Source organism: Pleurodeles waltl, chromosome 6 (assembly GCF_031143425.1).
Source record: "Pleurodeles waltl isolate 20211129_DDA chromosome 6, aPleWal1.hap1.20221129, whole genome shotgun sequence".
NCBI lineage: Eukaryota > Metazoa > Chordata > Amphibia > Caudata > Salamandridae > Pleurodeles > Pleurodeles waltl.
In genome coordinates this window covers 170,539,835-170,593,012 of record NC_090445.1, presented here as the reverse complement: position 1 = coordinate 170,593,012, position 53,178 = coordinate 170,539,835, and the positions used below count along the sequence as shown (strand labels likewise).

Sequence of the window (53,178 nt, the reverse complement as noted above, 5' to 3'; positions counted from 1 at the left end):
TGTTCCAGTAAAGTCAGTGACATGCTTTACATTGGCCATCCACCTTTACTCCCCTTTCCCAGGAGCTGGAGTAATTCGTTCTTGAGCGCACTTGCACGTTAGGAATGGTATCGAGGTCCATGGGATAGGACACATCTTACAAGCACTGGGCTATGCAGCACCTAAACAAACGGAATTACCAATGAGCAAATTCCTAGGTCTCCTACCACTATAGAAGCATTGGTTGAAAGCCGTTGGTAAAAAGGAGTCCTTCAGAACATTAACTGTGCGATGCATGGCAAATCACCCCAATAGTGCTACCAACCCAGGTGCATGGGAAAGGGTATGTGTGACCTCTCTCATGCTGAAGGTTGGCATGAATTCTGCACACAACCAGGGACCAGGATGCATTCTCCAGTCCAGGGATCCAAGTTGTGCCAATCTCCTACTGCAAGCACAGTCGGGCTGTACCATCACACTGCCTCCCATGAGTTCATCACTGCCTCACCGCTTTACTGCTTATCCCTTGGTGACGTAAGAATACCCCCTAAGAGTCACATGAGAGAGCTGAGGTGCTTCAAGCCTATAGTGACACAACCATCAGGAGAGCAGCACACCTCTGTGACATGGACTTTGACATGGCCTAGTGTCCCACTGTATAACTAAGTTGGGTGATTTGCTTTTCGATATTAATCGATGCAGTTCTTACAGGCCCTCTATGCATCTAGGACTACTGTAGTGAAAATATGAGTGTGGCACTCAGCCCACCATGTAGGAACCTTTTCAGTGAATATATATTTCCTCATAAGTTTTCTGGTCCAGCAAAAACAGATGGAGGACCAAATAACTTAAATATTGAGCAATATTATTAGTGTGGGATGGACACCGCCGTGGTGTTGAGTGACTATTGAGACCGGGATGCACTAAGAAAACCAATCCCTTAAAATACCTTATAGGCCAAACACACTCATATTATAAACACAGTAAGCTTACTTAACAGGCAACCCACCCTTTGCCATCCAAATCATAATCAAAATCTCCAACATCCTTAAATCTCTGCACCTCCTTTGACACCATCCCTTTATTAAGTCCCGCCAATTGCCTTTCTGTCTAACTCCTTTCCAGTTTCATTGATGTCCCTTTCCAGAACCCTACACCTCAACTGCACCCAAACGTCTCCCACCTCATGCTGGCTCATCTGATCAGTGAAGTCGACCCTCCTATTACCCTTCTAAAATATCCCTAAGATACATTCAGGAATACACCTCATTTGAGGAGTTTACCTGCACACTCTCAGCTACACCTCCCCTTTACTCCACAGTACAGGCCATTTCACCTGCTAGCACCACACCTATCGCCTAACCCAGTGCCACCACATCCCACAGTTCCATAAGATAACATGGAAAAAACATGCCCTTCCATAGTCAAACCTTGTCCCTCAAATAGATTCTCTTTGCTTGTAACTCTCGGAAAACCTTCTACTGAGCAGGACGTTGAACACTTTTCTCAGCGCCCTATCAGCCACTCATGCCTTTATCACTTTCCTCCATACTTTCAGAATTAAATAATTGTTACTAATTAATTAACTTCCCACCCTTTTCCCTACAAACCCAGCAGCCTGCAATTTTATCACCGCTCTCCATAATTTCATGGGAAGAAGTCAGGTCAAAATACCCCATATGTCTACTCATAAAACCCTTATTTTCCCTCATTTCTCTCTTTAAATAATTTCTCCCTCTATGAATCACTAACATGTGTGGGAAACCTCTGCCACAGTGTAATTTAGCCAAAGAGCTGCCCCTGTCCCTAGCACCTTCCCACTTTTCACATTAATGAACGAATGAATGAATGAATTAATGTTTTTAGCATTTTTTAAAGCACATTCATTCTCAATGGTCCAGCAGACTGTGCATTAAAAACAATCTGAGAATAGTTGCCATACATTATAAATAATCACAACCTAGCAAAAATACAGTTTAACCTATCATCAACAGTTAGTAAAGGTGTACCAAGGGACTAAAGTTGGAGTAAGAATGTACAATATTGTAGGTGCTTTTGTACTGGAAATACATAGTTCTTGCCAAGCAAAATGTATATGTTGTTTTTGTGGACCTTCGATCCGCTTTTGATATGGTACCCAGGGAAAAACTATGGGAAGTGTTATATAGAATGGGTACTCCCAATAGTATAATCCATCTACTACAATGGTTACACGAGAATACCTATGCCCAGGTGAGATGGGGCAACCAGGGAGAATTAACAGAACATATCCCTATTCAGAGGGGGGTTCGTCAGGGATGTGTTCTGGCTCCAACCTTATTTACCTTGTTTATAAATGAAGTGGTACAAGTATTGTCTACTTGTCAGAATGATGCCCCCTCCTTAAACTCGCAGAACTGTCCTATTCTATTGTTTGCAGATGATTTCTTACTTATCTGTAAAACCCCTATGGGTCTTCAAATTCTTGTTGATAGGTTTAAATCATATTGTGTTGACTTTGGCCTGGAATTGAATGCCAGTAAAACTAAACTAATTGTGTTCAGCCCAGGACCAACTAGGAAATGCAGTTTTATTTTAGATGCGACCCCCTTAAGTAAGGTTAGTTAAATGATTACCTGGGAGTGAGGATCTCAAATAATCTCCAATGGGAGGACCAGATTAGCAAAAGTGTGGCACTTCTCCAGCATAGGGCGGGGGCTATCCTGCGTTTTTACAAAAGTTCTGCATCAAAAGTAGTATCTCCAGCCATCAAGATCTACTTAGCTAAGGCGCAGGGTGCGGCTGCCTACGGTGCCGAGGTATGGGGGTTCTACAACAGCAATAGATTGTCTGTGGGTGAAAATAATTTTGCTAGCCTCGTAGCACACCCTTGATCCCGGTCTACTTGGACCTTGGGTTCAATCGTGTCGCTGATCTAATAGCCCTGAGACCCTTGCATTTCTGGGTAAGGATTTGGACTACCTCAGAGCTTAGTGTATATAGGGACTCCCTTCTTGACCGCATGAGGAGACCGAAGGCAGTATCCATTCCACGGTTCAGACATATGTCAAAATGGTTTCGTATTTTGGGGCTTGAAAGCTACTGGGAGAACCCACAGAATTTAGGGAAAAACCATAAATCCATTCTGAAAGCTGTTTATTGGTCTTATGTAAAAAATAATCTTCTCTCTTGTACATCATATGGTCGGTTGACTGACCAATTTCTTGCTTTCAGGTGGTATCCCCAATTTGAACCATATGTAGATCTCATATCTGATACACTGAGGATGAGTTTGTATGCTCGCTTTCGTTTTGGATGTTTACCATTATTGTCCTTAACAAACAGATGGGGATTGTTGTCTTCTACATCTGACCGATGTCCTGCCTGTCGTAATTGTGTTTAATCTGTTGAACATTTTATGTTCTTTTGTCCGGCATACTCCGTCTCTCGGCATAAGTGGATTTGCTCAATTTGCCAGAACTTGGGTATAGAACAATGTCATACTGCTTTAAGGATTTTTAAAAGTGATACTTCAACTGTTTTAATCTCTGCGGTTAGCAAGTTCCTTGTGGCTGCTTGGTATACACGTATTCGCTTTCTTAAGAACTCCAAATCCTTGTAAATATGTATCATATGCACATGAAGTGGGAATGATTATGCCTCTTATTGTAATTGTTGGTTTTTAAAATTTCTTATGTTCTTAATTATTTATGTTTTTAAAATAGTTTTTTAATGGTAGCTTTGATGGTTATGGTGACCGAATAAACCTTATGGCCCTCATTACAACCCTGGCGGACGGGGGAGAAGTGGCGGTAATACCGCCAATAGGCTGGCGAAAAAAAAAATAGAATTATGACGTGGCGGTTACCGCCATGGTCATCCGCCACTTCTCCACTCCGACCGCCAGGGCAGTGACGACCGCTGGGCTGGAGACTTCGGTCTCCAGCCCGGGTCCGTCACCAGACTGCCGGCGGTATCACGACCCTGCATACCGCCATGGATTTCGGGTGGTTTGGAACCGCCATGAAATCCATGGCGGTAGGCACTATCAGTGCCAGGGAATTCCTTCCCTGGCACTGATAGGGATCTCCCCCACCCCGATCCCCCACCCGAGTCCTCCCCCCACACCCCCACCCCCTGCCACCCCCCAAAGGTGGCAGAACCCCCCTCCCCACCCCTACCCCCAACATGCACAGCCACACACCCACTCCCACTCCCAACCCCCACCCCCAACATGCACAGAGACACACCCCCTCCCCACCCCACCCCAACATGGACACACACACACCCTTACACGCACACATACACTGCAACAACACATACCCGCACACATACAAACAGACATGCACACAGACCGACCCGCACACATTTCCCATACACACACAAACCCCGCATGCATACACGTACTCACACACCCCCTCTACATGATGCCCTGTACTCACAGGCACATCCCCATGCACACACACAACACAGAACACCCCCCCAACCCCCTACCCTAACGGACGATCAACTTACCTTGTCCGTTGATCCTCCGGGAAGGGACGGGATCCATGGGGGCTGCTCCACCGCCAGCACCCCGTCACCAGAACACCGCCACACCGAATCATGGGACGTGATTCGGTGGGCGGTGTTCTGATAACGGGGCAGTGGAGGTGGAGCAACCTCCACTTCCCTGCCGAACGCCAGTATGGCTGCTGGCGGCTCTCCATCCGAAAAAGGACGGAGGGCTGCCAGCAGTCAAAATACGCAGTGCAGAAAACCACCTGCACTGGCGGTCTTCAACACAGCGGTTCTTCGGCGGTCTTTGAAAAAGACCGCTGAGGTCGTAATGAGGGCCTATGTGTTTACTACTATGTGCAACAAGAAGAAGGGAAAGGGGGGGGCACATGTGTTCTGCTGCCTCCAAACCCTGCTGCCACCTGAAAGGCCACTGTTTAGCCCATTTTGCCTTTAATTTTACAGATGATCTATATTGTCCCCACTTTCTTTCAATGGACGCATCCATCATTGAAGAAGAAAATGGGCCAGAGAAGAAGAGGAAGGTGGAAGGAGGATTAATACTTTATCAACAGCACCCCTGCTATCCAAACATATCTCCTGCCACATACAGTCTGAGCATCATCGTCCAACATCCCTCATCTGCCCCTCTGAAAAAACAAACCTGTTGTATCCAAATCTGAAAAGAGTATATAGATTGCTACCAGCCTGCAGAGCCAACATTGATAAGGTTAATCTCAAGACCCATAAAATTGAGGAACTTGAAACATGCAGCCCATTTCCATTCACAAATATAGCCCCTATATAATTACCGAAATGGCAATAAATCATTACACAAATAAAACCGACAAATGCCTTTATCACTACTTTTCCTTTTTTGAAATTGATGAATTTTGGGCTTCTTCCGCCACAGTTGTAAGCTCCACTCCTGTAATTGACTTTGTCCCATTGTATCCATTGCTTTCTTTTACACCACTGAAATTCTGAAACCCAACTTTCTAGTTTGACCAACCCTCTTAACATCCTATACACCACATCCCCTGATGAAGATTAACTGTCTCTAAAACATTCCCTGCCATAGGATGCCACCACTTGCAACCTATTTCCAATAGTTATTGTAGATAAACTTTTACATGGTTCAAAATATGCGATAGTCTTCACCCCATTGTATCCATCAGTGTCTTTTACACCCCTGAAGTTCTGAAGGCCAAAATAGTCAAGGAAACGCAGCCAGGCCAGGCGCAGTTTAAACAACAGTATTTCTTCCGCAAACAAAATAATTCTATTCCCTCAACTTTCTAGCTTGTCCAACCCTCTAATGTCGTATGCACCATGTCCCCTAATGAGGGACCGTATCCTCAAAACCATAGAATGCCACCTCTTCCAACCTACTTCCATTAGTTATTGTAGATAAACCTTTACTGGTTCAAAATATGTGATGAAGTCATTAGGAAAAGCATGCCCTCATTGCCCAGGTGTAGGCTGGACTACAACAGTTCCGACCTCCCTTTTCCACAGCTTGTAATTGATAAGAAATAGTAATATTGTCCAAAGACCATTGGCTAGTCCATACATTTTTTTCCAATAATGGCACACTGTTGTAGCCCAATGTGATTCCTGACTGCCATGTAACCTCCACAGGAAGGGGCATCAAGGGGGCAGACAAGCACCTCATGGATTATCGGGGGAATAGTATTTTGGAGAGGGGGGTTTGAACTGGGGAGGGGTAGACTTATTCTTGGAAGGGGTGAGTTTATTTTTGGGAGGGGAGGGCTTCTTCGAGGGGTGAGGAATGGCTACTTGCTGGCAGGGGAGACTTTGGAGGTGGGAGCTGGGTGGGGTCCTTCTGGGTGTGGTTTGGGGGGGAGAATATGGGTAAGGCCTAGGTTACACAGGAACAGTTTTTTGGCAACACAGGGATGGTCCTCAGAAGGAGACGGGTTTGGAGGTTGATGGAGTAGTTGTAGGCTTTGTAAGTATGGATGTCTTGGATGCTTGCTTAAGCAAGGCATGCTTGTTTGTGGTGGGTCTCTGTTGGTTGGGTGGGTGAGTGAGGGTGGTTATGTGTCTTGGGCTTAGGGGGGAGGAGGTGCTGGGGGATGCCATGGTGGGTAGGTACCTTTTGAGGTGTGACTGCAAGTATGGTGGATGAAAGTGTGTTGGTAGTTGTGTCTGCAGGTGTGGATGTCTGAGGGTTTGCTGGGGTGGTGTCTGCGGGTAGGATGGGTGTGATGGCTGTGTCAGTGACTGTTGTGGTGGTGTCTGTAGGTCGGATTGATGTCATGTATGTGATGGGGGTGGTGGGGATATCAGGGGCAGTTGTGAATGTTGCTGTGTCTGCGGGTGGATGTTTGTGTGCGTGCCACTGTTGAGATGGATGCATGAGGATCTGTTTGTGTGCTCTGGGTAGGTAGGGGGAGGGGGGATTTGGATTGGAAAGAGGAAGGTGGAGGGGGGACGGAACCCTGGAAGCTGGGGGTTGACTGGCTGCCGTTAGTGTGGAGGCCAGAGCCTGAAGAGATCTCTGTAGGCTAGACACAACAGTGTGAATGTCTTTCAGGAATGCATTGGTCTGTCATAGTTGACATGCCAATCGCTGGACGGCATTCACAATGGCAGTCTAGCCCACGGAAATCGTTCTGAGGAGGTCAATAGCCTCCTCACAAAGGGCAGCAGGGGTAACGGGCTGGGACAGAGGTGAATGCACCAAAGGAGACGCCCACCCTCTTGGGTAAGCGGGCAGTGCCAACTGGGTGGGGAGCAACAGGGAGGGTGGTGATAGAATAAGGGGCTGGCGGACAAAGGTGGTACTGGGAGGGTTCCTGTTGTGTCCACCACCACTAGGGAGTGGCCACTGTAGAAGGATTCCAATGATGAAGATGTGGATCCTGTCTCCCCATGGCATTCACCTTTCCCTGCAGGCCACTGGGTTCCTTTGTGTTGGCGGTATCTTTCCCTGTGGTCCTGTGGCCAGATGGTTCCCCACTCGACTTAGCCCCATCTCCTTTGCCTGCCTGAGTGAATGCTGCAAAAAGAATGAGAAAAAGGGTCATAACATGTACATGATAATACCTCAATCACAACTCTGATTGACAAACAATACCATCATGTCAAGTAGGCTTCTTAAAATTGCTTCACCAAAGTGGCACTTTCATGTACCATACCATATGCATGCATGCCATCTGGACGTACCAAAGTTACTCACAGGCTAATCAGGATCCCAGACATCTACAAGTGCATGTCTGAAGTCTTGCAACCACAATGACCATACAACAACTAGGTGACCTCTCCATCCTCACAGCTGTGCCACATGCAGCAGACCTCAGTTCAGCCAACAATACAATCCCTTGGTAAAGTAACTTTCCATATTTCACAAACAAGTTTGTGCACACATCTATTTTGAACATTCATGAGATACCAACAACTTGAGATGATGCCAATAAAATCCAGCTATCACAGATACAAAAGTGAAAAATCCTAGAGTAGTGGAAATGGAAATACCTATGTCACAGTGGACACATTTCAACTAAGAACATCTCAAAAAGTGCCACCTGTCACAATAGAGTCAGGGAGCTAGTATCAATGTCACTCTGAAAGGCCTCACATGTGTCATTGAAAGGAACAACATTGGCGTCAGATCCAATATGTCAGTGCGGGATGTCTCCATAATACACACAACAATGAATCAGTCAGCCCCAGGACAGTCACCCCTAATGTCTGACACCCATTACAATGGCATCAGCTGATTAATTTTGTTGTACACATCTATACCTTGCATGTTGGAGAGAAGCAGAACTTGCAAGGGAAAATAGAAGGACACCAACCTTTTGTCCAATGAGAAGCAACATCACTATCCACATTGAAGGCATGCCAACCCTGGTATCTGTCTGTGTATGAATGCCTGAACCCGAACACATGTGATGTCAACATGACTACAAATTGCTCCATGATGGATGACAACAGCTAGGGAAGAATTCCCAATCATTTACCATGTGCAGTGAACTTTTCCACAAGATGTCACATCAATGGCATGGATGAACATCGAGTGGTTCCCCAATCTGGGCCTAAATGTCATGTCTTTCATTGCTATTACAGAACTACATGACAAATTACATACTATGACGCATGAAGGTATCTGTCAGACAATAAACAATGCTAACACACTCCTGTATGTGGCATAACATGAAATAGATCAGCATTGTAAATGTGCTATTCCACTAACAGTTTTCCATGCACATTTATGTGAGGGAATACAGACATCATCCCATCAGCATGGGTAGAGCATGCATGAAATTGCAGAATAAGAATGTTTTTCTAAAGAGAAAAGGACACATGCTGACATGGCACAGAGAATGTTGGCTACAGTCATGGGACATAATTCTACCCAATGGACATTCCCCACTTACCAAGGAAAAGTAGCTTGCTACACCTGCAAACCATTAACCATGTAAGCCATGTCACATATATTCTGGGCACAAACACATCACAGACTGCAGTGAGGCACCAGCACACATCATACACACTAGAAAGCTTGCTTCTGGGTGGCAGATATCTACATACACATATGCCTAGACATATGGCAGAGAAAGTTGTTTGAGGATTCCTTCCAGGTTTGTACCAGATCCCAGGTTCAGAAGGCAAGGTAGACAAGTTTGATATACATGACATGTCATCTCAAACAATCTCCCATCTACTGTGTGACACATGGCTCAATCCTAATTTTCAGGGGGAACAGTCAGTACCCCACTCAATCACCTAACAAAGAGACAGGCAGGAAACTGCTGTCTAGTCACCCCCTTGTTGCTGCTGTGCTGCCCCCAAACACCCATCCAGCGCCGGGTAGGCCACTGCCAGAAATCAGGCCATGGGGGGGGATCATTGATCAACAGACACCCCGCCCATTTTGGGAGGACAGCCCCAGCTGGGCCTCCACATCTTCCGAGTCCAGCATCTTAGGTCTTCCCACCTCTTTCTGCAGTGGGCGCTCCGCCGACTGTGGACTCCCAGGGTCCGCACCTTTTGGCAATGGCTCTCCAAATCCCTTTCTTCTGATGGGTGTTGACCTGCATGGATGCAAAAACAAAAGACAAGAAATTATGTCCACAAGTTCCATCCAAAATGGTTGAGTTACATACATGTCAGAACACAAAGCTTTGAACATTCTTTTTTTGCCAAACTGCCCAAGTGTGCCACATACCAGCCACTGAGTACAGGCACATGACTACAAACACATCCCAATCTGCAGACCTTTCCACCACCCTACTCAGGCCCACCACTGACTAGGTAGGCCAACTGACATCTTGTGGTATATGCACTAGTAAGCTGACTGAGAGCTGGGGAACCATAGGACACACCACACCTATATGGCTTCTGAATGGTACACGTCTTAGCCATTAATACATTAATACAATCACATTGTGTGAATGATTCCCTACAAACAGTTCCTACAGGCTTCTGCCAGAGTACAAACTCAAACACTATTCATGGGTAAGGATGAAGGGACTGGAATGGTGGGTACAGAAGGTATCCAACCTGTCCATGTCTGGATATGTGGACTGACAAATGCATACTCATGCCACCTCATGGGGTGGACTTCTGCATTATGTACATGTGCCACAAAACATGCTTCTGGGCATATGTGTCCATCCTACAGAAATGGCATCTAACAAAAAAAAGGCATGCATTGTCAATTTCCTGCTATGTGACCATGGATTCATCACACTGTCTGAACTCATGGGTTCTCAGGATTCATCACACTGTCTGAACTATGAGACTATCATTTATGCAGTAGGCCTGCACAGGACAAATATGACCTGTGTGATGCTGTCAACAGGGCTGTGGGAGTAAGAGACCTGTCACGGGTCAGAGACACACATTGACAGTGCTGCCAAGTGCACATTATACACAGATCCTTGTCACCCTACTAAAACCATTTACATACTCATCAGGGAAAGAACCTCAACAAGCTGCATTTTAGCACAGAGCTTAGATTGGTTCACATGACAAGATATACTTGGATATAGGGATTGGACACAGTGTCACAATTGCATAGTTGAAAAGATTCAACACCAGCCTAGACTTGCCTTGGACCCATACTGTGAGATACATTTGACAGACCCTGGTCTCTGCAGGCTGAGCAGACAGAACCTACATGGAGCTCCATTCCCTTCACTTTCATGCATGACAGTACATCATGTAGTCAACAATATATTGGCATGTGATGTGTATGTGGCAACCTGAAGGGAAGAGTGAGTCAGGATATACCTACTGAATAACAGTTTATTAGGCCAGATGTGGTTTGAAATCTCACAGGCAACATACACACAGCTCGTTTGACACACATCTGACACATACAACATGCATACACAGCTCATGCTGTCATGCAAATACATGTGGTCTCATATTGACAACATCCATGTGTCAATTGATGTATGGGGATTGCTGTGATGTCATCTCACCTAGGTTTGTGCATCCAACTTAAGGTACAACAGGGTACACTCAAAACATGCACACATCAAAGTACAGGGACCCAACATCTGCCACTGAACACAGTTACATGAACATTGACTCTCCCATTGTTGCCACACTGACTCCACCTACATGGCCATACTCTGGGTGTGACAGAAGGCTGCAGCTCACCTCATTCTTTTATATTCCATCTCTCGTACATTGTCAGCTTTACTGTTTGCCTCTAAAACAAAGGACAATGTTCACTGTCTTAGGTGTACAAATACCTCTCGGGCTGGTAACCTCATTCTGCAACAAACTAACTGGGGCACATATATCAATATTTCACAGCGCAGTGCAGCAAGTCACCTTGCTGCATTGTATGAAAGCCCATTCCTGTCCTTTCCTTGTGCTGCGCCCTTTTGGCTACCTAGTGCCAGAGCAGGCACCCTTACACCATGGTGCCAAGGTGCCTATGTTACAGACCGGACTGGTTGTGCAGGAAGGAGCACCTTCCTGCACAAAAACAATCCTCTGAGGCATTTATCTCGTTCTATGTATGCTGTAGAATGCAGCACACATAGAAAGGAGAGAAAATGAGCAGAAATAAATATATTTCTCCTTGTTATGCCTCACATGGGTAAGTGTAGCATTTTGATGCATTCCCAGGTCTACCGGTGAAGGTAAATCTGGGAATGCACCAAAGTCCATGGGTGGATATGTGGGAACACCCATGCTCCGCCCATGAACGCCTCCTTAGGGCAGAGTAGCGCAATGCAGCGATTTGCGCAGCGTTACTCCAGATTTATCAAGCAACACAGGGCCACGCAAGGTGACCTTGCGTGGCTTGATAAATCTAACTCATTAATTGTGTAGCCCTTCTGCCCATGTACCTGCCAGAAGTGCAAGGCAGCTACTTGATAAATATGCCCCTAATTATATTTTGCTCCTGACAGATCTCTTTGCTCTTCCAGTTCTCACTCTTGATCCTTTTGTTGTAGTGCTCATAAAGATCTACTCCACTAATGCCCTGGCTAGGGGTCAAGGGGAATCGACCTGCTGCTCCTCGATCACGCTCTGTATAAATCCCTCTGGCACATGGTAACAAGAAAAGGCTACATAATCTGGGACAAGAACGCAGTGCCCAGGAGGCCGGAGCCAACTGTGAGTAGAGGGCACAAGATTGGCACAATGATTGCCCAGAACTCTCTTCGTTGGAAAGAAGTGCACGCCAAAGACCAGGCCTAGTGGAGTGACTGACTGGCACACACGGAAGAAAGGAGACTTTCCTACAGGCCAGGACCTCTGAAAGTTTAGTATGGATTGTACACAGGTAAGTGCTGCAGATGCTTGACTCTGTCCTACTCCTGCCAGGCGTTCGCAGGCACGGACTTGTTGAAGATATTATGATTTTACCCTACAAGACCGCTACCGGTGATTCGACAATTATTAAAGTTTTGTGGGTATTGGGGCAGTCTGCAATCTATTGTGTGCAAAATTAGAATGTTGACGGCAAAGCTTTGCGTAGGTGACAAAATTGATAGCTTCACAAAGTTGCCGATTCATCACCATTGCACAAATTAACCTGCATGTGAAAAGTCCTGCAAAAAAAAGTGAGTGGTTTTGAGGCAGGATTTTCCGTGGGCAAAAGTTGTTTTTTTCAGAGGGTTGTGCACGAATCGACCATGCATCACCCATGCTTGCTTTTTTTGCAAAACTTTTCAATTATTCTGAGCTTCACAAAGATTGCATCTTTTGAAAAACAATTAGCAATGTTTTGATTGGGAAACCTTCCTAATTTCGCACACCTCCAAGTTCAGACTTTAATCAATACTCAATAGCATGTATTTGTTGTCCAAATTGTGCTTAACGAGGTTACTTTCGGGAGCTGTTTCAGAATCAATTAAAGAAAAACGTATAACTTAAAGCACATCGGGTTAATGGCCCACAGGTGCAGTGTGTGACACAGCAGGGTGTTTCTTACGCAAGCACTTCTTTGAACGTGTCCATCATCTACGTGATGTTCCAGTGTTTGGCTGTTTTCTTTATTCTGTTGAAGGTGTGTTTTTTGGGTTCAAAGATCATTGGCCGTGACGTCAGTGAATGGCAAACAAGAGGTCAGGATGGTATAAAGGGAGCAGGAGCGGTGCAGGGTCAGCAGAAGCAGAGAGCTACAGAGATACAGGCAGAGCTCACACCAGCCCGACTGTTGACACCATAGCGCTAACATGGCGACCGGCATGGACCTCCTCCACGACTCCGGGGCCCAGATGGTGCAGTACCTCCAGGTGAACTACAAGAGCTCCCAGGATTGGTTCATGTTCGTCTCCTTCGCCGCTGACCTCCGCAACACCTTCTTCGTCTTCTTCCCCATCTGGTTCCACCTGTGCGAGGCAGTGGGCATCAAGCTCATCTGGGTGGCCGTGATCGGAGACTGGCTCAACCTCGTCTTCAAATGGTGAGTACTGTGTCCACAGGACCTACCCGGGTGGTGGGAATATGGTAGCTATAATTTCAGGTCTAGTCTAATAATGTATGCTGTCCTCTGCGATTTAACATCATATTATTCCTCACCTTAACACAAAGCCATCACCCCCATCTGCCAACCTGTGTGGCTGCCTGTATTGCCAAATGTGCAGAGCCGGCGCAATCTGACTTTAATAAGGGAAATTATCTGATTGACAAAATATCCTCCCTAAATTGCAAAGAATTCTTACAAATTGAACTTATCTATTCTTCTCTAAAATGGCTCTAAATGTTGAATAAGGTGCCTTCTGGGAGGAATGTTTCATGTAATCTAAGATCTGATCAGCCCCTGGACTCAGTAATCTCAAATTCTGCAGGACACAGGCCCACAGCCTCTGATCACCCAGCACAAACACTTCTGCTTGAGACTTTTTTGGGGGTTATTCTAACTTTGGAGGAGGTGTTAATCCGTCCCAAAAGTGACGGAAAAGTGACGGATTTACCACCAGCCGTATTACGAGTCCATTATATCCTATGGAACTCGTAATACGGCTGGTGGTATATCTGTCACTTTACCGTCACTTTTGGGACGGATTAACACTCCTCCAAAGTTAGAATAACCCCCTTTGTGTCTAGACCTGGGTTTAGTGTTTTAGGAGCAGCTGTGATCATCTCAAGTCTGCTATATCATTATTTATTGGTGGCAGTTTGGCGTCAGTCATTGTCCAGATCATTGTATGGTTTTCCACCAAAGTATGTTTGAGTTAACAGTGTCCTTGAAAGCAAAAGCTCACTAAAGACCCCTGATTATTTTGAGGAGTGAGTCTTTTTACCACCTTCATACCTTTCAGAGAAGAGGAAAATAGGACTTCTGGCGCCTGGGGCCAGGCACCCGAATTCCCCCATCTCCTCTATAAATGCAAAATTCCAAGAATTCCTTAGGAAGGGAGCCGGGGCATTGGGGTTATGTATGTCTGAATACAGTAACCCTCTGGAGGTTGTTTTAACCTGGCTGCTGTTGAGTACCCGGCACGTAGCCTCACGGTCGGACTGCATGAGTCCCACAGATGCCAGCATTCATTGCAACAGAAGTGACCAACACCCATCCTGGAGACATGAGACTGTGTAGAAGGAATTTGCCCCCCCCGAACTAGGAACTTTAAATTCTAAATGATCGTTATTTCTACTTATCTGCCTTTGTAGAGCTACAGTGTAGATCTGATGGACACAGCGCCTCCGGTCTTCCGGTCCTCTGCCTTGTTGAGAAGCACATGAACTTGGAGAAACTGCTTTTATGCCTTGTACCACCTCAAGTCAGTGACGTCGTGCAGGTGCATAGCCAATCACAGCGACTAACACATCTCTGCCTCCTTTTCTTCACCCTGTCAGGGTGGGAGAGTTCCAAACAAGAGGCATATAGCCCTGTGTTAATAATACTTTCTGCAACTGGGGGCAACATCCAATGTTGCAGTGCTGTATTGTGCAAGAGGCAAACCGCACAGAGCCATGTCTACTAAGCCTGGCCTGCTGCTGGTGTCTCTCCCTGCGGTGGTGCTCAAGCAAGGCTGCACAGCACAACACACAGCATCACATCATGGTGCAGAATTGAGCGTGCGCTGGATTTGCATTACAGGCATTACAGTGCACAAACTCAGAAAGTTCAATTTGTTGGATGTTTGTTGTGCACTGCTTCAAGTAGGAGTGAGTTGCTTATATGAAGCGCGGTCTGGCTATCTTAGTAGATGAAGCTTTTCGGGCTGATCGACGCCAGAAATGTTCCCTTTGTGCAAAACAGCACAACGTGGTTTTTGAGTTGTGAAAAGGTCACCTTTCCAGCACAACCCACGTCTTGTGGTGGACAGTAGACACAATGTGCCACTTTCCATCAACTGGACTCGTGGTAGAGACGGAGCAAAGCCTTAGAAAATGACTCACTAGGGACGGGTGATACCGAGGAGGGAGAGTCCGCACTGTGCTGTACTCAGAAGCGTTTATCTAAGAGGTACCGTAGCCAGAGAAGTGAGGCGCTGGAAGGGGAAAACAACTTCCATTTCCATAGTTGTCCAGCCTGTGTGAAAAGTAGATTATTTCTCTGCAGTTAGAGTGTAGTTTGAAGAACAGCAGAGTTGAAGGAGATTGAGTCACAATTCAAGTTCTCCATGAAGGTGACTGACTCTGTCCCAGACCTATCATCCTTCCAGAAGCGCTGTGGAAGTCTTGAGATCTCCCACTTTTCTCTGAAGGGCAGGCTTCCTCTCCTTTCAAATGGTTTGTGTGATTACCATCGATAACAACCTACCCCAAACAAAATATCAAAAGCTGGGTCGAAAGGCGAGTTTAAGTATTTTGTGCCTAAGTTTATATTAAGTACACTAAGCAAAAATATTAAAATAATTAGGAATTTTACTACAGATGTCTAAACACTGGAGTGCATATGTGTTTGACTATAGAGAGTAAGAGACGTACTGGCTGCTTGTACTTCTTGTAATTGGCCAAATACTCCTAAAAAAACAGGCACATTTGATTGATACGTAGAACTCTACCCAAGCCACTATCTACCTGCCAACATAATACATCCAGATGAGTGACACCAGCAGTTGGCTGCATCAAAAGAGCCCATACAAATGTTGGTGCCTGATCTGAAGAGGAGCCCGGGGTGAAAAATACATATTTTTAATGTACGAGATATCCAGCTACGAAGAAAGAAAGGGTTACGTGTAATACATTAACACAATTTAAATTAAATTATCCATTTATTTACTTACTTTCAAATATTACCATCAGGAATGAGAATTACTTTTTAACTCTTTGAGAAATGATTCAACTCTCAACCTCCAAAGGTGGGGAATTACTTTCTCCCATTTCATAAGTTGCCCTTATGGTCTTGGTGCTAGAGGGAATTGGTAGATTTTTAACTTTTATTTTACAAATGTGGTATTATTTGATCAAAACGTTTCAGTGGTTTTAAATGCATTGGAGTAATTGCAGACTTTGTTGTATTTTTAAAGCATTTTATATTCTATCACGGTAAAGCCGTTCCTAAGCTTGGCCACACATAATATTTGGATGGATCTATTACTGGTTAAGTGATCACGGCTCGAGATGGAGCTGATATTCCATAGGTTAGGGTATCAAAATATTACTTTTGAGGAAGTGACGTTTTGCTGCAGCCCAGTTTAGGCATTTGCCAAAAGGATTTAGGACCGACTTAAAGTTGGTTAGTGGAAAGACTAGTTGAGAAAGTATGTAAAAAATAATAAACGGAATCTCGGTGATAGTGCCTGGCACAAATGTAATTTTCTGCCAGTGGAACGGATTGTGCCTGCAGCACTCTATGGGAGTACCAATAAGTAAAGTTTGAGGCAAAACCCATTGTGTATTTTGAGTCAGAATAATGGCCAAAGTGAATGAGACCAATAGCCCTTAACTACTGCTCCAGCTGATTAAACCTCTATATGGCCTGCAAATGGGGTGCAATCTTGTTTATCCATAGCCCGTATCCCCAGTTTCCAATCAGAGTTTCTGTCTCACAGCTTTGTCAGAATGCTGGCTTGTATTTGACTCCAGTACATGTTTCTATCAAACCTTCACAAGCCATGGCTACATCAGACCCCTATTGAGGACGATGACATTATGGAAGGTGTAGGGACCTCCTTCACATTACTTAGCATGGGACAAACAGACCAACTTTTCCCCTGAAAGTTTGTTTCCTCTGCTATCCCAGCTTGTTCACATAGCACAGGACATTCAGAGCACCTCAGTGCAACATCAGTGCTTGTCTGACCAAGTTACTCAAGTGCCTTTTGTCACTGCCTTTTTTCAGTCCCCTACTAGGAGTTTCTATTTGATAAAGGCTGCTGGAAGCCAATGAGCTGTCCATAGGATTGAATAGTAATGGTTCGTGGTAGAGGACCTTACCCCACTGAAGTATTTTATTGGGTAATACATACTTTCATGTCCTCAGTTCCTATTATTATTGTTTGCATTTTCCTTCTCTCTGCCATTAACCCCTTGATTTTGAATTGCAGGATCCTCTTTGGCCAAAGACCATACTGGTGGGTCCATGACACTGATTATTACAACAACACATCAGCGCCGGTCATCGAGCAGTACCCGGTCACCTGTGAGACTGGTCCAGGTGAGCACCTGAGATCTTGTGAATAAAATGTGATTGTACTGCTAATCTCCAGAGAAAGCGAACCAGCCTTTTCAGAAATATTTCTTGAGTCTGAATGACCTGTTTACTTTCAGTGCTATCAAAAGCGTTTATCGCCATATTTGTTGGTCATTCTAAAGACCAGACCAGATTTTACTGTTCTTAACAAGCCCTCTCTCTAGATAAATCAATTTATGACCTAGAAAAAAATAGAGAACAGAGAGCGCAAGCGCCATAAGCTTCGTATGGAAGGACAGAGATGTGTATGCAAGTGAGATCATTGGCTGGGAAGTGTAATCTGATCTCACGAACAGGAAGAACTGGTGGGGGTCCACCTTCTGATCCTCCCCATAAGTGAATAAGAGAGCTTTGCCTAGGGCCTTAGTTTGACTCACTTATAAATGGTAGCTTCTCTATGAGGTGCCATAGTTTCTTTTGTAGTTATAACTTTAAAAGATCAGTAAGTTATTTATGAATAGCAATGACCTTGTAAGCTTCCAATAGACCTGCTCTTTATCGGATACCTTTCATTCATGTCCGCAGGGAGTCCCTCTGGTCATGCCATGGGAGCCGCTGGAGTTTACTATGTGATGGTGACGTCACTTCTCTCCATTGTGCTGAAGAAGGACACACCCAAGTTCAAGATCTGGTGAGTGATGAAAAGCAAGTCAGGTGACTTGGAATATTTAAAGGGGGCACCTTCCACTTGTAAAAGGAAATATGTGGCAGAGGCAGTAATTAACTGCTATAGTGACTCACCATGACCACGTCTTTCCTTGGGTGGAGTGATAGACATCTCATTTTGATGGAATGATTTAATGATCAAATTTTCTATGCACTTTACAACATTCATACATGGATCACATGCTTCGATGCCCCTGGGATCTAGTGCCTTGGAAAGCCAAGTGTAAAATAAGCAAACCACTGAGTTACTCTGTTGTTAGAACAGCAGATGTCCTCCTTCTTGGCTAGATGGCCAGTATTTGGCTTCTTGGCTTGTTCAGTATCTTGCCGCTGGACTGAACAAGGGCCGGACGGCTCTAGGTCAGGTGACAGAGTTACGCTACCCGTGACTGTAGGAGAATTTGAGTTGCAAATTAATTAGTAGACGGCCACCAGAGTAAATCTTCTCCAACATCGAGCAGCACCTTTTTGCCAAGAGAGAAAATTCTTTTTCATTGCTAGGTCACCGTATTTGCTCATTTTGTAAAAAAAAATCTATATTTCTTCTCTTTTTCCCATGCTGAAGAACACCTCCAGAAATACTGACAATCATTTTGTCAGGGTCGAGGAATAGACAGGACATTGTGATGTATACATAGGCCAGCCCTTCCCCATGTGCAGCACGTGTTCTATTAGGTGTCATTAGCAGCATGTGCGCGGAGGAGACGCTTCTTGTGTCTTTACAGGCGCCCTTTTATCTGCTAAATTCATCTTCCCTAGGACACTGTCTCAATATATTCTGTGTCACAGGCCACTGATAGACGTGCACCGGATGTAGCTCTAATGATTACATTACTGAATTGCATTTTCGTTAATGTTTTTCCTCCTTTCCTTGTGTTCCAGGTGCCTCCGCGGTGCTGTCTGGACAGGGTTCTGGGTGGTGCAGATCTGTGTTTGTTTGTCCAGGATATTCCTCGCCGCTCACTTTCCGCATCAAGTCATCACCGGGGTCATTTCAGGTCAGTGTTGTGAGTAGTCTCTGTCCTCCCTTTACTTCTATGGTGAGGAACTAATAATCGAGGTCACCTTTTAGAGCATTCCTTTGAACATATCCTGTACTATGCTCCTTGCAAAGTACCTGATCTTTACCATCATTTTAGGATGTTCCTGTGGTCTTATTCTGACCTCTGAGTTAATATTACTGGTGCTTTTAATGTTGGCTACATGGCTTTTTCTGAGTCGCTTCATTTTCTCAATCGCTGGTAATGTTATTCCTAATGTTCTTTGCCTTTTTCATTTACAGGCATGGCTGTTGCTGAAGCTTTCCACCACATCCCCTCCATCTACAAGACAAGCCTGAAGAGATACCTCTACACCACCCTCTTCCTCTTCGCCTTTGCCCTGGGTTTCTACATCATTCTGAAAGCCCTGGGTGTGGACCTTCTCTGGACACTGGAGAAAGCCAAGCGCTGGTGCTCGAGGCCCGAGTGGATCCACATCGACACCACCCCCTTTGCCGGCCTGCTCAGGAACCTGGGGATCTTCTGCGGCCTGGGGCTGGCTCTCAACTCAAGTATGTACCAGGAGAGCTGCAGAGGGAAACTAGGGGCGCAGGTGACATTCCGTCTGTACTGTATCATCTCCTGCCTCATCGTCCTCCATCTCTTCGACTCCTTCAAGCCACCAACAAAGGTGGAGCTGCTGTTCTACGTGTTGTCGTTCTGTAAAAGTGCAGCTGTACCACTTGTTGTTGTTGGGATCATCCCATACTGTGTGTCACAGGCTCTGAGCCACCAGGACAAGAAAGCTTTATAGGAGGACGTGTAAAATGTCCCCCACATAAAGACAATGCATATCACTCCAGCTGAGGTTCAACCCTCTGGGCCACACCGGGACAGGAACGAAATCCTCGCCTTTGTGCCTGAATGCAGCGTGTGCTGCAGGCCATTGAGAGTGTCTGGTGTCATGTGTTGTCCGCACTGAGTCCTTTCTCAGACAGGGTCAAGCAGAACAAAGATGGTAGACACTCTAGACTTGACTTCCTGACGGTGAAATTTCAAAAGCTGCTGAATTTCGAAAATGTGCCAAAGGTTCAGACTCAAGGTTTTGCAAGACTGAAGAATTCAGCATAGGACACGGGACACAGAGATGAATTCATCTTCTCTGTAAAGCTAACACCATTCATACAATATACAGACTTATGAGGTGGTAAAAGTCCATCAACCTCTAGTGGGGAGGGAGGGCAACGTTGTAACGTTGAGGTAATTAGGAAGTGCTAGCTAATGAAGCATTCCCCTCTTCCTGCTTCACAGAGCCGTGTTGTTCATGTGAAGCTGACTGCAGAATCCCAGAGTGACATCAGATCACACGGAAAAATCGGAAATAAAGGAATAGCCAATGAGCACACGAACAGATCTAGTCATAGCGTGCAAACTACGAGTTATATCCTGGATCAGGGATTCGAAGTGGTGAAGTGGTCCAAGTCTTACCACTTAAAAGGGCATCTGCTGGACTGAGTGGGATGCTGTTCCAGTCAGAGCAACTGTTTGGTGACTTGAGTGCGAGGTTTTTTCCTTTATAGCCTAATTTTGAATTCGATTATGACTTTCAGTGCGTATTTAACAAATATTTATTTTCCTTAAAAAACATGTGGAAATTGTGAATCTGTAGAGCCACAAGAATATTGTACAGAAGGTGCTGTATTTACAAAAACTAAATTATCAAGGCAGAATATTTTTTTAATAAAAACATGAAATTTATAGCGTCGCTCTTATTAAAATGACCAGCTTGTGAAATATAAAAATGTGTTTTTCCTCAAGACTCATAGTGCAAATTAGTATAGAAAGACCAAATGTCAGGTTTGAGAGACAGTTTTGTGTGAATCTGATTCGTTGTTATACCTGTGATGTGATTGGTTTAAAAGTAGAAAGTTATGTGAACGTTTCCTCATCCGTTCGCCTATTTTGGAAGGATAGAAAAAAATGTTCCAGGAAAGTCAGTGACATGCTTTCCTTTAGCCCTACACCTTTACTTCCCTTCTCCAAGAGGTGGAGTAAGTCATTCATGAGTGTGATTGAAGGTTAGGAGGGGTCTTCATGGTAGATACCATATGACACATCTTACAGCCCTAGAACAAAACAGGAGTACCAGTGAGTAGATTCCCTGCGACTCCTGAGTCCACTACTGTCGTACAAGCAATGGGTGAAAGCTAGTGGTAAAAAGGAATCCTTTGGGAGCCAGCTTGAGATACTCATAGCATTAACTGTGTGATGTATGGAGAATCAACACCATCGTTCTACCAACTCAGGTGCGCGGGAAAGAGCACAGGTGTGACCTTGCTTCATGCTGAAGTTTAGCATGAATGTTGCTCACAGCACAGGATGCATTCTCCAATCCAGGGATCCAAGGAGTGCCCGGCTATTAATGCAGTCACACCAGCTCACATGATTCCATCACTGCCTCACCCTTTTACTACTCAACCTTCAGTGAAGTAAAAACACCCTTAAGAGCCACATGGGATGGTTGAGTTGCTTGAGGCACAAAGTGCCACAACCATCAGGAGAGTAGCACATCTCTGTGACATGAGCTGTGATGTACCCTAGTGTCCCTCTGAATAACTCCACTGCACCCAAAAGCCTTCCTCCTCATGCTGGCTCATCTGATCAGTGGTGAAGGCGACCCTCCTATGATCCTTCCAAGATGTCCCTAACATACACTCAGGAAAAGCCCCTCCCTCAAAGAGTTTTTCTGCGACACACAAGGTTACACCTCCCCTTAACTCCATAGTGCAAGCCATTTCACCGGCTCCTCCATCCCCCTCTCCTAACAACATGCCAGTACATCCCATAGCCCCAGAGGATAATACGCTTTCTCAAAGGAGAAAACATGCTCTTCCATAGTCAACCCGTGTCCCTCAAGTAGAAATTTCTTTGCTGCTAATTCGTAGAAAACCCTCTCCTGAGTAGACCCTTCTTATCGCTATATACGCGTTTCTCTGTTCACTATCAATCACTGATGCTTTGATCACTTCACTCTATACTTTCCTGGGAAGGAGTCAGGCTAGACTACTGCATATGTCTGCTCCTAAGCTCTGAATTGCCCCCAATTATCTCTTCAAATCATGCCTCCCTCAATGAATCACTAACATGTCTGAGAAACTTAGACCACAGCATAATTCAGCCAAAGTCGGAACAGCTGACCCTGCCTTTATCAGGTTCCCACATTACCCTACCGTTGTACATAAATAAATGAATGAATGCATTCATTCATTCATGTTTGCATTTTTGTAAAGCACATTCAGCCTCAATGGTGCAACTAGATTCATTAAGACAATCTGAGAATACTTGGCATGCATTACAAATACCCACAGCCTAGCACCGGGAATGCACCATCTCCTTTTGCGAACAGGGACACCAGTCAACTGCATTCTTTGGGCCCCAGGAGGCGGCCTCCAGAACCAGTAACACCTGTTAACTCTATAAAGCGATCCACCGTGTCCTGCAGCACGTCCTGCACCCATCAGCGCCAGGAACTCGGAGGGCAGGGCAGGGCCATCTCCCACCCCACCCCGCACCTTGGTCCTGCACCCAGCTGCCATTTTGCATCTTTAATGACATTGCCCTCCAAGACCTGGTAGTAAGGTCTCACTATTGGAACTTGCATCGTGAACACCTGGTATTGCCTCACTTATTAGCATCAGTTAACAGGTCCTAAACTTGGATCTCAAAGAGGCGTCCACACCACAGGTGAAATGCTGCTTTGATCCGGGTCACGCCGCTTTCTGGCAAAAGGGTTTGGTAATCTACCTCTTTATTTATCCTGTTTTGCAGCATTCAAACTGCGAGGGAGTCCATTCTGAGGCACTGTCGTCTAGTTGGGTCGGGTCATCAACGGTTGTATGATGGAACCACGCATGCAATTTACACACATGCCTTTACAAAGCAGTCACTACAACCATGCATGCATTTACAATGATAGTTTTTACCATACATATGCCTTTAAAAATAAATATATATATATATATATATATATATATATATATATATATATATATATATATATATATATATATATATATATATATGCATATATATATATATATATATATATATATATACAAGCACAGATGCACGGTAAATGTATATTTGTGGTAAAGGCAGACGTGTTAAAGTCATATGCATGGTAATGGCTTCTTGGTAACGGTCATACGTGGTAATGACTGCATTATAATGGCTGTTTCCCGTCATCAACGCAAGTTCTGGCACACCAGCAGCCACCCCGGTAGCACAAAATAATTTTTCAGAAACGGGCAAACGGAAGGTCAATGAGCTTATATCTGCAGAGAAGGAGCTAACCGTTTCTAAATCCCGGTCAGGACAAACAAGCATTTAGTCCTTCTTGTCCTCAGCTTTAGAAGTTTTGGAGAATGAGATTATGACAGTGGAGTACAAGGCAGCCCAGCATTGGGGGGCGCGATGTATTGGATAGAATCAGTGAGGGCCCTGACTCTCCCTCTAATGTGAACTGCTTGACTACACAATCACAGATACACTGTCTGGCTTTGCCAACATGTGTAGGATCACCCATGGTATTTGACAGTGGCTTGGAGCAGGTGGCTGAGACCATTCCACCATCTAATAAATGGAAGAAGAGAGCCCAAGGAGCGACTCCCTCAACACTGGGCCCTATTGATGATGGTGTGTTATTAGGCATGAAAAGAGGGGCCTTGCCTTGTACTGCTGAAATTGAACTCAAGGTGAATTCTAATGCTACTACTGGACCAGTCCCTGGGCAAGTGTCAGTGTTGGCAAGGGAGGGCCCCTCTTGCTACAGTGACCCTAACAGAGCATCAACATGAGTAGAACCCCAGGCCCAGAGGCCACTCATGGGTTGGATGTGCAGGCAGGGCTCCCTCGATCATCTCCTGGCCCAATTATTAGCCTCTCACCGAAGCACTCCCTTACCTGGTGGTTCTTGGCAATGTACCGCCCTTAAGGGGCCACTCCCATGAATCATTCTTGCAGTTGATAGTCAAGGTGACTCATTCGATGGGTACAAGCCTGAACTTGGGTCCAGCTTTACAGAAAATCATTAATATGGTGAGAAGGGTGAAGTGGAAGGGAACAGACACAAAGCCCTTAGGGAGGAGGGGAGGACTGTATCATAATTACCTTTAATCAGCCCAATACAGTGGAGCGTGTACTAGCTGTAGCCTGCTCCTGCAGGGCACCGGTGCCATCCTCTATTCAGGTACTTGTTCTGAACTTTTTCTATAAACCCAAAATAGTCTGTTCTAGACCATGGACTTTGTTTGGCACCAAAAGGCCTGCCAGTTCTATCATGCGTACCCTCCAACCCTTGTGGCGACTTCTAATAGAATTGCTTCTTTGAGCCAACTGGACTTATGCTATTGACTGGAGTCAACTGTATCCCCACTTGATCCAATTTCCATCCAACCAGTCCCGACATCAACAGAGCCCACCAGCTAGTGACCATTTAACATTCACTCGAGGCGATTTGCAGGTGGTAAGCTGGAACATTGCAAGACTCACCTCTATGTTTATTGACCTCTTTTGGTTGAAGTATATCAAGGGTTTCCAACTGATTTGATTACAGAAAACTTTGGAGACCACTAACACTTTCTTTCTAGAGGGATACAAAACTTTTATTTAATCCCAGCTATTCGATCAACTGCTAGTAAGGCTAAAGGGGGTATGTTAATCTTTTTTTCACTGGATGCTGCAAGATATATCTCTGAATTATATAACGCAAAAACATGGGCTCCAACAACTCCAGATATCCACACATTCGGTTGGTACCTTAAACAGCTGGTCACACTCAGGAAAAGGCAGGCAAAGTGTGGTGATTGCTTTGCATTGTATTCCCTCATGGGGACATGGAACAGCGTGGCATCATTGACATGATGTCACGGTGTTCTACGTTCCTAGGAAGACCGTTACTTTCTTCTGTGCCCCCTTTGTTGAGAGAAATCTTCTCCTGCTTCCATCGTACCAATAAATGAAGAAAAGTACTTTTTGTGGAGTTTCGTTGTCCCTCTCTGGAATGGTGACGAGGGTGAAACTCGCAATGAGCTAAACCTTAACTCGAAGGTTTAGTTCTTCTAACTTCGGCTTCAGCGAAGTTTTCATCGACTACGTAATCCTGCTGCTTGACACGGACATCTACGGAGTCCTGTAAGTCTAACGGAGCACTTATTGCATTTCTAGTATCACAGACTGCGGGGGCACAGAGGTCATTGATATTGTGTGCACTGCACGCACTGTGTGATTTTTTTTTTATGCGAGCGCCCGTTACTTATCCATTAGAAGCGCTTGCTGTGTTTTTTTGATTGAACAAGCGTCTGCATGTCTGTTCGGAATTTCCCTTCTCGACGCGTGAAACTGGCCGAATTATTATACAAATTTTTTTTTTTCAAAAGGTGAACTTTAACGGTGCACGGGGTTCACGGCTGTTGCCATGACTCAGGCACAGCGCGTGTGAAGATGCTAGCACTGCTGCTGGCACGCGATCCTTCGCTCACAAGTAAATCTTATCTGCGCGTTTCTTAGCTTTCACGGGGTGGCTTGCACGCATGTTTGTCATTTCTCCTTACCGTATTTGAAGAGACTTCTCTCCAGCTCTCCAGAAGGATCCGAAACCTCAAAGAATAAAAATAAACGACGGACTTCTTCTATAAAAAAAAAAACAACAACAAAAACAGAAAACGAACAACGGATAATGGACTTAGGGGGTCATTCTGACCTCGGCGGTAAAAGGCGCTTACCGCCGGTCAGAAGACCGCCATAACACCGCCGCCGCCGTGGTAAACCGCCACGGTCATTCTGACCCGCAACTGGCAAACCGCCAAAAACCCGACATCCACAAAAGTCCACCACACCAACGGCCAGCGAAAAACTGGCGATGACCAAACCTCCACCGTCACGCCAACAGAAATACGACCATGCCATTCCGACCCACGAATCCACGCGGCGGTCTTTCAACCGTGGTATTCCATTGGCGGTACACACCGCCGCGGTCAAAATACACACACCCTTACAAAACACAACCACATTGGACAATTTGAAATACACACACCTGATACACATACAAACAACACACCCACACACTCAATACAATATAAAACACACACCCACATCACCCACAAACCCCTACGACAAAAAAAAACGACAGAAAGCCAGAGATAGACAGCACTGCTTAGACAACACCATCACACAGAGGCAAACCACACCATCACCCACACAATATCCACGCACAAAACACCACACATCACCACACTCACCACACTCTACAACACATACACCACCCCACACTTCATCCACACCACCCTATGGCACCCCAAAGACACCCCCGGTTCTCAGACGCCGAACTCCGGGTCATGGTGGAGGAAATAGTTCGGGTAGAGCCCCAGCTCTTCGGGACACAGGTGCAGCACACCACAATTGCCAGGAAGATGGAGCTATGGCAAAGGATAGTCGACAGGGTCAAAGCTGTGGGACAGCATCCACGAAATCGGGATGACATCAGGCGGCGGTGGAACGACCTACGGGGGAAGGTGCGTTCCATGGTATCAAGGCACAACATCGCGGTACAGAAGACTGGCGGCGGACCCCCACCTACTCCCCCAGAATTCACAGCATGGGAGGAGGAAGTCTTGCACATCCTGCATCCTGAGGGCCTCGCAGGAGTACCTGGAGGAATGGACTCTGGTAAGTCAAATCTTAACTACTTCTTCCCACCCCCACCTGCATCCCAAATCATACCCCCACCCTCACCCCCACCCCCATCACACCTACTCCTTGCAAATGGCTCACCATCACAACCCACCCATCCCAACACCTAGACCTGCATGCGTCCACAAAGCATGGACACCCATCACCAAAGCATGCCCACTGCACATACACATCTCCCCCACAAGCCACCCTCACAAACGCCCACACACAGGAATGCCAGCACTGGGGTACACGGGCACCCACCCATTGACCAATATGGCACACACTGAAGCAATAACCATACCTCTATACCCCTGCAGGATCCGAACGCCACCACACCGCCCAGGAGGGTCCAGAAATGTCCATCCCTCCCCCAGAAGAGGCCACCAGTGATGACAGCAGCTCTGTCTCCCTGGACCCAGATGACCAGCCCGGACCATCGGGGACCTCTGGACAGTCGGTTCCCCTCACACAGCCACTGGCCACAGCAGACCTAACCCCCTCTGGGAACACCAGCACAGCTCCCACCCAGCAGGCCCATGCCTCTGTCTCCAGGACACGTCAATCAGCGGTGTGTCCACCACTACAGGGCACCCAGGTTAACCCACCACCCCAACAACAACAGGGACCTATGGGCAGTGGTAGTGGGTACATGGTCCAGGGGATGGAGGCCCAGGGAAACAGGGGAACTGGGAGGGCTGCTGTGCGACAAGGGGGGGACAGGCCTAGGGAACCCACTCTCCACGAGGCCCTCTCCTCCATCATGGGAGCATACCACCACTCCCAGGAGACGATGGCGACTGTACTGGCCAGGTTCTAGGAGATCCAGGTCATGCAGGAGCAACAGAACATGGGGTTCAGGGAAGAACTTAGAACCATCAGTTCCGCAATGGGCACCATCGTAGGGGCACTCAACCAGATTGTCACCACATTGCGGGACCATGTGGCACCACAAAGGGCCCCTGTCACTAGCATGGACCAAGAACAGGCAACCACCTCCGCCGGCGCTAGTGGACAGGAGGCCCCCACACAACAACAGGCCACCAGAACCCCACCTCCTGCAGAAGAAGAACCACCCCGCAAGCGGGGCCTGAGATCTCGTAAGAAGACGGTATAGGATTTCAAGACCCTCGCCAGCAAAGGATACCCCCTGATGTTATCCCACTGTCCCACATTGTCACCCTGTCCAACCTCGAACTGCCCCTGCTCCACCTTCCACAGGCATATGGACAATGCACCTGTGAGACTGAAAAGCTGGACTCTGCCATGGACATTCCTCCACCATCACCCATCACCGATTTCCCACTATGTCCCTAAATTCAGCTTTTTAATAAAAACACGTATTGCACAAAAACAATCTGGAGTCTGCCTGTATTGTGAACAAATGTATTAAACAAAATGCTGCCAAAATGTCCAGTTACACAGTGATGAAAACATACCACTGTCACACACCTGTAGTCCATGGGGAAACAAAGCAGAGGTCACGCAGTGGGGGCCACATCTCTGAAATTTGAAGGGAAAGTCACAACTCAGTTAACATACACTGGGGGAATAGGCCAGACAGTAGAGAGGCAGGAGACTGTAAGTAATTGTAAAATGCCGGTGTTGATTCTTACCTGTGTGTTATTGAAAATACTGTAGTATCACTCTGTCCCTGTTGTCTGTGTCGTCCCCGTCGTCTTCCTCCTCTTCACTCTCCACAGGTTCCACCGCTGCCACAACACCACCATCTGGACCATCCTCCTGCAGGAAAGGCACCTGGCGTCGCAAAGCCAGGTTGTGAAGCATACAGCAGGCCACGATGATATGACACACCTTCTTTGGTGAGTATATTAGGGATCCACCTGTCATATGCAGGCACCTAAACCTGGCCTTCAAGAGGCCGAAGGTCCGCTCGATCACCCTCCTAGTCCGCCCAAGGGCCTCATTGTACCGTTCCTCTGCCCTGGTCCTGGGATTCCTCACTGGGGTCAGTAGCCATGACAGGTTGGGGTTACCAGAGTCACCTATTAGCCACACACGGTGTCTCTGTAGCTGTCCCATCACATAAGGGATGCTGCTATTTCGCATGATGTACGCGTCATGCACTGACCCAGGGAATTTGGCATTTACATGGGAGATGTACTGGTCTGCCAAACAGACCACCTGGACATTCATCGAATGATAACTTTTTCTGTTCCTGTACACCTGTTCACTTCCTCTGGGGGGTACCAAAGCCACATGGGTCCCATCAATGGCACCAATGATGTTGGGAATATGTCCAAGGGTATAGAAATCACCCTTCAATGTAGCCAAATCCTCCACCTCAGGGAAAACAATGTAGCTCTGCATGTATTTCCTCAGGGCAGACAACACTCTGGACAAAACCTTAGAAAACATAGGCTGAGACATCCCAGATGAAATGGCCACTGTTGTTTGGAATGAACCACTTGCCAAAAAATGGAGTACTGACAGAACCTGCACTAGAGGGGGAATCCCTGTGGGTTGGCGGATGGGTGACATCAGGTCTGGCTCCAGCTGGGCACACAGTTCCTGTATAGTGGCACGGTCAAGTCTGTATGTGAGTATGACATGTCGTTCTTCCATTGTCGACAGGTCCACCAGCGGTCTGTACACGGGAACAGCCCTCCATCTCCTCACAAGTCCCTGCGGACGGTGCCTAGGAAGGACAACATGGAGCACAGAGTCAATCAACCCACAGGTACGTTCACACAGCTTGCACAGTACACGATTCTCTATGCATTGAATGGCTTGTATGAGTGGCAATGCAAGGCCTAGGCCTGTGTGACGCAGTAGAAATTAAGCCATGTGGGCCTTTGAAATGGCGGCTGCCTGACCTGTGAAGTGTGACAATGGGATGTGAGCTCATTGCGATGGCGTGGCACACCGTGGCGGTAGGCGGTCGAAGACCGCGGTGCAAAGCCGCATTGGTTAACATTGAACCCTATGAGTTTCAGGAGCCAATGAGGATGTGCGCCGGCGGTTGCGGTACGCACCGCCTCGGTACGCACCGCCGCAGGCGTGACCACCATTTTCTATCTGCTTAATCACTCGAGACCTGATCATCCACAGGAGAGGACCTATACTGCAAGTGCTGCTGTGACCTCGGTCTGGAAGTGACAATGGCTGCTGCGACTGGGGAAAGGGCCCCTGCCTTCACTTCAGAAGAGTTGGAGACACTCGTGGATGGGGTCCTCTCCCAGTATGCGCTACTCTACGGTCCTCCAGACCAACAGGTGAGTACACTGGGACCATGCTTAGTGGGCAATGCCTGGGTTGAGTGGGGTGAATGAACGATGGTGGTGAGGGGAGAGAGTGAGGAATGCATCGCACGACAGATGAGAGCATGTGCCACATGGCAAGGTTGGGGAGGGGGAGCCACTCACATCGACCATGCAGAAAAGTGATGATATTTCTTTTCCCACCCTCTACATGTCACATAGGTCAGCGCCCATCAGAAGATCAACATTTGGCGTGCCATCGCCAAGGACTTCCGGGCCCTGGGGGTCCACAACAGACGGGGCACCCACTGCCGCAAGAGGTGGGAGGACATCCGACGCAGGAGCAGAAAGACCGCCGAGGCTCTGCTGGGGATGGCCTCCCAACCTAGGAGGGGTGCCACACGGCAATTGACCCCCCTGATGTCCCGGATCCTGGCGGTGGCCTACCCCGATTTGGATGGGCGCGTGAGGACATCACAGCAGACACAAGGGGGTGAGTATCAGCACATTCTGCTATATTAGCGCACAGTGGAGGTGTCTGGGTGGGTGAGGAGGGCTGTGGCTATCTCTAGGCCAGGGCGGTTTCTGTAGGCTAGGCCCCTCCGTAAGGCATGGCCCTGTGCCCCCGCCCCCCACCTCTGTAGGGTGCTAAGTACAGCTATCCATGGCCCGGGCTCACCTATGTGTGCATTTGTCGTCCATAGACTTGTAGGCCAAGTCACAATAATAGAGTAGTGTACCCCGAGTGCGCGGTGTAGTGCAGGGGGCTTCTGTGTCTGTCCTCTCCGCCAACGGTGTCGCCAATGTATGCACTCAACATGTCTTTCTTTCTTCTCCCCCCCCTTTTTTTTGGTTTTCCTGTTCATGTGTGCATTAGCATTATCAGGTGGAGGAGAAGTGGCATCGGCGCACGAGGGAGCTGCATCTCACATGGCCCCGGAGGGCCATGCAACCGACTCCGAGTTCACCAGTGAGACAGAGGGCGAGGGGAGCTCCACAACGGGGACCCGTGGAGACGTCAGCGACACCAACACGTCCTCGGAAGGGAGCTCCCTTGTGGTGGCAGCAACATCTGTGCCCACCGCAACAACAGGTACAGCCGCCACCCAGCGCACCAGCTCCGCCCTCCCAGCAGCCCCTCAGCGTTCGCGCCATGCCCGCTCGGCCAGGAAGCCGGGCATCTCCTTCGCCCCAGGCACCTCAGGCCCTGCCCCAGTTACCCCTGCTGCCCTCAGTGCGGAGATCATTGACCTCCTCCAGACGCTCATTGTTGGGCAGTCTACCCTTTTGAATGCCATCCAGGGGGTAGAAAGGGAGGTGCATCGGAGCAATGCATACCTGGAGGGCATTCATTTGGGTCAGGCTGCCCATCAGCGATCATTCAACGCTCTGGCCTCAGCACTGACGGCAGCCATTGTCCCTGTCTCCAGCCTCCCTCCTCCAACTCCCTCCACCCAGTCCCACTCCCCTGTTCCTCTGCCTATCCCAGACACACCTACAGACCTGCCTGCACACACATCAACACCCAAGGGCAGCTCATCCAGACATAAGCACCACAGATCACACAAGCATTCACCCAAGCAACATCCACATGCAGACATGCCAACAGCCACTGCCTCCTCTGTGTCCCCCTCCTCCTCCTCTCCCTCCTCCCTCCCTGTGACGTCTCCACTCACACCTGCATGCACACCACCATCAGCCAGTATGTCCATCACCAGCACACCCACCAGAACACTCCGCACACGTGCAGACACCACCCCCACTGCCATTTACACGTCCCTTGTGTCCTCTCCCAGTGTGTCTGTCACCCCCTCTTCCAAACCACACAAAAGCAGGCAGCCACCCACCCAACAGCCATCCACCTCACGACAGCCTCCGTCACAAGCACCTGCACCCAAAGACAGCACACTTGACTCTCCTACAACCACATCCTCTTCCTCCACTTCCATACCCACTGCACCTACCCTTCCCATTGCTCCTAAAAAACCTTTCCTCTCCAAAATTAACCTCTTTGCATCACCAGACCCACCCCCTCCATCTCGTAAGAGTCCAAACAGCACCTCAGCCACCACAAGCCCTGCACCTACTAGGACCATAGTTCAGGGCTATTGGAGTCCACCAGCTCCTAGGGCAGGAACATCGGCCAGCAGCATGGGGACAGCCAGCCCACCCCCTGGGAAAAGAACCAAAAAAGGGAAGGGCCGGCGCGACAGGCCTGAGACGGCTTCCCCCCAAGGACACTACCCTTGCACCGTCACCTGGCACATCCACAAAGGGAGGCAAGGGCCCCAGAGATTCGGCGAAGGAGGGCAAGGGCAGCAGGGCAGACAAGTCCGGCAGCAGGCGAGCTGCCCAGGAGGGCCCCACCAGCCCCATTTCGGGTGTGACGGAGGACACCCACGGGCCCAGGACTACAGCACAGGAGGGCCCCGCAAGCGAAAGGTGGGATGGCGTCTGAGCGGGAAATATTGGCCAGATCTGGTTCCCTAGGAACACAAGACAAGCACCGCTGAACAGGGCCCCGCCAAGACAGGCACCGCTGAACAGGGCCCCGCCGTGAAAAGCACCGCTGAACAGGGCCCCGCCGTGACAAGCACCGCTGAACAGGGCCCCGCCAAGACAGGCACCGCTGAACAGTGCCCCGCCGTGACAAGCACCGCTGAACAGGCCCCGCCAAGACAGGCACCGCTGAACAGGGCCCTTCCTGTCAAGCACCGCTCCGCTGGGCACCGCCGTCTCTGAACTGCTCCGCTGGGCCCTTCATCTCAAGCGCCGCTCCGCTGGGCACCGCCGTCTCTGAACTGCTCCGCTGGGCCCCGCCGTCTCTGAACTGCTCCGCTGGGCCCTTCATCTCAAGCACCGCTCCGCTGGGCACCGCCGTCTCTGAACTGCTCCGCTGGGCCCTTCATCTCAAGCACCGATCCGCTGGGCACCGCCGTCTCTGAACTGCTCCGCTGGGCCCTACCTGTCAAGCACCGCTCCGCTGGGCACCGCCGTCTCTGAACTGCCCCGCTGGGCCCTTCCTGTCAAGCACTGCTCCGCTGGGCACCGCCGTCTCTGAACTGCTCCGCTGGGCCCTTCATCTCAAGCACCGCTCCGCTGGGCACCACCGTCTCTGAACTGCTCCGCTGGGCCCTTCATCTCAAGCACCGCTCCGCTGGGCACCGCTGTCTCTGAACTGCTCCTCTAGGCCCTTCCTGTCAAGCACCGCTCCGCTGGGCACCGCCGTCTCTGAACTGCTCCGCTGGGCCCTTCATCTCAAGCACCGCTGGCCCATTGGCAGGGCCGGATCTGTGTCGGGCAGGGCTTCACGAAGCACTCTGGCCAACATGCCTCCTCCATAACCAGTGGAGTCTGTAATCCACCTGATGGACTGTGGCTTTGCACTTCCCAGGATGTAACAGTGGTCAACCCACCCACTGTAGAGACTTGTGAGACTGTGGCTTTGCACTCCCCAGGATGGCACAGTGGGCAATCCACCCACTGTAGAGACTTGAGAGACTGTGGCTTTGCACTCCCCCGGATGGTACAGTGGGCAACCCACCCACTGCAGAGACTTGAGAGACTGTGGCTTTGCACTCCTCAGGATAAAGCAGTGGGCAATCCACCCACTGTAGAGACTTGAGAGACTGTGGCTTTGCACTCCCCAGGATGGTACAGTGGGCATGGAGGCCCCTCGTGGATTTGGCGTCGTGGACTCATGTGGCTGAGGTGCACCCCCTTCCCTTCCCCCTGAGGTGCCTGTAGTTTTATTATCTGATGCCCCAGCAGTGTTCTCTCCAATGGAATCTGGTCTCGTGTGTGGGCTTTGCCCATGTGTTTATGCACATTGGCCCACGAACAATGGAAGGTAGCCAATATGTGCCGGACTTTTGGGCTATGTATAGATTGTTCATGTTGTTATATATTTTATTTATATATTTAATATTTCACTTAACTTCAAATATGCTATAATATACTTCAATTTTAATGATCATTTTATTTTGTCTTTGCATTATTCCGGGGGGTTTGGGGGTGTCACTCTGACTTGTTGCTCTGCATTGGTGTGTAGGGATTTGGGGGGGTGGGGGTGTCGCGTATGTGTGTGCCCGTAACCTTTTCTCCTCCCCCCTCCCCTGTGTCGTAGGTGCAGTACTCACCGTTGTCGTCTGCGCCGGCGTTCGTGCTCCTGGTAGAGGAGCAGGTAGACAATAGCTGGTAGGATGTTTAATTCGGGTTCCATGCTGTCCAGATTCCTCGTGGAGTGTATAGAGGTGAGCGTTTTCCCGTTCGTAGTCTGTTTCCGCCGTATTTTTATCGGCGGGGCTCCTGCCCCGGAAAAGGTGGCCGATTGGTGGGTTGTGATAGGGTGGGCGGTACATTGTCTGCCGCCTGTCTGTTGGCGGTGACCGCCGCGCTGTTCGTTTGTCCCGCCGTAGCGGTCGGAGTGTTAAAGTGGCGGGCTGTGTTGGCGGTTCCCGCCAGGGTCAGAATTCTATTTTTTTTACCGCCTGCCTGTTGGTGGGTTGGCCGCCGCTTTAACACCGACCGCCAGGGTTGGAATGACCCCCTTAATGTTTTGGTACTCAGTTCGGCCATCTTTATTTGGGACATTAACAATTAAGTATATAGAGTACTGGTGATTCTAACTGTTTTTTTTTTGTGCTCATTTCAATCATTTTCTCTTGGAGGCATAATATTAAATGCAACAACGCTGCACAAGTTCAGTACATTGTACAACAGTGTAAACATTTTTTTACTTTAACAAATCGGTCTATAATATACACTGTGTGATCTATATGTAAATATGCAGAATGTCATACCTCCAGCGTCCTTTCTGCCAGATCCAGGAGATCCTCCTCTTGAATGGAAACTTTGGTTACGGTTGTTTAAAGCATATCTGGGTGCCATTGATGGTCATAAGTTCAGACCAGAAAGAAAAAAGAGTTTATTGTATTATCATTTGGGAATTGAGGGCCAGAACATATTTGATCATCTCCTAGTGTATGAACTCGCTGAAGATGAGGAGTTAGATGAGTTTGAAATTGCCATTGCTCAATTGGACAAATACTTCATTAAAACTACGAACATTGTTGTCCACCGTTATAAATCTTTCACGAGGTCACAAGGTCCCAGTGAGAGCATTGATACTTTTATTACTGCGTTGAGGCGCTTGCAGCTAAATGTGAATTTGAGAATTTCACATCGCAACTCATCCGTGACCAACTTGTTGCCAGGTGTTCTTCGAAAAGAATTCAAGAGAAGTAACTGACTTGCAAAGATCCTTCATTAGATAAAGCTATCGACATTGCCAAAAGCATTGAATGCTCCATGAAAGATGCCAAACTATTAGAGGCTTCCATGGCCAATGCAACCATTTCTGGAGCAGTTGTGAATGCGCAAAATGATAGCAACAATAAGCGCTTAGAAAGAAAACAGGATTATTAATTCTTCAGAAGTAAAACCAATCAGAAACTCACTTGCTACAGATGTAGTTCTTCCACGCACGCATCTTCGTTCAAGAACTGCCTGGCTATACAACAACAATGCAGAAACTGCAACAAATTGGGACACTTTGCGAGAGTGTGCAGAAGTGCAAAAAACAATATTCAGTGTGTGATTAGTGGTGATACAGAGAATCTTGTGGAAGAACAAATGAATGAATTAGATTCTGCCAATTTTAACAGAGTTGTTGTTGATCCTGACGTGGATGTAAAAATTGATGGAAAAAAACATTAGATTATTAGTAGACACAGGGGCTCGCATAACCATAGTGGCTCAGGAAAAATACATGGAAAGCTGGATCTCTAAAATTCTTTAACCTCCAGATGTTTCCACTGTTTCGTTTGAGGGTAGCAAAATTGATCTGATGGGTTACTTCTGGGCCTTGATAACCATTTTTGATAGAACGCTGCGTGGTAAAATCTATGTAGCAAAAAAATAGATTAATGTACTAGGGTTACTTCATCAGGCTGAATTCAATCTAGCAATCAAGCCGGGTCGAGACAAACCTGTAGCTTTAGATGAAGAGAGTTTAAGTCCAGTTAACTTTGTCTCTAATTCAGCCGAAGTATGGCAACATAAATTTACCACATTATTTCAGGAACGGTTTGGTAAGATCACTAATTACTCTCACACGATAAAACTCAAACATAACGCTGTCCCAGTCAAACATAAGCTAAGGAACATACCTCTAAGTGTGAGATCTGAGTTGTCCAAGTTGCTAAATGAAATGTGTGAAGAGGGTGTGATTGAAAAGGTTGAGGAAACTTTGTGGTTATAACCCATTGGCCTAGCTAAGAAAAAGTCAGGTGATTTGAGGATGTGTGTGGACATGAGAAGCTTAAATAAGGCAATTTGGGTGGATATTTTTCCTCTCCCGAGAATTGATGATTTGATTGCAAAGATTGGCTCTTCTTAGTGGTTCACCAAATTAGACTTAAAGTCAGCGTATCATCAGGTAGATTTAGATGTTGATTCTAGACACCTTACTGCATTCATTACTCCTGATGGTACTTAGCAGTTTTGCAGACTACCTTTTGGTTTAGCCTCAGCGGCTGCAGATTTCCAGAGACTAATGTCCGACATGTTTCCAGATAACCCTAATGTTGCAGTCGTCCAAGATTACATTCTTGTATTTGCCAATAATGAGTCTGAGCATGATAAAGTTTTAGAGCAAGTGTTGTACACATGTGTTTTTAAGGTTGATGAGTTTGAATATCTTGGTCATGTTTTCTCAAGGGCTGGCATCACACCCAAGCCAAGTTTAGTTAAAAGCATACTAGAAGCACCTCCTTCCAAAACCAAGGACCAGCTGCTGTCGTTTCTTGGGTTATGCGAATTCTATGCCAAATATTTGAAGAACTTTGCCAAAAATACTGAATGTTTTAGAACCATTTTGAAAAATCCTGTGTTCTTTTGGTTCAATGAATGTAATGATATGTTTGAACAAATCAAACAAGAAATTGTTAGTGTTCCGGCTTAACAGATTTTTTCGGAAAACAAGAACATCATAGTTACTGTAGATGCTTGCGAGTATGGGCTTGTTGCTGTCATATCTCAAATATCCAACAATGGGAATGAAAGCACTGTAGGTTTTGCATCTAGAACTCTAAGGTGGGTGGAACGCAAGTACTCAGTGATCGAAAAATAATTATTAGCCTGTGTCTGGAGTATTGAAAAATTCAAACAGTACTTATGGGGTAGACAGTTTGTGCTGAAGACAGATCATAGACCTCTGGTAGAAATGTTATCAGGTAAGAAAGTGAAACACTCAACAGCACGGATTGCAAGGTTATCTGCCAAGCTGTTAGAGTTCACTTTTACAGTAGAGTACATACCTGGTGGGAAAAATAGGAGGGCAGATTGTTTATCTAGGCTACCCATTAATGACAATGATGAACAAGAATGGGAAACAGAAATTGAAGAATGTTTCATTGCCTGTATAACTGAAAGCACTGTGCCTTTAGATGAAAGAGAATGGGTGAAGTCTGTACAGGATGACGAGACACTCTGTGAAGTGATGCATTTGGTCAAATCAGGTTGGCCCAAGTAGAGGGGTCTACCACCCGAGTAACAATCATTTTAAAAGGTATCCGATGAGCTGTCCATTGAAGGAGATAAATTGGTTAGAGGCAAAAGGTTGGTCCCGCCAGAATGTGTAAGGAGAAGGTTGATTGCGGCGTCTCATATGGGTCATTTGGGGTCTACAATCACTAAAAGAAAATTGAGATCTGAATTTTGGTGGCCCAAAATGGATACTGAAATTGAAGACTATGTAAAGAATTGCACAAGATGCTGTACTAGTGACAAAGTGTTGATCACCGAAGGAACATTGGAGACTTTCGTTCCTTCTCCAGCAAGGGTTTGGCAAAAACTCGGTCTTGATTTTTTGGGTCCTTATCATATTTTGCCTCCCAATATGAGATATTTTGTTGTAATAATTGATCATTTATCCAGGTGGGTGGAGGTTGAGCCAGTCAGGTTTCCCACTACTCATCTAGTAATAGATTGTCTGAAAAAGATATTTAGTCGTGAGGGTTTTCCCAAACAAATTCTAACAGACAGTGGTGTTCAGTTTGTGTTGGCGGACACAAACCTGCGCAAAATGCTTTTTTTTAAATTTACTTTCCAGTGCCAAATCTGTTTCACACTGGGGAGTTGCTTGAAAATAACTGCTTTGTGTACTATGCTTTAAGGAGGCATTCCAGGTTCGAGAGGGCGTTCCCCTGCAACCACTTATGGTTTTTGACATAAAACCTTATCTATTAACAATAGTAAAGTGTATTGCTCAAAAATTCAAAATGTCACTTGGAAGCAGGTGTTAAAAACTAGAAATACTTTTATTTCTCCTAACTTTTCTCACTTTTCATGGGTACTGAAATGTACAGCACAAATCCAAAGCAGGAAAAGTTAGTCAAAGCACTGTATTTTGTACTGCGATTGCACCCCTCCAGTACAAAACCTATGCTAGACTCACAAAGGCACCTTTGCACTATAGTGCAAAGGTGTGTGCATGGACGCTAGACAGCATGATTCTGTGCCAGAGAGTAGGATGGTGCATAACTTTGTAGATATGGTGCTTTCCTGCTCTATCCCTCTCACTCAACAGAGCACCTTTGGGTGCTGTGCTTCGTTGTGTGAAGTTTGTATAATCACTGACCTTACACTCTTTTCCCTCACTCACTCTAACTCACATTCTCTCACTTGCTCACTCTCTCTCATTCTTGCTCCCACTCAGTGTTACACACAAACATACTCCTACTCATTCTCACTCACTAACACACGTACACATACTAACTGTGGGCCCCGGTGCACCGGCACCTGCTGCAGCATTGATAACTCGACTCACAATTCACTTTCACTCCCTTTCACAACCTCCAATCAATAACACATTCTGACACACTCATACTCCTTCACTCACTTCCTGTACTCATGTTCACTTATTCATTCACACTCACAAACACCGATTCTCACTTTCATTCTCATTGACACTCTCAAACACACACATTTTTACTCAATCCCATTCACTCTCAATCACTCAGAAATAACCTCTGGCATAAATATTGTGTCCTAAATATCACATATACAAATATTGTGCCCTTAATTGTAGTTTTTCTATGATTAACTCCAGTGTTGGAAAATTATGCTTAAGATGTAATATTTATGTCAGACAACCGACTGACAGCAATATGCTGGTATCATACCCTGTGGTATAGGGAGTAGAAGATGAAGAGACGATAATGATTTAGGACTCTCCATACTTTAGCTTGAAGCTTTAGCGGAGGCTCTTCCACCATGCCCTGGGAGTTACAGAATGCTGTGCATCTGTCTTCATGCCCGTGTGTTACACAATGCTGTGCATCTGTCATCATGCCCCGGGTATAGGGAGTAGAAGATGAAGAGACGATAATGATTTAGGACTCTCCATACTTTTGCTTGATGCTTTAGCGGAGGCTCTTCCACCATGCCCTGGGTGTTACAGAATGCTGTGCATCTGTCATCATGCCCGTGTGTTACACAATGCTGTGGTTCTTCCACCATACCCCGGGTGTTACAGAATGGTGTTGTTCTATCACCATACCCCGGGTGTTACACAGTGCTGTGGTTCTGCCTCCACTTCCCCCCGGACGCTACACAATACTGGGGTTCTGCCACCTTACCCCAAGTGTTACACAATGCTGTGGTTCTTCTGCCATTCCCTGGGTGTTACACAAAGCTGTGGTTCTGCCACCCCTTCCCCCGGGTGTTACACAAAGCAGGGGGTCTGCCACCATACCTCCGGTGTTACAGAATGCTGTGGGTTTGCCTCCACTCCCCTGGGGGTTCTGCCACCATACTCCCGGTGTTACACAGTGCTATGGTTCTGCCTCCAACACCCCACCTGGAAGTTACACAATGCTGGGGTTCTGCCACCTTACCCCAGGTGTTACACAATGCTGTGGTTCTTCTGCCATTCCCTGGGTGTTACACAAAGCTGTGGTTCTGCCTCCCCTCCCCCTGGGTGTTACACAATGCAGGGGGTCTGCCACCATACCACTGGTGTTACAGAATGCTGTGGTTCTGCCTTCATTCCCCACCCGCCGGTAGCTGCACAATGCTGGGGTTCTGCCACCATACCCCGGGTGTTAAAGAATGCCGTGGGCCTGCCACCATATCAGGGTGTTACACAATGCTGGGGTTCTGCCGCCTTACTCCGGGTGTTACAGGATGCTGTGGTTCTGCAACCAAACCCTGGGTGTAACACAATCCTGTGGTTCTGCCACCATGCCCGGGTGTTACAGACTGCTGTGGTTCTGCCACCATGCCCGGGTGTCACAGGATGCTGTGGGTCTGTCACCATATCAGGGTATAATGCTGTGGGTCTGTCACCATATCAGGGTGTAATACTGTGGTTCTGGTCCATTCCAGGGTGTTACACATTGCTGCAGCTTACCTCGCTCTTGATTTTTTTTTTACTCTTATCCCATCACTCAGCACGTTTTCGACTTAAAAATGTTCAGAAAAAGCTAAGGACAATGTTCAGTGTCCAGGGTCTAAAAATGCCACTTAGGTCTAGGAGACGAATTTTTCAAGAAATAAACTATCTTTTGCTCTTCCGGTAATCACTTCTCCATGGTTGTCCCTAGTCCTTACCAGACACCTGTTAGTGCCTATAAAGATCTACACCACTAACACCCTGTCTAGAGGTCTCCTCATGCGGAACCAGGCACTGCTGCTCGATCCCGCTCCGTACAGATTGCGTTGTTGTTGTTTGATAGATGCTTACAGACCAGTGGCAAGCGCTGTGGTAGCAGTTTGTACCCTGTGGCACGTGGCAACAAGCACAGGCTATATAATCTGGGACAAGCACGCAGGGCCGAGGAGCGAGAGCCAACTATCAGTGGCATAACATAAGACCCTGCAGCACCAGCGGTACTGCGGGGTCCCGGAGGCTGCAAGAGGGCCCCTCTGCAGAACTAGTAGATAGGCGGGGGGGGGGGGGGAGGAAGGGCCCCCCTACATGTAGCTTTGCAAGTGGGGCATCAGGTTTCTGCCAGCTGTGAGTACTGGGCGCACTATTTGGCCACTAATGGCAAACTGATTGCCCAGAACTCTCTTTTGTGGAACAAAGAGCAATCCATAGGCCAGCCCATAATAGAGGGACTGCTTGACAATCTAAGGGAGGAGGGTAGTTTAGTATGGGTTGCACAGAGCAAGTGCCGGACATGTGACTGACGCTGTCCTCCTCCTATCAGACCTTCTCAGGCACTGACTAGTTCAAGAGATTTTTTCTAACACGACACCAACTGCAACAATTAATAAAGTTGTGTGGGTAATTGGGCAGGCTTAAATTATTGTATTAAAATTAGAATTTTGACGGCAAAGATTTGCGTAGGTAAGAAAATTGCTAACTTCACAAAGTTGGCTATTTCACGCCGTTAAAAAACTTAATTCGCAGGTGAAAATTTCTGCAAAGATATCGAGTTTAAGGCATAATTTTCTTGGTTAACTGTTGTCTTTGCACAGGGTTATGCACAATGGATGCATGTTTTGAAATACACTTTGCAATGTTTTCATTGGAAACCTTTAGTAATTTCGCACACATCCAAGTGCAGAGTCTAACTAGCACTTTGTGGTTGACAACACGTATTGGGTGTCGAAAATCTGATGATTTCAAGCAGTTTCAGACGTTGTTTTAGAATCAAGTAAAAATCTCTTGAAAAGAAACCTTGGGGCATAAAGGGTTAATGCCCACAAGTGCAGTGTGTGAATGAGCAGTATGTTTTTTACACAAGTCTGTCTATGTACATGTGCGTCACTTACGTCGATGTTCCAGTGTTTGGCTGTTTTCTTTATTCTGGTGAAAGTGTGTTTTTTGGGTTCAAAGATCCTTGGCTGTGAGGTCAGTGAACGGCAAACAAGAGGTCAGGATGGTATAAAGGGAGCAGGAGCGGTGCAGGGTCAGCAGAAGCAGAGAGCTACAGAGATACAGGCAGAGCTCACACCAGCCCGACTGTTGACACCATAGCGCTAACATGGCGACCGGCATGGACCTCCTCCACGACTCCGGGGCCCAGATGGTGCAGTACCTCCAGGTGAACTACAAGAGCTCCCAGGACTGGTTCATGTTCGTCTCCTTCGCCGCTGACCTCCGCAACACCTTCTTCGTCTTCTTCCCCATCTGGTTCCACCTGTGCGAGGCGGTGGGCATCAAGCTCATCTGGGTGGCCGTGATCGGAGACTGGCTCAACCTCGTCTTCAAATGGTGAGTACAGGACCTACCCGGGAGCTGAGAACATAGTGGCTGTAATTTCATTACTGGTCCAACAATTTATGAAGCCCTCTGTGATTCAACATAGTATTATTCCTCACCTAAAGACAAAGCCGTCACCTCTATCTGCCAACCTGGGTGACTGCCTGGATTGCCAAATGTGCAGAGCCAGCGCAGTCTGTCTCTAATTAGAAAATTATCTGATTGACAAAATGCCCTCCTCCAATTGCTCCATGGTTTGTTCCACTTGAGTGGGTAATGGATAAATAACGTAGAGATTTTTTTTACTTCCTTTGCACTTGGAGTTTCCTTTTCTGATCTCTCCCAAGTAAGGGAGTCTACCATCTACTATTTCGGCCACTTTTTCTCCCTAAATTGCTTGAATTCTTACAAATTGAACTTATCTATTCTTCTGTAAAATTACTCTCAATGTTGAATAAGGTGCCTTCTGGGAGGAATTTTTCATGCAATCTAAGATCTTATCAGCCCCTGGACACAGTAATCTCAAGTTCTGCAGGACACAGGCCCACAGCCTCTGATCATCCAGCACATACACTTCTGCTTGAGACTTTGTGTCCAGATCCGGGTTTAGTGTTTTGGGTTTAGCTGTGATCTCAAGTCTGCTATGTCATTACTTATTGGTGGCAGCTTGGCGTCAGTCATTTTTCAGAACATTGTATGGTTTTTCACCAAAGTATGTTTGGGTTAACAGTGTCCTTGAAAGCAAAAGCTCACCAAAGACCCCTGATTATTTTGAGGAATGAGTCTTCGTACCACTTTCATACCTTTTAGAGAAGAGGACAATAGGACCTCTGGCGCTGGTCCAGACACCCCAATTCTCACTTCCCCTCTACAAATGCAAGTTTCCAAGACCAAGAGTTCCTTACAGAGGGAGCCGGGGCATTGGGGTTATGTATGTCTGAATACAGGAACCCTTTGGAGGTTGGTTTAACCTGGCTGCTGTTGAGTACCAGGCACGTAGCCTCACGGTCGGACTGCATGAGTCCCACAGATGCCAGCATTCATTGCAACAGAAGTGACCAACACCCATCCTGGAGACATGAGACTGTGTAGAAGGAATGTGCCCCCCCTAGAAGTAGTAACTTTAAATTCTAAATGCTCGTTAGTTCCACTTATCTGCCTTTGTAGAGCTACAGTGTAGATCTGATGGACACAGCGCCTCCGGTCTTCTGGTCCTCTGCCTTGTTGAGAAGTACATGAACTTGGACAAACTTCTTTTACACCTTGTACCACCTCAAGTCAGTGACATCGTGCAGGTGCATAGCCAATCACAGCGACTAACACATCTCTGCCTCCTTTTGCAAGTGTACTGCACATGGTGATTGTAAAAGTGATATTTCTAGACATTTCCTAATGATTTGTAGAGTTAGTTTTCTTCACTGTGTAAGGGTGGGAGAGTTCCAGACATGAGGCGCGATGGCCCTGAGTTAATAATATTTAATGCATCTGGGGGCAACATCCAATGTTGCTGTGCTGTATTGTGCAAGAGGCAAACAGCACAGAGCCCTGTCTACTAAGCCTGGCCTGCTGCTGGTGTCTCTCCCTGCGGTGGTGCTCAAGCAAGGCTGCACAGCACAACACACAGCATCACATCATGGTGCAGAATTGAGTGTGCGCTGGATTTGTATTAGAGGCCTATCCTTCCAGCACACACTCCGATGCACAGACACACTCAGAAAGTTTAAACGTGTGCACTGCAGAGCAGTGGATATTTTTTTGGGTAAAATGAGCACGTTTCTCTTTGCTCTTGCTTCAAGTAGGAGTGAGTTTTTGATATGAAGTCCAGTCTGGCTATCTTAGAAGATCAAGCTTTTTCTGGCTGTTCCACTTCAGAAATCTTCCTTTTGTGCCAAACGGCAAAGAGCTGTGAAAAGTTCACCTTTCCAGCACAACTCACCTCTTGTGGTGGACAGTACACAGCATGTGCCACTTTGCATCAACTGGACTCGTGGTAGAGCCTTAGAAAATCTAGGCCTAAGAATGGAGTTTGTGCTTCTGTTGTGGCGGAAAGACTCACTAGGGACGGGTGATGACGAGGAGGGAGAGTCCGCACTGTGATGTACTCAGAAGCGTTTATCTAAGAGGTACTGTAGCCAGAGAAGCTGGAAGTGAAACAACTTCCATTTCCATCGGTGTCCAGTCTGTGTGAAAAGTAGATTATTTCTCTGCAGTTAGAGTGTGGTTTGAAGAACAGCGGAGTTGAAGGAGATTGAGTCACAATTCAAGTTCTCCATAAAGGTGACTGACTCTGCCCCAGACCTATCGTCCTTCCAGAAGCGCTGTGGAAGTCTTGGGATCTCCCACTTTTCTCTGAAGGGCAGGCTTCCTCTCCTTTCAAATGGTTTGTGTGATTACCATCGATAACAACCTACCCCAAACAAAATATCAAAAGCTGGGTCGAAAGGCAAGTTTAAGTATTTTGTGCCTAAGTTTATATTAAGTACACTAAGCAAAAATATTAGAATAATTAGGAATTCTACTACAGATGTCTGAACACTGGAATGCATATGTGTTTGACTATTGAGGGTATGAGACGTACTGGCCGTTTGTACACCATGTAATTGGACAAATACTCCCAAAAAACATGCGAATTTGATTGACACATAGAACTCTACCCAAGCCACTATCTGCCTGCCAACATAATCCATCCAGATGAGTGACACCAGCAGTCTGCCGCCACAAAAGAACTATACAAATGTTGGTGCCTGATCGGAAGAGGAGCCCGGGGTGAAAAATACTTATTTTTAATGTACATGATATCAAGCTACGAAGAAAGAAAGGGTTACGTGTAATACATTAACATAATTTTAATTACTGTATCCATTTATTTACTTACTTTCAAATATTACCATCAGGAATGCGAATTACTTTTTAACTCTTTGAGAAATCATTCAACTCTCAAGCTCTAAAGGTGGGGAATTACTTTCTCCCATTTCATAAGTTGCCCTTATAGTCTTGGTGCCACAGGGAATTAGCAGATTTGTAACTTTTATTTTACAAGTATGTTATTATTTGATCGAAACGTTTCAGTGGTTTTGAATGCATTGGAGTAAGTGCAGACTTTGTTGCATTTTTAAAGCATTTTATATTCTATCACGGTAAAGCCGTACCTAAGCTTGGCCACACATAATATTTGGATGGATCTATTACTGGTTAAGTGATGACGGCTCGAGATGGAGTTGATATTCCATACGTTAGGGTGTCAAAATATTACTTATGAGGAAGTGACATTTCCCGCAGCCCAGTTTAGGCATTTGCCAAAATGATTTAGGACCGACTTAAAGTTGGTTAGTGGAAAGACTAGTTGAGAAAGTATGTAAAAAATACTAAACGTAATCTCGGTGATAGTGCCTGGCACAAATGTAATTTTCTGTGAGTTGAAGGGTTTGTGTCTGCAGCACTATATGGGAGTACTAATAAGTAAAGTTAGGGGCAAAACTCGTGTATTTTGAGTCAGAATAATGGCCAAAGTGAATGAGACCAATAGCCCTCAACTACTGCTCCAGCTGATTAAACCTCTATCTGTCCTGCAAATGGGGTGCAATCTTGTTTATCCATAGCCCGTATCCCCAGTTTCCAATCAGAGTTTCTGTCTAACAGCTTTGTCAGAATGCTGGCTTGTATTTGACTCCAGTACGTGTTTCTTTCAAACCTTCACAAGCCATGGCTACATCAGACCCCTATTGAGGACGATGACAATATGGAAGGTGTAGGGACCTCCTTCACATTACTTAGCATGGGACAAACAGACCAACTTTTCCCCTGAAAGTTTGTTTCCTCTGCTATCCCAGCTTGTTCACATAGCACAGGACATTCAGAGCACCTCAGTGCAACATCAGTGCTTGTCTGACCAAGTTACTCAAGTGCCTTTTGTCACTGCCTTTTTTCAGTCCCCTACTAGGAGTTTCTATTTGATAAAGGCTGCTGGAAGCCAATGAGCTGTCCATAGGATTGAATAGTAATGGTTCGTGGTAGAGGACCTTATCCCACTGAAGTATTTTATTGGCTAATACATACTTTCATGTCCTCAGTTCCTATTATTATTGTTTGCATTTTCCTTCTGACTACCATTAACCCCTTGATTTTGAATTGCAGGATCCTCTCGGGCCAGAGACCATACTGGTGGGTCCATGACACTGATTATTACAACAACACATCAGCGCCGGTCATCGAGCAGTACCCGGTCACCTGTGAGACTGGCCCAGGTGAGCACCTGAGATCTTGTGAATAAAATGTGATTGTACTGCTAATCTCCAGAGAAAGCGAACCAGCCTTTTCGGAAATATTTCTTGAGTCTGAATGACCTGTTTACTTTCAGTGCTATCAAAAGCGTTTATCACCATATTTGTTGGTCATTCTAAAGACCAGACCAGATTTTATTGTTCTTAACAAGCCCTCTCTCTAGATAAATCAATTTATGACCTAGAAAAAATAGAGAACAGAGAGCGCAAGCGCCATAAGCTTCGTATAGAAGGACAGAAATGTATATGAAAGTGAGATCATTGGCTGGGAAGTGTAATCTGATCTCAGGAACAGGAAAAACTGGTGGGGGTCCACCTTCTGATCCTCCACATAAGTGAATAAGAGAACTTTGTCTAGGGCCTTAGTTTGACTCACCTATAAATGGTAGCTTCTCTATGAGGTGCCATAGTTTCTTTTGTAGTTATAACTTTAAAAGATCTGTAAGTTATTTATGAATAGCAATGACCTTGTAAGCTTCCAATGGACCTGCTCTTTATCGGATACCTTTCATTCATGTCCGCAGGGAGTCCCTCTGGTCATGCCATGGGAGCCGCTGGAGTTTACTATATGATGGTGACGTCACTTCTCTCCATTGTGCTGAAGAAGGACACACCCAAGTTCAAGAACTGGTGAGTGATGAAAAGCAAGTCAGTTGACTTGGAATATTTAAAGGGGGCACCTTCCACTTGTAAAGGGAAATATGTGGCAGAGGCAATAATTAACAGCTAAAGAGACTCACCACGACCACGTCTTGCCTTGGGTGGAGTGATAGACATCTCATTTTGATGCAATGATTTAATGATCACATTCTCTATGCACTTTACAACATTCATACAGGGATCACATGCTTCGATGCCCCTGGGATCTAGTGCCTTGGAAAGCCAAGTGTAAAATAAGGAAACCACCGATTTACTCTGTTGTTAGAACAGTAGATGTCCTCCTTCTTGGCTAGATGGCCAGTATTTGGCTTCTTGGCTTGTTCAGTATCTCGTCGCTGGACTGAACAAGGGCTGGGCGGCTCTAGGTCAGGTGACAGAGTTACACTACCCGTGACTGCAGGAGAATTTGAGTTGCAAATCAGTAGATGGCCACCAGAGTAAATCTTCTCCAACAGCGAGCAGCACCTTTTTGCCAAGAGAGCAAACTCTTTTTCATTGCTAGGTCACCGTATTTGCTCATTTTGTAAAAGAAATCTATATTTCTTCTCTTTTTCCTATGCTGAAGAACACCTCCAGAAATACTGAGAATCGTTCTGTCAGGGTCGAGGAATAGACAGGACATTTTGATGTATAAGTAGGCCAGCCCTTCCCCATGTGCAGCACGTGTTCTATTAGGTGTCATTAGCAGCATGTGCGCGGAGGAGACGCTTCTTGTGTCTTTACAGGCGCCCTTTTATCTGCTAAATTCATCTTCCCTAGGACACTGTCTCAATATATTCTGTTTCACAGGCCACTGTCAGACATGCACCGGATGTAGTTCTAATGATTGCATTACTTAATTACATTTTCTTTAATGTTTTTCCTCCTTTTCTTGTGTTCCAGGTGCCTCCGCGGTGCTGTCTGGACAGGGTTCTGGGTGGTGCAGATCTGTGTTTGTTTGTCCAGGATATTCCTTGCGGCCCACTTTCCGCATCAAGTCATCACCGGGGTCATTTCAGGTCAGTGTTGTGAGTAGTCTCTGTCCTCCCTTTACTTCTATGGTGAGGAACTAATAATCGAGGTAACCTTTCAGAGCATTACTTTGAACATATCCTGTACTATGCTCCTTGCAAAGTACCTGATCTTTACAATCATTTTAGGATGTTCTTGTGGTCTCATTCTTGCCTCTAAGTTAATATTACTTGTGCTTTTAATGTTGGCTACATAGCTTTTTCTGAGTCGCTTCATTTTCTCAATCGCTGGTAATGTTATTCCTAATGTTCTTTGCCTTTTGTATTTCCAGGCATGGCTGTTGCTGAAGCTTTCCACCACATCCCCTCCTTCTACAAGACAAGCCTGAAGAGATACCTCTACACTACCCTCTTCCTCTTCGCCTTTGCCCTGGGTTTCTACATCATTCTGAAAGCCCTGGGTGTGGACCTTCTCTGGACACTGGAGAAAGCCAAGCGCTGGTGCTCAAGGCCCGAGTGGATCCACATCGACACCACCCCCTTTGCCGGCCTGCTCAGGAATCTGGGGATCTTCTGCGGCCTGGGGCTGGCTCTCAACTCACGCATGTACCAGGAGAGCTGCAGAGGGAAACAAGGGGCGCAGGTGACTTTCCGTCTGTACTGCATCATCTCCTGCCTCATCGCTCTCCATCTCTCCGACTCCTTCAAGCCACCAACGAAGGTGGAGCTGCTGTTCTACGTGTTGTCATTCTGTAAAAGTGCAGCTGTACCACTTGTTGTTGTTGGGATCATCCCTTACTGTGTGTCACAGGCTCTGAGCCACCAGGACAGGAAAGATTCATAAGAGGACGTGTAAAATGTCCCCCACATAAAGACAATGCATATCACTCCAGCTGAGGTTCAACCCTCTGGGCCACACCAGGACAGGAACGAAATCCTCGCCTTTGTTCCTGAATGCAGCGTGTGCTGCAGACCATTGAGAGTGTCTGGTGTCATGTGTTGTTCGCACTGGGTCCATTCTCAGACAGTGCCAGACCGAGCTAAGATGGCAGACACTCTAGACTTGACTTCCTGATGGTGAAATTTCAAAAGCTGCTGAACTTCGAAAACGTGCGAAAGGTTCAGAAACAAGGTTTGTCAAGACTGAAGAATTCAGCATAGGACACGGGACACAGACATGAATTCACCTTCTCTGTAAAGCTAACACCATTCACACAATATACAGACTTCTGAGGTGGTGAAAGTCCTTCAACCTCTAGTGGGGAGGGAGGGTAAAGTTGTAACGTTGAGGTAATTAAGACGTGCTGGCTAATGAAGCATTCCCCTCTTCCTGCTTCACGGAGGCGTGTTGTTCTTGTGGAGCTGACTGCAGAATCCCAGAGTGACATCAGATCACAAGGAAAAATTGGAAATAAAGGAATAACCAATGAGCACACGAACAGATCTAGTCATAGGGTGCAAACTACGGGTTATATCCTAGATCAGGGATTCGAAGTGGTGAAGTGGTCCAAATCTTACCACTTACAAGGGCATCTGCTGGACTGAGTGGGATGCTGTTCCAGTGAGAGGACTGTTTGGTGACTGGAGTGAGAGATTTTTTTCTTTGAAGCCTAATTCTGAATTCGATTATGACTTTTAGTATGTATTTAACAAATATTTATTTTCCTTATAAAACATGTGGAATTTGTGAATTTGTAGAGCCACAAGGATAATGTACAGAAGGTGCTGTATTTACAGAAATTGAATTATCAGGGCAGAATATTTTTTTAATAAAAAATTGAAATTTATAGCGTCGATCTTATTAAAATGACCAGCTTGTGAAATATAAAAATGTGTTTTTTCTCAAGACTCATAGTGCAAATTAGTATAGAAAGGCCAAATGTCAGGTTTGAGAGACACTTTTGTGTGAATCCGATTCGTTGTTATACCTGTGATGTGATTGGTTTAGAAGTAGAAAGGTATGTGAACGTTTCCTCATCCGTTCGCCTATTTTGGAAGGATAGAAGAAAGTATTCCAGGAAAGTCAGTGACATGCTTTCCTTTAGCCCTACACCTTTACTTCCCTTCTCCAAGAGGTGGAGTAAGTCATTCATGAGTGTGATTGCAGGTTAGGAGGGGTTTTCATGGTAGATACCACATGACACATCTTACAGCCCTAGAACAAACAGAATTACCAGTGAGTAGATTCCCTGCGACTCCTGAGTCCACTACCGTGTACAAGCAATGGGTGAAAGCTGGTGGTAAAAAGGAATCCTTTGGGACCCAGCTTGAGATACTCATAGCATTAACTGTGTGATGCATGGAGAGTCAACACCATAGTTCTACCAACTCAGGTGCGTGGGAAAGAGCACAGGTGTGACCTCGCTTCATGCTGAAGTTTAGGATGAATGTTGCTCACAGCACAGGATGTATTCTCCAGTCCAGGGATCCAAGGAGTGCCCGGCTTTTAATGCAGCCACAGTAGGGTTAGCCCCTCACACCAGCTCACATGATTCCATCACTGCCTCACCCTTTTACTACTCATCCTTCAGTGAAGTAAAAACACCCTTAAGAGCCACATGGGAGGGTTGAGTTGCTTGAGGCACAATGTGCCACAACCATCGGGAGAGTAGCACATCTCTGTGACATGGGCTGTGATGTAGCCTAGTGTCCCTCCCTCTGAATAACTCCACTGCACCCAAAAGCCTTCCTCCTCATGCTGGCTCATCTGATCAGTGGTGAAGGCGACCCTCCTATGATCCTTCCAAGATGTCCCTAACATGCCCTCAGGAAAAGCCCCTCCCTCAAGGAGTTTTTCTGCAACACACAAGGTTACACCTCCCCTTAACTCCATAGTGCAAGCAATTTCACCGGCTCCTCCATCCCCCTCTCCTAACAACATGCCAGTACATCCCATAGCTCCAGAGGATAATACGCTTTCTCAAAGGACAAAATATGCTCTTCCATAGTCAAGCCATGTCCCTCAAGTAGGATTTTCTTTGCTTCTAATTCGTGGAAAACCCTCTCCTGAGTAGACCCTTCTTATCGCTATATACGCGTTTCTCTGTTCACTATCAATCACTGATGCTTTGATCACTTCACTCTATACTTTCCTGGGAAGGAGTCAGGCTAGAGTACTGCATATGTCTGGTCCTAAGCTCTGAATTGCCCCCAATTATCTCTTCAAATCATTTCTCCCTCAATGAATCACTAACATGTCTGGGAAACTTCGACCACAGGATAATTCAGCCAAAATCGGAACAGCTGACCCTGCCTCTACTAGGTTCCCACATTACCCTACCGTTGTACATAAATAAACGAATGAATACATTAATTCATTCATGTTTGCATTTTTGTAAAGCACATTCAGCCTCAATGGTTCAACTAGATTCATTAAGACAATCTGAGAATTCTTGGCATGCATTACAAATACCCACAGCCTAGCACCGGGACTGCACCATCTCCTTTTGCGAACAGGGACACCAGTCAACTGCATTCCTTGGGCCCCAGGAGGCGGCCTCCAGAACCAGTAACACCTGTTAACTCTATAAAGCGATCCACCGTGTCCCGCAGCACGTCCTGCACCCATCAGCGCCAGGAACTCGGAGGGCAGGGCAGGGCCATCTCCCACCCCACCCCGCACCTTGGTCCTGCACCCAGCTGCCATTTTGCATCTTTAATGACATTGCCCTCCAAGACCTGGTAGTAAGGTCTCACTATTGGTATTGCCTCACTTATTAGCATCGGTTAACAGGTCCTAAACTTGGATCTCAAAGAGGCGTCCACGCCACAGGTAAATGCTGCTTTGATCCGGGTCACGCCGCTTTCTGGCAAAAGGCTTTGGTAATCTACCTCTTTATTTATCCTGTTTTGCAGCATTCAAACTGCGAGGGAGTCCATTCTGAGGCACTGTCGTCTCGTTGGGTCTGGACATCAACGGTTGTGTGATGGAACCAAGCATGCAATTAACACGCATGCCTTTACAAAGCAGTCACTACAACCATGCATGCATCACCATGCATGCATTTACAATGATAGTTTTTACCATGCATATGCCTTTAAATATAAATACATATATATATATATATATACATATATATATCTATATATATGCATATATATATATATATATATATATATATATATATATATATATATATATATATATATATATATATATATATGCAAGCACAGACGCACGGTAATTGTGTATTTGTGGTAAAGGCATGCGTGTTAAAGTCATATGCATGGTAATGGCTTCATGGTAACGGTCATACGTGGTAATGACTGCCTTATAAATGGCTGTTTCCCATCCTCGACGCAAGTTCTGGCACACCAGCAGCCACCCCGGTAGCACAAAATCATTTTTCAGAAACGGGCAAACGTAAGGTCAATGAGCTTATATCTGCAGAGAAGGAGCTAACCATTTCTAAATCCCGGTCAGGACAAACAAGCATTTGGTCCTTCTTGTCCTCAGCTTTAGAAGTTTTGGAGAAGGAGATTACGACAGTGTAGTACGAGCCAGCCCAGCATTGGGGGGCGCGATGTATTGGATAGAATCAGTGAGGGCCCTGAGCCGAGGGACGCTCCCTCTAATGTGAACTGCTTGACTACACAGTCACAGATACACTGTATGGCTTTGCCAGCATGTGTAGGATCACCCATGGTATTTGACAGTAGCTTGGAGCAGGTGGCTGAGACCATTCCACCATCTAATAAATGGAAGAAGAAAGCACAGGGAGCGACTCCCTCAACACTGGGCCCTATTGATGATGGTGTGTTCTTAGGCATGAAAAGAGGGGCCTTGCCTTGTACTGCTGAAATTGATCTCAGGGTGAATTCTAATGCTACTACTGGACCAGTCCCTGGGCAAGTGTCAGTGTTGGCAAGGGAGGGCCCCCCTTGCTACAGTGACCCTAACAGAGCATCAACATGAGTAGAACCCCAGGCCCAGAGGG

At 46.5% G+C, this 53,178-nt stretch overlaps 2 protein-coding genes and 1 long non-coding RNA gene across 3 annotated transcripts; 2 read left to right on the top strand and 1 right to left on the bottom strand.

Annotated features, from left to right (window-relative positions):
* Positions 1 to 7,336: 7,336 nt before the first annotated feature.
* On the bottom strand, positions 7,337 to 25,819 carry LOC138301896 (uncharacterized). The gene is made up of 3 exons (XR_011205146.1): positions 25,800 to 25,819; positions 9,422 to 9,518; positions 7,337 to 7,480 (listed from the first exon to the last, which is right to left on the bottom strand). It is a non-coding gene; the product is annotated as an uncharacterized lncRNA (long non-coding RNA).
* Positions 13,077 to 20,946, top strand: LOC138301895 (glucose-6-phosphatase catalytic subunit 1-like). The gene is made up of 5 exons (XM_069242371.1): positions 13,077 to 13,360; positions 17,397 to 17,506; positions 18,068 to 18,173; positions 19,091 to 19,206; positions 19,491 to 20,946. The coding sequence occupies exons 1-5, from the start codon at positions 13,131 to 13,133 to the stop codon at positions 20,000 to 20,002; spliced, it is 1,074 nt and encodes a 357-aa protein (XP_069098472.1). The 5' UTR covers positions 13,077 to 13,130; the 3' UTR covers positions 20,003 to 20,946.
* A 16,258-nt stretch (positions 25,820 to 42,077) lies between the features above and the next one.
* Positions 42,078 to 50,022, top strand: LOC138299474 (glucose-6-phosphatase catalytic subunit 1-like). The gene is made up of 5 exons (XM_069237742.1): positions 42,078 to 42,363; positions 46,486 to 46,595; positions 47,156 to 47,261; positions 48,174 to 48,289; positions 48,574 to 50,022. The coding sequence occupies exons 1-5, from the start codon at positions 42,134 to 42,136 to the stop codon at positions 49,083 to 49,085; spliced, it is 1,074 nt and encodes a 357-aa protein (XP_069093843.1). The 5' UTR covers positions 42,078 to 42,133; the 3' UTR covers positions 49,086 to 50,022.
* Positions 50,023 to 53,178: the final 3,156 nt, after the last annotated feature.

Bases quoted from the DNA above. Each gene is read 5' to 3' on its own strand.
- LOC138301895 (XM_069242371.1), top strand. From the start codon at position 13,131: ATGGCGACCGGCATGGACCTCCTCCACGACTCCGGGGCCCAGATGGTG. The intron at 13,361-17,396 runs GTGAGTACTGTG...TTTGAATTGCAG, and splicing joins CTCAACCTCGTCTTCAAATG to GATCCTCTTTGGCCAAAGAC. The intron at 18,174-19,090 runs GTGAGTGATGAA...CTTGTGTTCCAG, and splicing joins ACACCCAAGTTCAAGATCTG to GTGCCTCCGCGGTGCTGTCT.
- LOC138299474 (XM_069237742.1), top strand. From the start codon at position 42,134: ATGGCGACCGGCATGGACCTCCTCCACGACTCCGGGGCCCAGATGGTG. The intron at 46,596-47,155 runs GTGAGCACCTGA...TCATGTCCGCAG, and splicing joins CACCTGTGAGACTGGCCCAG to GGAGTCCCTCTGGTCATGCC. The intron at 47,262-48,173 runs GTGAGTGATGAA...CTTGTGTTCCAG, and splicing joins ACACCCAAGTTCAAGAACTG to GTGCCTCCGCGGTGCTGTCT.